Source organism: Ranitomeya variabilis, chromosome 1 (assembly GCF_051348905.1).
Source record: "Ranitomeya variabilis isolate aRanVar5 chromosome 1, aRanVar5.hap1, whole genome shotgun sequence".
NCBI classification, from domain to species: Eukaryota; Metazoa; Chordata; class Amphibia; order Anura; family Dendrobatidae; genus Ranitomeya; species Ranitomeya variabilis.
The window spans coordinates 1,034,711,586-1,034,783,674 of record NC_135232.1 but is presented as its reverse complement, the minus strand read 5'-3'; positions in this window follow the sequence as shown (position 1 = coordinate 1,034,783,674).

The window sequence follows — 72,089 nt, the reverse complement described above, 5'->3', positions numbered from 1 at the left end:
ATAAATTGTGTGTGCTCACGACGAAAACTGTGCAGATAAAAAACTGGTTGGATCTCACCAATTGTAGATAAGGTGCCACATAGATGAATACAGGTCACCGGGAGGGTCCAGCAGTAGAAAATATGATGGAGCAATGTGTAAAGGGATGGGGAACCTTTGCCTATTCCCCTGTCGTGCCCTGATATTGACTCCCGTCCTTACAAGGACAGGCCCAAATGAGCCCTATACTGGACATCCCCCACCAAAATGTGTTAGAATACAGCGCCTCCCGACGCGTTTCTTCTCCACTTGCAGAGATTCATCAGGGGAGTTCATATAAGTCCATGAGCAAAGTCTTTGCTCGGGTGTATAATCTTGAGGGCACCAGCAGTGGCTGTGTGCCTTCCGGTATCAGGAAAATTCCTGTGTGGCCGTCTGCCACCAAAAGGTGAGTCAACCAGCAATCGCCCCCACCACTCGTTTATATACTTAGTGGGCAACACCCAAATACATGCTCCCCCCTTAATTACCTCCCCAATCAGAGCGCTTTCATAACCAGCCGTACGGCATATTCTCAGCCCACCTGGCTCTCAAAGTGAGTCATAGTCCTATGATCTCCTCGCCATGAGCATACCGAAGAACCGGAAGCTCCAGTCCCCCTTCCTCTGCATGTATTACCTTCAATGCAGCGCGCACATCGTTGCGCTCCATGTTCCTGGAACGCACGCCGGCCCCCTCAGATGACGTATCCTCGGCCGTCCCATTACAGAGCGCCGGAAGTGCCAGCGCCATCTTGGATCGGCAACTTCCGGTGTATCGACGCTTGCATGCGTTCCACCAGTGGGACGCACATAGTGACGTCAGGCCTGCGCGTCCCAATAACCCCTTCTTCATCACTGCACAACTAAGACCATGCCTAATATCAGTATTTTTTTGCAGATTGATGTTTCCCCACAACCTCCGTCATATAGGACATAATACCCAATAAGTGTAATCCGTATTTGATACAAATTCAAATCTTACTAAACCGGAGGTGTATACAACTATTAGTAGTTATCTATATTGGGTCCATATTGTTGATTTTATAGACCAACGATGCACATACAAATAATATATATATATGCCAATAGTATACAGAAGAAAAGGGGGAACGGAGTAAGGAGGCCTGATAAAGCAGGAGGGGGGAGGAGGAATAGATAAAAAGGGGGGGAGGATTGGGTGGTTGTATGTGTGAGTACAATTAATATCCAGTACCAATGACTGGCCATATAAGAAAAATAAAGTTTGTCACAAATAAGGAAATCTGTCCCCGATCCCTGGAAAACGGTCACACAATCGTTAATACGACTTGTGACCCAACAATACCAGATACTTTCCAATCAAGGGACAAAAAACCAGGGAACAGGATAGTGATCATGCCCCACAAATAGTGTAGAGGTTTTGTTTATAACGGCTGTCTCAAGGGACAGGTCCAGACACACTATGTACCCACCTTCAAAGGGTACAGACATATTTATAATGACTTATATAATCAGAGGGGGAGGGGGCATCGGGGCAGTACGGCTCATATATAGGGATATCCTGTAGTATCGAAAGATACAACTATAGGGCCTACAGAAAGCACCCGAAGTTCAGCTGCTCGTTAAGCCCAAATGGATGACAAGTATCCAGGCGAAAAATCCATCTCGCCTCCCTTTGTAATAGGATCTTATCGAAGTCACCTCCCCTGGGTGGTGGAGAGACCTTGTCAATCCCCATAAAGGCAATGACTTTCACATCTCCCCCATGTTCAATATTCACATGTCTGGCAATGGGGGTGTCCCTCTGGTTACGGATATCCCCCAGATGTTCCCCTACCCGTCTCCTAAGTTCCCGGGTAGTTTTGCCAATATAGGAGATACCGCACGTACACAGTGCCCGATATATCACCCCTTTGGACTTGCAATTAATAAATTGCTTGATAGTGTATGTTTTTTGTGTGCGGGCATCCTGAAATTCTTTGGCCACCCGTATAGACTCACAAGCAACACAACCTCCACACCTATAGCAGCCCCAAGGTCTTTTTGGCAGCCATGTAGATTGAACCGGTGTGGTAAGGTGACTATGGACCAATCGATCCCCTAGTGTTCTGCATTTTCTATACGTGACCTGAGGTACTCTGCCCACTACTTCTTTAAGGTCCTCATCCATCGCCAGAATGCTCCAATATTTATTCAAAACCGCTCTCACTTGTGGAGCGCCATTATCATATGCACAGATCATTCTGATGTTTTTGGAGTCGTTGTTCTCCCTCTCCCGTGGTGTCAACAATTCACTTCTAACCCGAACTCTGGCACATTGATATGCCTCCCTCAGCACCCGGTCAGGGTACCCCCTCTCCAAGAACCTGGATCTAAGATCTCTAGCTTTAACCCTGAAATCAGTCTCATCAGAACAATTCCTTCTCAGGCGAAGATATTGGCCCTTCGGTATACCTTTTTTGAGGGAATATGGATGATTACTGTCCCACCTCAATACCGAATTCGTGGAGGTCGGTTTCCTAAAAATTGTAGTGTCAAGACCATCCCCATCATTTTTGGAAATCAGGATGTCAAGGAACGGGAGACTTCTCTCCTCCAGTTCATATGTAAACCTTAGGCCTAAATTGTTCACATTCAATGATGAAATGAATTCCTGAAAGATTTCTCTGGTGCCCTTCCATAACACAAAGACATCGTCTATATAACGGACCCAGAGGTCAATATAGACGGTAAAGCGTTCATTTAGTTCCGTAAATACGGTAGTGTCCTCCCACCAGCCCAGGAACAGGTTGGCGTAACTGGGTGCGCAAGGGCTACCCATAGCCGTGCCCCTGAGCTGGTGGAGGACATCCCCGTCAAAGAGGAAGTAATTGTTGTTGAGAACATATTCAAGAAGGGAAAGCACAAACTCATTATGAGAAACAAACTGTTGTCCCCTAGTACTGAGAAAGTATCGTACCCCCCGCATCCCACAATCGTGTGGGATCGAGGAGTACAGTGACTCCACGTCAATACTTGCCAGAAATGACCCAGGTTCGATAGAGATCCCTTCCAACCTACGTAGTAGGTCCATAGTATCCCTGATATACGAAGGGAGGGTTGTCACGAAAGGTCTTAAAATTTCATCAATATAGATGCCTATATTCTGGCAAATACTGCCTATCCCGGACACAATCGGTCTCCCTTTCAAGGGTACCGTGCCCTTGTGGACCTTTGGGAGGGCGTAAAACGTAGCCGTGACCGGGTGCTGAGGGAGGAGGAATTGATGTTCTTCCTGGCTTATAAGGTCCTCAATTTTAGCCTCTAGTAGAATGTTTTCAAGGTCCCTCATACATTTGGCTGTTGGATTCTGCTTTACCCGGGCATAGGTGGTACGATCATTCAAAAGAGCAAGGCACATACCCTTATATTGTTCCACATCCAGAACTACCACGTTGCCCCCTTTATCAGAGGGCTTAAAGATGACAGTGTTATCTGTCTCTAGATTGTGGAGTGCTGTAATTTGTGCTTTACTCAGGTTGTGTCTTGCTCCGCCACAAGCCAACTGTTTAATTTCCTTGGTGGCCAGATTGAGGAATACGTCAATGGCTGACACATCTGCCCCCACCGGTGCCATCCTCTTACTTGGATTCCTCAGTTGTGTAAATGGGCCCAATCCTCTAGATGTCTGAGGCAATGATTCAAGACCTGCTAACAACTGAACATCTTGTATCATATCAGGGGGAATCCCCAAATCCGCTGCCAATTTTTTGTCCTTCTGTTTAAAAAGTTTATGCCACCTCAACCTCCTAACAAACAGATGCAGATCTTTCACCATATCGAACAAAGCAAAATCGGTAGTCGGAATAAACGAAAGACCTTTTGATAAGACTGACATTTCTACACTATCAAAGCTCCTACTCGATAGATTAATAATTTGAGGTGTTAGTCCCTGCTGTATGTGTTGTGACTCCTTAATTGGTAGGGGCGGTCTAAAAAACCAGACCTAGGTGTACCTGAATGATACCTTCCTCCTCTCTGATACCCCCTGTTCCTACCTCGTTGCCGTCCCCTAGATGGTCCGCCCCTGCCCTCAATGTCAGACACGTCAGTGTCTGTGGAAGAAAAATCTGTTTCCCTCTCACCCCTCTCCTGACGTTCGCTCACCACCTGGTATATTTTATTGTCTTTAAAGTCTTGTAAATCTCTAAGGTATTGTTTATGTTTCCTTTCCTTGAGATTATATTGAAACTTTTCAATAGTGTTCTGTAGCTGACTCTCTTTTGTAGAGAAGTCACTTTCTGCACTGAACTTCTTAGTGATCTCAATTTGTTCTTGTAATTTAAGATTTAATCTTTCTAAATTAGTTTTTTCTTCCTTCACCAATAATTGCATGAGCCTGAGGGAACTGGAAGTGGCCTCTTTTTCCCACAGACTCATAAGCTGTGGTGTTCTACACCGCAAGGCTGGTAATAATGAGATACGAAGCCCCCTAGGAACAATATTGTTAGCTATATAGTTCTCAAGGCTTTGCAACTCCCACCACGAAACTATCTGTTCTTTATAGGTTCTGGTGAGATCTTTAAAGACAGTACCATAAGTGGGTGTGTATTTCTTTTGAGCGAATGTTTTTTCAGAGAAGATGTCCTTGGCTTCTGTCAGCCATAAATTAGTGTCAGGCCCTGCCGCCAAAAAGCCAGCCATCACAAAACCAAATAAATATTGGTACAGCTACAGCCTGGAACAGACAGGCTGTTTACACAACTCTTAGGGAAATGAATATCAGCCAGCAAAAAGAGTATGACCCCTAAACTAAAACATAACTTTTACTAATGATAGTTAAAATATTTTGGACAAACACTTAAAACCCAAGAAAATAAATTGTGTGTGCTCACGACGAAAACTGTGCAGATAAAAAACTGGTTGGATCTCACCAATTGTAGATAAGGTGCCACATAGATGAATACAGGTCACCGGGAGGGTCCAGCAGTAGAAAATATGATGGAGCAATGTGTAAAGGGATGGGGAACCTTTGCCTATTCCCCTGTCGTGCCCTGATATTGACTCCCGTCCTTACAAGGACAGGCCCAAATGAGCCCTATACTGGACATCCCCCACCAAAATGTGTTAGAATACAGCGCCTCCCGACGCGTTTCTTCTCCACTTGCAGAGATTCATCAGGGGAGTTCATATAAGTCCATGAGCAAAGTCTTTGCTCGGGTGTATAATCTTGAGGGCACCAGCAGTGGCTGTGTGCCTTCCGGTATCAGGAAAATTCCTGTGTGGCCGTCTGCCACCAAAAGGTGAGTCAACCAGCAATCGCCCCCACCACTCGTTTATATACTTAGTGGGCAACACCCAAATACATGCTCCCCCCTTAATTACCTCCCCAATCAGAGCGCTTTCATAACCAGCCGTACGGCATATTCTCAGCCCACCTGGCTCTCAAAGTGAGTCATAGTCCTATGATCTCCTCGCCATGAGCATACCGAAGAACCGGAAGCTCCAGTCCCCCTTCCTCTGCATGTATTACCTTCAATGCAGCGCGCACATCGTTGCGCTCCATGTTCCTGGAACGCACGCCGGCCCCCTCAGATGACGTATCCTCGGCCGTCCCATTACAGAGCGCCGGAAGTGCCAGCGCCATCTTGGATCGGCAACTTCCGGTGTATCGACGCTTGCATGCGTTCCACCAGTGGGACGCACATAGTGACGTCAGGCCTGCGCGTCCCAATAACCCCTTCTTCATCACTGCACAACTAAGACCATGCCTAATATCAGTATTTTTTTGCAGATTGATGTTTCCCCACAACCTCCGTCATATAGGACATAATACCCAATAAGTGTAATCCGTATTTGATACAAATTCAAATCTTACTAAACCGGAGGTGTATACAACTATTAGTAGTTATCTATATTGGGTCCATATTGTTGATTTTATAGACCAACGATGCACATACAAATAATATATATATATGCCAATAGTATACAGAAGAAAAGGGGGAACGGAGTAAGGAGGCCTGATAAAGCAGGAGGGGGGGGGGGAGGGGATGGGGGGAGGAGGAATAGATAAAAAGGGGGGGAGGATTGGGTGGTTGTATGTGTGAGTACAATTAATATCCAGTACCAATGACTGGCCATATAAGAAAAATAAAGTTTGTCACAAATAAGGAAATCTGTCCCCGATCCCTGGAAAACGGTCACACAATCGTTAATACGACTTGTGACCCAACAATACCAGATACTTTCCAATCAAGGGACAAAAAACCAGGGAACAGGATAGTGATCATGCCCCACAAATAGTGTAGAGGTTTTGTTTATAACGGCTGTCTCAAGGGACAGGTCCAGACACACTATGTACCCACCTTCAAAGGGTACAGACATATTTATAATGACTTATATAATCAGAGGGGGAGGGGGCATCGGGGCAGTACGGCTCATATATAGGGATATCCTGTAGTATCGAAAGATACAACTATAGGGCCTACAGAAAGCACCCGAAGTTCAGCTGCTCGTTAAGCCCAAATGGATGACAAGTATCCAGGCGAAAAATCCATCTCGCCTCCCTTTGTAATAGGATCTTATCGAAGTCACCTCCCCTGGGTGGTGGAGAGACCTTGTCAATCCCCATAAAGGCAATGACTTTCACATCTCCCCCATGTTCAATATTCACATGTCTGGCAATGGGGGTGTCCCTCTGGTTACGGATATCCCCCAGATGTTCCCCTACCCGTCTCCTAAGTTCCCGGGTAGTTTTGCCAATATAGGAGATACCGCACGTACACAGTGCCCGATATATCACCCCTTTGGACTTGCAATTAATAAATTGCTTGATAGTGTATGTTTTTTGTGTGCGGGCATCCTGAAATTCTTTGGCCACCCGTATAGACTCACAAGCAACACAACCTCCACACCTATAGCAGCCCCAAGGTCTTTTTGGCAGCCATGTAGATTGAACCGGTGTGGTAAGGTGACTATGGACCAATCGATCCCCTAGTGTTCTGCATTTTCTATACGTGACCTGAGGTACTCTGCCCACTACTTCTTTAAGGTCCTCATCCATCGCCAGAATGCTCCAATATTTATTCAAAACCGCTCTCACTTGTGGAGCGCCATTATCATATGCACAGATCATTCTGATGTTTTTGGAGTCGTTGTTCTCCCTCTCCCGTGGTGTCAACAATTCACTTCTAACCCGAACTCTGGCACATTGATATGCCTCCCTCAGCACCCGGTCAGGGTACCCCCTCTCCAAGAACCTGGATCTAAGATCTCTAGCTTTAACCCTGAAATCAGTCTCATCAGAACAATTCCTTCTCAGGCGAAGATATTGGCCCTTCGGTATACCTTTTTTGAGGGAATATGGATGATTACTGTCCCACCTCAATACCGAATTCGTGGAGGTCGGTTTCCTAAAAATTGTAGTGTCAAGACCATCCCCATCATTTTTGGAAATCAGGATGTCAAGGAACGGGAGACTTCTCTCCTCCAGTTCATATGTAAACCTTAGGCCTAAATTGTTCACATTCAATGATGAAATGAATTCCTGAAAGATTTCTCTGGTGCCCTTCCATAACACAAAGACATCGTCTATATAACGGACCCAGAGGTCAATATAGACGGTAAAGCGTTCATTTAGTTCCGTAAATACGGTAGTGTCCTCCCACCAGCCCAGGAACAGGTTGGCGTAACTGGGTGCGCAAGGGCTACCCATAGCCGTGCCCCTGAGCTGGTGGAGGACATCCCCGTCAAAGAGGAAGTAATTGTTGTTGAGAACATATTCAAGAAGGGAAAGCACAAACTCATTATGAGAAACAAACTGTTGTCCCCTAGTACTGAGAAAGTATCGTACCCCCCGCATCCCACAATCGTGTGGGATCGAGGAGTACAGTGACTCCACGTCAATACTTGCCAGAAATGACCCAGGTTCGATAGAGATCCCTTCCAACCTACGTAGTAGGTCCATAGTATCCCTGATATACGAAGGGAGGGTTGTCACGAAAGGTCTTAAAATTTCATCAATATAGATGCCTATATTCTGGCAAATACTGCCTATCCCGGACACAATCGGTCTCCCTTTCAAGGGTACCGTGCCCTTGTGGACCTTTGGGAGGGCGTAAAACGTAGCCGTGACCGGGTGCTGAGGGAGGAGGAATTGATGTTCTTCCTGGCTTATAAGGTCCTCAATTTTAGCCTCTAGTAGAATGTTTTCAAGGTCCCTCATACATTTGGCTGTTGGATTCTGCTTTACCCGGGCATAGGTGGTACGATCATTCAAAAGAGCAAGGCACATACCCTTATATTGTTCCACATCCAGAACTACCACGTTGCCCCCTTTATCAGAGGGCTTAAAGATGACAGTGTTATCTGTCTCTAGATTGTGGAGTGCTGTAATTTGTGCTTTACTCAGGTTGTGTCTTGCTCCGCCACAAGCCAACTGTTTAATTTCCTTGGTGGCCAGATTGAGGAATACGTCAATGGCTGACACATCTGCCCCCACCGGTGCCATCCTCTTACTTGGATTCCTCAGTTGTGTAAATGGGCCCAATCCTCTAGATGTCTGAGGCAATGATTCAAGACCTGCTAACAACTGAACATCTTGTATCATATCAGGGGGAATCCCCAAATCCGCTGCCAATTTTTTGTCCTTCTGTTTAAAAAGTTTATGCCACCTCAACCTCCTAACAAACAGATGCAGATCTTTCACCATATCGAACAAAGCAAAATCGGTAGTCGGAATAAACGAAAGACCTTTTGATAAGACTGACATTTCTACACTATCAAAGCTCCTACTCGATAGATTAATAATTTGAGGTGTTAGTCCCTGCTGTATGTGTTGTGACTCCTTAATTGGTAGGGGCGGTCTAAAAAACCAGACCTAGGTGTACCTGAATGATACCTTCCTCCTCTCTGATACCCCCTGTTCCTACCTCGTTGCCGTCCCCTAGATGGTCCGCCCCTGCCCTCAATGTCAGACACGTCAGTGTCTGTGGAAGAAAAATCTGTTTCCCTCTCACCCCTCTCCTGACGTTCGCTCACCACCTGGTATATTTTATTGTCTTTAAAGTCTTGTAAATCTCTAAGGTATTGTTTATGTTTCCTTTCCTTGAGATTATATTGAAACTTTTCAATAGTGTTCTGTAGCTGACTCTCTTTTGTAGAGAAGTCACTTTCTGCACTGAACTTCTTAGTGATCTCAATTTGTTCTTGTAATTTAAGATTTAATCTTTCTAAATTAGTTTTTTCTTCCTTCACCAATAATTGCATGAGCCTGAGGGAACTGGAAGTGGCCTCTTTTTCCCACAGACTCATAAGCTGTGGTGTTCTACACCGCAAGGCTGGTAATAATGAGATACGAAGCCCCCTAGGAACAATATTGTTAGCTATATAGTTCTCAAGGCTTTGCAACTCCCACCACGAAACTATCTGTTCTTTATAGGTTCTGGTGAGATCTTTAAAGACAGTACCATAAGTGGGTGTGTATTTCTTTTGAGCGAATGTTTTTTCAGAGAAGATGTCCTTGGCTTCTGTCAGCCATAAATTAGTGTCAGGCCCTGCCGCCAAAAAGCCAGCCATCACAAAACCAAATAAATATTGGTACAGCTACAGCCTGGAACAGACAGGCTGTTTACACAACTCTTAGGGAAATGAATATCAGCCAGCAAAAAGAGTATGACCCCTAAACTAAAACATAACTTTTACTAATGATAGTTAAAATATTTTGGACAAACACTTAAAACCCAAGAAAATAAATTGTGTGTGCTCACGACGAAAACTGTGCAGATAAAAAACTGGTTGGATCTCACCAATTGTAGATAAGGTGCCACATAGATGAATACAGGTCACCGGGAGGGTCCAGCAGTAGAAAATATGATGGAGCAATGTGTAAAGGGATGGGGAACCTTTGCCTATTCCCCTGTCGTGCCCTTTATCTGCACAGTTTTCGTCGTGAGCACACACAATTTATTTTCTTGGGTTTTAAGTGTTTGTCCAAAATATTTTAACTATCATTAGTAAAAGTTATGTTTTAGTTTAGGGGTCATACTCTTTTTGCTGGCTGATATTCATTTCCCTAAGAGTTGTGTAAACAGCCTGTCTGTTCCAGGCTGTAGCTGTACCAATATTTATTTGGTTTTGTGATGGCTGGCTTTTTGGCGGCAGGGCCTGACACTAATTTATGGCTGACAGAAGCCAAGGACATCTTCTCTGAAAAAACATTCGTTCAAAAGAAATACACACCCACTTATGGTACTGTCTTTAAAGATCTCACCAGAACCTATAAAGAACAGATAGTTTCGTGGTGGGAGTTGCAAAGCCTTGAGAACTATATAGCTAACAATATTGTTCCTAGGGGGCTTCGTATCTCATTATTACCAGCCTTGCGGTGTAGAACACCACAGCTTATGAGTCTGTGGGAAAAAGAGGCCACTTCCAGTTCCCTCAGGCTCATGCAATTATTGGTGAAGGAAGAAAAAACTAATTTAGAAAGATTAAATCTTAAATTACAAGAACAAATTGAGATCACTAAGAAGTTCAGTGCAGAAAGTGACTTCTCTACAAAAGAGAGTCAGCTACAGAACACTATTGAAAAGTTTCAATATAATCTCAAGGAAAGGAAACATAAACAATACCTTAGAGATTTACAAGACTTTAAAGACAATAAAATATACCAGGTGGTGAGCGAACGTCAGGAGAGGGGTGAGAGGGAAACAGATTTTTCTTCCACAGACACTGACGTGTCTGACATTGAGGGCAGGGGCGGACCATCTAGGGGACGGCAACGAGGTAGGAACAGGGGGTATCAGAGAGGAGGAAGGTATCATTCAGGTACACCTAGGTCTGGTTTTTTAGACCGCCCCTACCAATTAAGGAGTCACAACACATACAGCAGGGACTAACACCTCAAATTATTAATCTATCGAGTAGGAGCTTTGATAGTGTAGAAATGTCAGTCTTATCAAAAGGTCTTTCGTTTATTCCGACTACCGATTTTGCTTTGTTCGATATGGTGAAAGATCTGCATCTGTTTGTTAGGAGGTTGAGGTGGCATAAACTTTTTAAACAGAAGGACAAAAAATTGGCAGCGGATTTGGGGATTCCCCCTGATATGATACAAGATGTTCAGTTGTTAGCAGGTCTTGAATCATTGCCTCAGACATCTAGAGGATTGGGCCCATTTACACAACTGAGGAATCCAAGTAAGAGGATGGCACCGGTGGGGGCAGATGTGTCAGCCATTGACGTATTCCTCAATCTGGCCACCAAGGAAATTAAACAGTTGGCTTGTGGCGGAGCAAGACACAACCTGAGTAAAGCACAAATTACAGCACTCCACAATCTAGAGACAGATAACACTGTCATCTTTAAGCCCTCTGATAAAGGGGGCAACGTGGTAGTTCTGGATGTGGAACAATATAAGGGTATGTGCCTTGCTCTTTTGAATGATCGTACCACCTATGCCCGGGTAAAGCAGAATCCAACAGCCAAATGTATGAGGGACCTTGAAAACATTCTACTAGAGGCTAAAATTGAGGACCTTATAAGCCAGGAAGAACATCAATTCCTCCTCCCTCAGCACCCGGTCACGGCTACGTTTTACGCCCTCCCAAAGGTCCACAAGGGCACGGTACCCTTGAAAGGGAGACCGATTGTGTCCGGGATAGGCAGTATTTGCCAGAATATAGGCATCTATATTGATGAAATTTTAAGACCTTTCGTGACAACCCTCCCTTCGTATATCAGGGATACTATGGACCTACTACGTAGGTTGGAAGGGATCTCTATCGAACCTGGGTCATTTCTGGCAAGTATTGACGTGGAGTCACTGTACTCCTCGATCCCACACGATTGTGGGATGCGGGGGGTACGATACTTTCTCAGTACTAGGGGACAACAGTTTGTTTCTCATAATGAGTTTGTGCTTTCCCTTCTTGAATATGTTCTCAACAACAATTACTTCCTCTTTGACGGGGATGTCCTCCACCAGCTCAGGGGCACGGCTATGGGTAGCCCTTGCGCACCCAGTTACGCCAACCTGTTCCTGGGCTGGTGGGAGGACACTACCGTATTTACGGAACTAAATGAACGCTTTACCGTCTATATTGACCTCTGGGTCCGTTATATAGACGATGTCTTTGTGTTATGGAAGGGCACCAGAGAAATCTTTCAGGAATTCATTTCATCATTGAATGTGAACAATTTAGGCCTAAGGTTTACATATGAACTGGAGGAGAGAAGTCTCCCGTTCCTTGACATCCTGATTTCCAAAAATGATGGGGATGGTCTTGACACTACAATTTTTAGGAAACCGACCTCCACGAATTCGGTATTGAGGTGGGACAGTAATCATCCATATTCCCTCAAAAAAGGTATACCGAAGGGCCAATATCTTCGCCTGAGAAGGAATTGTTCTGATGAGACTGATTTCAGGGTTAAAGCTAGAGATCTTAGATCCAGGTTCTTGGAGAGGGGGTACCCTGACCGGGTGCTGAGGGAGGCATATCAATGTGCCAGAGTTCGGGTTAGAAGTGAATTGTTGACACCACGGGAGAGGGAGAACAACGACTCCAAAAACATCAGAATGATCTGTGCATATGATAATGGCGCTCCACAAGTGAGAGCGGTTTTGAATAAATATTGGAGCATTCTGGCGATGGATGAGGACCTTAAAGAAGTAGTGGGCAGAGTACCTCAGGTCACGTATAGAAAATGCAGAACACTAGGGGATCGATTGGTCCATAGTCACCTTACCACACCGGTTCAATCTACATGGCTGCCAAAAAGACCTTGGGGCTGCTATAGGTGTGGAGGTTGTGTTGCTTGTGAGTCTATACGGGTGGCCAAAGAATTTCAGGATGCCCGCACACAAAAAACATACACTATCAAGCAATTTATTAATTGCAAGTCCAAAGGGGTGATATATCGGGCACTGTGTACGTGCGGTATCTCCTATATTGGCAAAACTACCCGGGAACTTAGGAGACGGGTAGGGGAACATCTGGGGGATATCCGTAACCAGAGGGACACCCCCATTGCCAGACATGTGAATATTGAACATGGGGGAGATGTGAAAGTCATTGCCTTTATGGGGATTGACAAGGTCTCTCCACCACCCAGGGGAGGTGACTTCGATAAGATCCTATTACAAAGGGAGGCGAGATGGATTTTTCGCCTGGATACTTGTCATCCATTTGGGCTTAACGAGCAGCTGAACTTCGGGTGCTTTCTGTAGGCCCTATAGTTGTATCTTTCGATACTACAGGATATCCCTATATATGAGCCGTACTGCCCCGATGCCCCCTCCCCCTCTGATTATATAAGTCATTATAAATATGTCTGTACCCTTTGAAGGTGGGTACATAGTGTGTCTGGACCTGTCCCTTGAGACAGCCGTTATAAACAAAACCTCTACACTATTTGTGGGGCATGATCACTATCCTGTTCCCTGGTTTTTTGTCCCTTGATTGGAAAGTATCTGGTATTGTTGGGTCACAAGTCGTATTAACGATTGTGTGACCGTTTTCCAGGGATCGGGGACAGATTTCCTTATTTGTGACAAACTTTATTTTTCTTATATGGCCAGTCATTGGTACTGGATATTAATTGTACTCACACATACAACCACCCAATCCTCCCCCCCTTTTTATCTATTCCTCCTCCCCCCATCCCCTCCCCCCCCCCCCCTCCTGCTTTATCAGGCCTCCTTACTCCGTTCCCCCTTTTCTTCTGTATACTATTGGCATATATATATATTATTTGTATGTGCATCGTTGGTCTATAAAATCAACAATATGGACCCAATATAGATAACTACTAATAGTTGTATACACCTCCGGTTTAGTAAGATTTGAATTTGTATCAAATACGGATTACACTTATTGGGTATTATGTCCTATATGACGGAGGTTGTGGGGAAACATCAATCTGCAAAAAAATACTGATATTAGGCATGGTCTTAGTTGTGCAGTGATGAAGAAGGGGTTATTGGGACGCGCAGGCCTGACGTCACTATGTGCGTCCCACTGGTGGAACGCATGCAAGCGTCGATACACCGGAAGTTGCCGATCCAAGATGGCGCTGGCACTTCCGGCGCTCTGTAATGGGACGGCCGAGGATACGTCATCTGAGGGGGCCGGCGTGCGTTCCAGGAACATGGAGCGCAACGATGTGCGCGCTGCATTGAAGGTAATACATGCAGAGGAAGGGGGACTGGAGCTTCCGGTTCTTCGGTATGCTCATGGCGAGGAGATCATAGGACTATGACTCACTTTGAGAGCCAGGTGGGCTGAGAATATGCCGTACGGCTGGTTATGAAAGCGCTCTGATTGGGGAGGTAATTAAGGGGGGAGCATGTATTTGGGTGTTGCCCACTAAGTATATAAACGAGTGGTGGGGGCGATTGCTGGTTGACTCACCTTTTGGTGGCAGACGGCCACACAGGAATTTTCCTGATACCGGAAGGCACACAGCCACTGCTGGTGCCCTCAAGATTATACACCCGAGCAAAGACTTTGCTCATGGACTTATATGAACTCCCCTGATGAATCTCTGCAAGTGGAGAAGAAACGCGTCGGGAGGCGCTGTATTCTAACACATTTTGGTGGGGGATGTCCAGTATAGGGCTCATTTGGGCCTGTCCTTGTAAGGACGGGAGTCAATATCAGGGCACGACAGGGGAATAGGCAAAGGTTCCCCATCCCTTTACACATTGCTCCATCATATTTTCTACTGCTGGACCCTCCCGGTGACCTGTATTCATCTATGTGGCACCTTATCTACAATTGGTGAGATCCAACCAGTTTTTTATCTGCACAGTTTTCGTCGTGAGCACACACAATTTATTTTCTTGGGTTTTAAGTGTTTGTCCAAAATATTTTAACTATCATTAGTAAAAGTTATGTTTTAGTTTAGGGGTCATACTCTTTTTGCTGGCTGATATTCATTTCCCTAAGAGTTGTGTAAACAGCCTGTCTGTTCCAGGCTGTAGCTGTACCAATATTTATTTGGTTTTGTGATGGCTGGCTTTTTGGCGGCAGGGCCTGACACTAATTTATGGCTGACAGAAGCCAAGGACATCTTCTCTGAAAAAACATTCGCTCAAAAGAAATACACACCCACTTATGGTACTGTCTTTAAAGATCTCACCAGAACCTATAAAGAACAGATAGTTTCGTGGTGGGAGTTGCAAAGCCTTGAGAACTATATAGCTAACAATATTGTTCCTAGGGGGCTTCGTATCTCATTATTACCAGCCTTGCGGTGTAGAACACCACAGCTTATGAGTCTGTGGGAAAAAGAGGCCACTTCCAGTTCCCTCAGGCTCATGCAATTATTGGTGAAGGAAGAAAAAACTAATTTAGAAAGATTAAATCTTAAATTACAAGAACAAATTGAGATCACTAAGAAGTTCAGTGCAGAAAGTGACTTCTCTACAAAAGAGAGTCAGCTACAGAACACTATTGAAAAGTTTCAATATAATCTCAAGGAAAGGAAACATAAACAATACCTTAGAGATTTACAAGACTTTAAAGACAATAAAATATACCAGGTGGTGAGCGAACGTCAGGAGAGGGGTGAGAGGGAAACAGATTTTTCTTCCACAGACACTGACGTGTCTGACATTGAGGGCAGGGGCGGACCATCTAGGGGACGGCAACGAGGTAGGAACAGGGGGTATCAGAGAGGAGGAAGGTATCATTCAGGTACACCTAGGTCTGGTTTTTTAGACCGCCCCTACCAATTAAGGAGTCACAACACATACAGCAGGGACTAACACCTCAAATTATTAATCTATCGAGTAGGAGCTTTGATAGTGTAGAAATGTCAGTCTTATCAAAAGGTCTTTCGTTTATTCCGACTACCGATTTTGCTTTGTTCGATATGGTGAAAGATCTGCATCTGTTTGTTAGGAGGTTGAGGTGGCATAAACTTTTTAAACAGAAGGACAAAAAATTGGCAGCGGATTTGGGGATTCCCCCTGATATGATACAAGATGTTCAGTTGTTAGCAGGTCTTGAATCATTGCCTCAGACATCTAGAGGATTGGGCCCATTTACACAACTGAGGAATCCAAGTAAGAGGATGGCACCGGTGGGGGCAGATGTGTCAGCCATTGACGTATTCCTCAATCTGGCCACCAAGGAAATTAAACAGTTGGCTTGTGGCGGAGCAAGACACAACCTGAGTAAAGCACAAATTACAGCACTCCACAATCTAGAGACAGATAACACTGTCATCTTTAAGCCCTCTGATAAAGGGGGCAACGTGGTAGTTCTGGATGTGGAACAATATAAGGGTATGTGCCTTGCTCTTTTGAATGATCGTACCACCTATGCCCGGGTAAAGCAGAATCCAACAGCCAAATGTATGAGGGACCTTGAAAACATTCTACTAGAGGCTAAAATTGAGGACCTTATAAGCCAGGAAGAACATCAATTCCTCCTCCCTCAGCACCCGGTCACGGCTACGTTTTACGCCCTCCCAAAGGTCCACAAGGGCACGGTACCCTTGAAAGGGAGACCGATTGTGTCCGGGATAGGCAGTATTTGCCAGAATATAGGCATCTATATTGATGAAATTTTAAGACCTTTCGTGACAACCCTCCCTTCGTATATCAGGGATACTATGGACCTACTACGTAGGTTGGAAGGGATCTCTATCGAACCTGGGTCATTTCTGGCAAGTATTGACGTGGAGTCACTGTACTCCTCGATCCCACACGATTGTGGGATGCGGGGGGTACGATACTTTCTCAGTACTAGGGGACAACAGTTTGTTTCTCATAATGAGTTTGTGCTTTCCCTTCTTGAATATGTTCTCAACAACAATTACTTCCTCTTTGACGGGGATGTCCTCCACCAGCTCAGGGGCACGGCTATGGGTAGCCCTTGCGCACCCAGTTACGCCAACCTGTTCCTGGGCTGGTGGGAGGACACTACCGTATTTACGGAACTAAATGAACGCTTTACCGTCTATATTGACCTCTGGGTCCGTTATATAGACGATGTCTTTGTGTTATGGAAGGGCACCAGAGAAATCTTTCAGGAATTCATTTCATCATTGAATGTGAACAATTTAGGCCTAAGGTTTACATATGAACTGGAGGAGAGAAGTCTCCCGTTCCTTGACATCCTGATTTCCAAAAATGATGGGGATGGTCTTGACACTACAATTTTTAGGAAACCGACCTCCACGAATTCGGTATTGAGGTGGGACAGTAATCATCCATATTCCCTCAAAAAAGGTATACCGAAGGGCCAATATCTTCGCCTGAGAAGGAATTGTTCTGATGAGACTGATTTCAGGGTTAAAGCTAGAGATCTTAGATCCAGGTTCTTGGAGAGGGGGTACCCTGACCGGGTGCTGAGGGAGGCATATCAATGTGCCAGAGTTCGGGTTAGAAGTGAATTGTTGACACCACGGGAGAGGGAGAACAACGACTCCAAAAACATCAGAATGATCTGTGCATATGATAATGGCGCTCCACAAGTGAGAGCGGTTTTGAATAAATATTGGAGCATTCTGGCGATGGATGAGGACCTTAAAGAAGTAGTGGGCAGAGTACCTCAGGTCACGTATAGAAAATGCAGAACACTAGGGGATCGATTGGTCCATAGTCACCTTACCACACCGGTTCAATCTACATGGCTGCCAAAAAGACCTTGGGGCTGCTATAGGTGTGGAGGTTGTGTTGCTTGTGAGTCTATACGGGTGGCCAAAGAATTTCAGGATGCCCGCACACAAAAAACATACACTATCAAGCAATTTATTAATTGCAAGTCCAAAGGGGTGATATATCGGGCACTGTGTACGTGCGGTATCTCCTATATTGGCAAAACTACCCGGGAACTTAGGAGACGGGTAGGGGAACATCTGGGGGATATCCGTAACCAGAGGGACACCCCCATTGCCAGACATGTGAATATTGAACATGGGGGAGATGTGAAAGTCATTGCCTTTATGGGGATTGACAAGGTCTCTCCACCACCCAGGGGAGGTGACTTCGATAAGATCCTATTACAAAGGGAGGCGAGATGGATTTTTCGCCTGGATACTTGTCATCCATTTGGGCTTAACGAGCAGCTGAACTTCGGGTGCTTTCTGTAGGCCCTATAGTTGTATCTTTCGATACTACAGGATATCCCTATATATGAGCCGTACTGCCCCGATGCCCCCTCCCCCTCTGATTATATAAGTCATTATAAATATGTCTGTACCCTTTGAAGGTGGGTACATAGTGTGTCTGGACCTGTCCCTTGAGACAGCCGTTATAAACAAAACCTCTACACTATTTGTGGGGCATGATCACTATCCTGTTCCCTGGTTTTTTGTCCCTTGATTGGAAAGTATCTGGTATTGTTGGGTCACAAGTCGTATTAACGATTGTGTGACCGTTTTCCAGGGATCGGGGACAGATTTCCTTATTTGTGACAAACTTTATTTTTCTTATATGGCCAGTCATTGGTACTGGATATTAATTGTACTCACACATACAACCACCCAATCCTCCCCCCCTTTTTATCTATTCCTCCTCCCCCCATCCCCTCCCCCCCCCCCCTCCTGCTTTATCAGGCCTCCTTACTCCGTTCCCCCTTTTCTTCTGTATACTATTGGCATATATATATATTATTTGTATGTGCATCGTTGGTCTATAAAATCAACAATATGGACCCAATATAGATAACTACTAATAGTTGTATACACCTCCGGTTTAGTAAGATTTGAATTTGTATCAAATACGGATTACACTTATTGGGTATTATGTCCTATATGACGGAGGTTGTGGGGAAACATCAATCTGCAAAAAAATACTGATATTAGGCATGGTCTTAGTTGTGCAGTGATGAAGAAGGGGTTATTGGGACGCGCAGGCCTGACGTCACTATGTGCGTCCCACTGGTGGAACGCATGCAAGCGTCGATACACCGGAAGTTGCCGATCCAAGATGGCGCTGGCACTTCCGGCGCTCTGTAATGGGACGGCCGAGGATACGTCATCTGAGGGGGCCGGCGTGCGTTCCAGGAACATGGAGCGCAACGATGTGCGCGCTGCATTGAAGGTAATACATGCAGAGGAAGGGGGACTGGAGCTTCCGGTTCTTCGGTATGCTCATGGCGAGGAGATCATAGGACTATGACTCACTTTGAGAGCCAGGTGGGCTGAGAATATGCCGTACGGCTGGTTATGAAAGCGCTCTGATTGGGGAGGTAATTAAGGGGGGAGCATGTATTTGGGTGTTGCCCACTAAGTATATAAACGAGTGGTGGGGGCGATTGCTGGTTGACTCACCTTTTGGTGGCAGACGGCCACACAGGAATTTTCCTGATACCGGAAGGCACACAGCCACTGCTGGTGCCCTCAAGATTATACACCCGAGCAAAGACTTTGCTCATGGACTTATATGAACTCCCCTGATGAATCTCTGCAAGTGGAGAAGAAACGCGTCGGGAGGCGCTGTATTCTAACACATTTTGGTGGGGGATGTCCAGTATAGGGCTCATTTGGGCCTGTCCTTGTAAGGACGGGAGTCAATATCAGGGCACGACAGGGGAATAGGCAAAGGTTCCCCATCCCTTTACACATTGCTCCATCATATTTTCTACTGCTGGACCCTCCCGGTGACCTGTATTCATCTATGTGGCACCTTATCTACAATTGGTGAGATCCAACCAGTTTTTTATCTGCACAGTTTTCGTCGTGAGCACACACAATTTATTTTCTTGGGTTTTAAGTGTTTGTCCAAAATATTTTAACTATCATTAGTAAAAGTTATGTTTTAGTTTAGGGGTCATACTCTTTTTGCTGGCTGATATTCATTTCCCTAAGAGTTGTGTAAACAGCCTGTCTGTTCCAGGCTGTAGCTGTACCAACAGGAAAAATTATAGGTCTCAAAATGTGGAGATGCAAAAACTTTTTTGCTATAAAAAGCGTCTTTTAGTGTGTGACAGCTGCCAATTATAAAAATCCACCATAAAAAATGCTATAAAAGTAAATCAAACCCCCCTTCATCACCCCCTTAGTTAGGGAAAAATAATAAAATTAAAAAAATGTATTTATTTCCATTTTCCCGTTAGGGCTAGGGTTAGGGCTAGGGTTAGGGTTAGGGCTAGGGCTATGGTTAGGGTTAGGGCTAGGGTTAGGGCTAGAGTTAGACTTAGGTTTAGGGCTAGGTTTAGGGCTAGGGTTAGGGCTAGGGTTAGGGCTAGGGTTTGGATTAGGGCTAGGGTTAGGGCTAGGGTTAGGGTTAGGGTTAAGGCTAGGGTTAGGGTTAGGGCTAGGGTTGGGGCTAAAGTTAGGGTTAGGTTTGGGGCTAAATTTAGGATTAGGGTTGGGGCTAAAGATAGGGTTAGGGTTTGGATTATATTTACGGTTGGGATTAGGGTTGGGTTTAGAGTTAGGGGTTTGTCAGAGTTAGGGGTGTGGTAAGGGTTACCATTGGGATTAGGGTTAGGGGCGTGTTTGGATTAGGGTTTCAGTTAGAATTGGGGAGTTTCCACTGTTTAGGCACATCAGGGGCTCTCCAAACACGACATGGCGTCTGATCTCAATTCCAGCCAATTCTGCATTGAAAAAGTAAAACAGTGCTCCTTCCCTTCCAAGCTCTCCCGTGCGCCCAAACAGGGGTTTACCCCAACATATGGGGTATCAGCGTACTCGGGACAAATTGGACAATTTTTGGGTTCCAAGTTCTCTTGTTACCCTTGGGAAAATAAAAATTTGAGGGGCTAAAAATCAATTTTGTGGGAAAAAAAGACATTTTATTGTCACGGCTCTGCGTTGTAAACTGTAATGAAACACTTGGGGGTTCAAAGTTTTCACAACACATCTAGATAAGTTCCTTGGGAGGTCTAGTTTTCAATATGGGGTTACTTGTTGTGGTTTTCTACTGTTTGGGTACATCAGGGGCTCTGCAAATGCAATGTGACGCCTGCAGACCAATCCATCTAAGTCTGCATTCCAAATGGCGCTCCTTCCCTTCCGAGCTCTGTCATGCGCCCAAACGGTGGTTCCCCTCCACATGTGGGGTATCAGCATACTCAGGACAAATTGGACAACAACTTTTGGGGTCCAATTTCAACTGTTACCCTTGGGAAAATACAAAACTGGAGGCTAAAAAATCATTTTTGTGAAAAAAAAATAATTTTTATTTTCACAGCTCTGCGTTATAAACTGTAGTGAAACAGTTGGGGGTTCAAAACTCTCAAAACACATCATCAAACACACAAGTTCCTTAGGGGGTCTTCTTTCCAAAATGGTGTCACTTGTGGGGGATTTTAATGTTTAGGCACATCAGGGGCTCTCCAAACGCTACATGGTGTCCCATCTCAATTCCAGTCAATTTTGCATTGAAAAGTCAAGCGGCGCTCCTTCCCTTCCAAGCTCTGCCATGCGCCCAAACAGTCCTTTACCCCACATATCAGGTATCAGCATACTCAGGACAAATTGCACAACAACTTTTGGGGTCCAATTTCTTCTCTTACCCTTGGGAAAATAAAAAATTGGGGGCAAAAAAATCATTTTTGTGAAAAAATTTGATTTTTTATTTTTACGGCTCTGCATTATAAACTTCTGTGAAGCACTTGTTGGGTCAAAGTCCTCACCACACATCTAGATAAGTTACTTAAGGGGTCTACTTTCCAAAATGGTGTCATTTGTGGGGGTTTCAATGTTAAGGCACATCAGGGGCTCTCCAAACGCAACATGGCATTCCATCTCAATTCCAGTCAATTTTTCATTGAAAAGTCAAATGGCGCTCCTTCCCTTCCGAGCTCTACCATGCGCCCAAACAGTGGTTTATACCCACATATGGGATATCCGCGTACTCAGGACAAATTGCATAACAACTTTTTCGGTCCAATTTCTTCTCTTACCCTTGGGAAAATAAAAAATTGGGGGCGAAAAGATCATTTTTGTGAAAAAATATGATTTTTTATTTTTATGGCTCTGCATTATAAACATTATACAATATATCTCGAGAAAATAATATCAGAATCGCCAAGATCCATTGAAGCATTCCAGAGTTATAACCTCATTAAAGGACAGTGGTCAGAATTGTAAAAATTGGCCCAGTCATTAACGTGCAAACCACCCTCGGGGCTTAAGGGGTTTAGGACTGGTGTTTACATATATTACATGTTTTTCTGCACATTACATGCAACATGCTAAAATAAATAGACACATTCACATCTAGAAACACACACACATTCACATACAAAAACCCACACAGACACTCGTATACAAACACAATGATATACAGCTCTGGCAAAAATTAAGAGACCACCACATCAAAACCCTGTCATGGGCAGCCCAATCTCCAGACCTGAACCCCATTGAAAACCTCTGGAATGTAATCAAGAGGATGATTTTTACCCCAGAAGCAGTGTGAAAGACTGGTGGAAAGCATGCCAAGACGCATGAAAGCGGTGATGAAAAATCATGGTTATTCCACAAAATATTGATTTATGAACTCTGCTTGAGTTAAAACATTAGTACTGTTGTTTCTAAATGATTATGAACTTGTTTTCTTTGCATTATTTGAGATCTGAAAGCACTGTTTTGTTTGTTTCTTTTATTTTGACCATTTTTCTTTGTCAGAAAACTATACAAAATGTATTGCTTGGAAATTCGGAGACATGTTGTCAGAAGTTTATAGAATAAAATAACTTAAAGCTCATCAAGAGAATGCCAAGAGTGTGCAAAGCAGTCATCAAAGCAAAAGGTGGCTACTTTGAAGAACCTAGAATATAAGACATATTTTCAGTTGTTTCACACTTTTTTGTTAAGTATATAACTCCACATGTGTTAATTCATAGTTTTGATGCCTTCAGTGTGAATGTACAATTTTCATAGTCATGAAAATACAGAAAAATCTTTAAATGAGAAGTTGTGTCCAAACTTTTGGTCTGCACTGTACCTATAAAGAGAAAAATCAGACAAACTGAACATTTTGCAATGATCTCTTAATTTTTGCCAGAGCTATACACACATACATACTCATACACAGAAAAACACACTCATAGATACATACACATACACACAATCTCACTTCCAAAATGAAACCCGTCACACTTGGCAGATCACAGCTTCCTGTCTCATCCTAAAGGGTTCCCTTTGCTCTCTTATATCTTGTGACTTCGTGTCCTCCCCCTCCTGAGCTGACACTAGAGGCAGCTCTGCTCAATGAGGAAGGAGGGTGTAATGTATGGAACACATCCTCCTGTCTGCAGGGCTCCTCTACTTCGCAGCGAGGGAAAGGTAATCACAAACATGGATCATGGCAGTGGGGCGGTAACAGTCGGTGCACAGGCAGAGTAACTTATACCTGACTCGCTGTCACCTCCAGTGCAGTCTGGCAAGAGATCAGGGGCTCTGGGCAAAAGATTCGGGGCTGACACCTTGGATCTTTGATGCTAGTGAAACACCTGCTGCTGACTATTCCTGCGGTATGATCAGACCATGCTCCTGTACGGTCAGACACAGACATTACACAGTACACAGCAGGAACATTTTTTTACACATCCAAGTCTGGAATTTACTTTTATTTTAAGATGTATTCATTAAAATGAACTTTGTTGGTCGGAAAACTCCTTTTATGTATTGAAATAATGGCATATAGATGAGGAACAGACCACGTACTACCTGTTCTCTTGCTCAAATACATTGTCAAAATCAAAGTATTCAACCAAACCCAACCTCCTATGTATAATTTCTTTGATATTGGAAAAAAATGAAATAACCTATGAATATCCATATATAGGGAAGATAACCAATGGCTGCAGAGTCCAACTCAAGACTAGTATACTATACAAAAATGCAATTGACAACAGAAAATATAGACAAATTGATCTAATCTTTAGTAGATAATAATAATAAACAATTACATATGACTAAATAAATTACACAAATGAATTGACTGAAGGGTTGTTAGGATAAAAAATAGCTTTAGTCTTAGTGTGTAATGTTTGAAAAGGTAAAAGTGCATTGTACTGCCCTCGCATTAGTTTGAGAAGGAAATCTGTGATGACTAGTGTTGAGCATTCCGATACTGCAAATATCGGGTATCGGCCGACATTCGCTGTATCGGAATTCCGATACCGCGTTCCGATATTTTTGTGATATGGAAATTGGAATCGGAAGTCCCTATAAGTTCCCAGGCGTGTGCGGTGCGTATGGTTCCCAGGGTCTGGAGAAGAGGAAACTCTCCTTCAGGCCCTGGGATCCATATTCATGTAAAAAATAAAGAATAAAAATAAAAAATATGGATATACTCACCCCTCCGACGGACCCTGGACCTTAGCGGTGCAACCGGCAGCCTCTGTTCCTAAGAATGCAGTGAATGTAGGACCTGCGATGACGTCGCGACTTGTGATTGGTCGCGTGACCACTCATGTGACCGCTCACGTGACCGCGACGTCATCGAAGTTTCCTCTCCTTCACACCCTGGGAACAATCCAGGATCACTTCTGATATTTGTGTCCCATCGACTTGTATTGGTATCGGGTATCGGTATCGGCGATATCCGATATTTTTGGGATATCGGCCGATCCAATCCGATACCGATACTTTCAAATATCGGAAGGCATCGCTCAACACTAGTGATGACATGTTCCCTTCAAGCAAGGTCCAACTAACAAGCAAACTGGGAAAAGGTTTTCAAACTGAGCTTTCAATCATTAAAAAGTTATTTCCTTTTTCATAAGTAAGCATTGTCAGATAGTTCTTGTAAATACAATCAGTTTTGCAGTTTTTTACTTTTCTTGAGATATGAACACTTTTCTTTTCTTTACAGTTTTTTGCCTTGGATACCGACCACTGCTGCTAGATAGCAGAACCTGCACAGTGTTTACAAGCTCTTGTATATTCAGCATTTACTTGTGCTGTTACCGCTTAATCCCAGCCAGCTTCAGAGCAGTGCCTACATGATACAATGAAACAAAAAAAGTGTCAATATCTCGAAAATAGCTGCTTGTTTGAATAATCCTTACATTTTTGGTTTTTTTTAAGAAAATTTTTCATAACACATCATAACAAAATCAAGGAGTGTGGCCCGCAACGGCCCATCAGAGGATAAATATTTGAAAATTATATTAAACTTTGATCCCGAATAAACAGTAAATTTTAAAATTGCTTCTTCGCTCTGAATATATCATTCATCTATAAAGATGAGAAAAAAACTTTCAAAGTGTGAATAAATTTTAGAGTTGTGAAAAAGGTGCATTTTACATAAAATTTTTCAAGATGTTACACATAGCATGATAAATTTGGCTTAGGGCTGTCCCACACGTCCAGATAATTCCGGTACCGGAATAAATCGGTACCGGAGTTATCCGTGTCCGTGTGCCTGGGAACTCACGTAGGCCATACGTGCGGCACACATGTGCCGCCCGTATGGCGAGTGGGTACCACACGGAGCGTGTGGTACCCACGCGTGTGGTACCCTGCATCGTGCTGAAGCCGCGATTCATATGTTCCCTGCAGCAGCGTTTGCTGCAGAGAAAATATGAATAATAGTGTTTAAAATAAAGATCTATGTGTCCGCCGCCCTCCCACCCCCTGTGCGCCCCCCCCGCTGTTCTGAAAATACTTACCCGCCTCCCTCGCTGCTTCCTGGTCTGGCCGCGGCTTCTATTGTATGCGGTCACGTGGGGCCGGTCATTTACAGTCATGAATATGTGGCTCCACCTCCCATAGGGGTGGAGCCGACTATTCATGATTGTAAATGAGCGGCCCCACGTGACCGCATACAGTAGGAGGCGCGGGGCAGAGAGGAAGGAGTGACAGCCAACGTGGGAGCGGGTGAGTATTTTCAGGACAGGCTGGGGCGCACAGGGGGTGGGAGGGCGGCGGACACATAGATCTTTATTTTAAACACTATTATTCATATTTTCTCTGCAGCAAACGCTGCTGCAGGGAACATATGAATCGCGGCTTCAGCACCACGTGGGGGGGACAGCGCTTACTGTAGCGCTGTCTCCTGCACGCACACGGACCCCAGACGGAGAACGTCCGTGTGAGGTCCGTGTTTTACACGGACCCATTGACTCTATTGGGTCCATGTAATCGGTGCGCTCCCACGAACACTGACATGTCTCCGTGTTTGGCAGACAGAGACACGGTCCACAAAAAATCAATGACATCTGAACAGATGCATTGATTTTTATGGGTCTACGTGTGTCAGTGTCTCCGGTACGTGAGGAAACTGTCACCTCACGTACCGGAGCCACTGACGTGTGAAACTGGCCTTAGTTTAAGAAGCACATTTATGACATCTCATGGTCAGCTCACATAGTTTCCACGAACTTGACTTAACATCTCTTTTTCTTGGTACTATTCAAAACAAATTTGTCCCAAGCATATTTTATATTTGGCGCATTGTTATATTAATTCTTCATTTATAAGTTGCAAAACATCCATTGCTTTAGAGGAATCTTTTATTTTCAGGGAAACACTGCGTTTTCCGATGTAGACACTGTGCGGTTTTTTGAGTCTTTCTTGGCAAGGAAAAATATAAGAAACAGAAAAGTGCTGAGACATTTTGCTCGGAAGGTAGACTTATTTTTCCTCATATTTTTGAATTATGAGCTTTTGTGTCTGTTGAATACATGAACATTTTCTTTTGAATATAAATTGTAATAATGTAAGAATGTGGTACATGGAAATGTCATTTTATAAAATCGTATTTGCATGTATAGAAATGGTAAAATAGACATTAAAATATGCAGAGTTTGGTATTTTTCCATTTCAAATGTCAAATGGAAAACATCACCTTGATTATGGTATTCGAAACTGCGGTCAGCCAGAATGTGATAACATGAGAGGAAAATGAGAACAGCACATGCATTTTACATTGCACTTCTTCAGATTTTGGAAAGCAAAACTAAGCAACAAATTTCTTCAGAAATACTCTACCGTGTGTCTTCATTCACAAGTGTATTTTTCATGTACCCTTTTGTATGGATAGAAAACATCGTTTAGAGTCTATAGGGCTCTTCAAATGTCTATTTTTTTGCAGACCAAATGAGTCCACAAAAAATTGAGTTGTTTTGATCTGAGTTATGGATATAACTTGCCCATTGTAATTAATGGACTCATGTAAAAGACAAATGAAGAAAGAGGTCCCGTCACTCACCTGTTGAATGAATGATATTTATTCCAATACATAGAAAACCAATTGGAGATCTTTCAGCCCATCCCAAGCTTTTATCTTTCAACACATGAGTGCTGGCTGGGACATATTTTTTCATTTGTACTTTTCTCCACGAGCACCATGATTTCAGAGTGACGACTCACCATCTTCTATTTTATTGTGAAAAATCATCGTTGATGCAGTGTGTCACCCAATTGCCATCCCTGTTTTACTGTTTGAAGGGAATGTATCATGTTTTTTATTTATTTTTATTAAAAACTAAATAAAAATAAAACAAAACACACTTTTACTTTTTTTATTTAAAAATAACCAACACATTTATACTCACCTAACTCTTAATTCCACCGAAGCCATTGTCTCCTGTAATAAGACAAAAGTAAAAAACAACACTATCCCTCACCTATCCATCATTCTGTCCCACACCTTAATCCATGTATGGGGGATAAACAGTTTTCAACCTGGATGGTGTCAAGGTGCAACCATCCAGGCTGAGAACCGCTGTTGACTGAACTGCTGCAAGTGCAACCTCAGTGACAGGCGGTGACTGATCAGAAGCAGTTTGCCGCACTGTCATGCACATGACAGCGTGGCAAACACTGGATTTTTGGGCCCCAATTCAAGTGAATGGGGTCCTGGTTTGGGTACTGTTCTGGTAACCCAAACCAAAATTCTATGACAGCATCAGAAACACATCAGAATTTTTTTATTACCAACAAGTGGCTTTTTATTGTATTATACTTATGTAATAAAATTTGAAGATTTTATGTATTTTTTGGATACGTTGCTCAACTTTTCTTTTTCTTATAAAATGTACTGTATTAATTTTTTTGTATCTTACTTCGAGTTGCCATTTATGTTTTCTGGTGTGTTAGTGCCTTCAGACCCAAGCCATAGTAGATTGACCAACCTCAACTCCTATGCTGTGTCCATATCTGCTATAAACCATGCACCCCCCCAGCATGCACAGTTAACAGCTGTTGGCAAGGCCCAATGCCATTTTATCATGAAGCCACACTGTGTGTTGAACTGAAATATTCCTTCTTCACTGCTACTTACAGTAGTGAGCAGTAACAAAAGGACAATTGGGCAGAGGCCATAATGCATAGTTTGTGAAAACACGTCAGCAAGCACGACATTGTGCCACTAATGCTACGTTACTAACCTGTTCTCACCACTGGGAGGAGTCACCTCCATAGTCCTGCAGTTTTAACTTCTTCCAGCACTGAGAACTAATTGATAGCCTGGCATTAGCAGTATATCAGTAGTATATTACCAGGCAGCCGACCTGATCTCACTGTCACTGTTATCACTGCAATACTCAGAGCTCAGCAGTGTAATCATCATACTGCAGTACCCTGAACGCTTAATCAGGTCTGCTCAGTCAGTGTAAAGCCTCACTCAGACAGCCGCCTGAATGAGGTTTATTGCTGCCAGTAATATGAAAAACACCAAAAAAGGAAAAATTCAAGAAAACACACCAAAAACAGGCTTACCTGTCTAAATGGGCCTCAATACAAATGCACAAGCAGGGTGCAGCGGACCCAAATAAAATAGCAAATGCGCAGGTGCAATACCTAATGAAACAGCCAGCCTTCAATCAGGGATTGGCCGTGTGGTACACCAATGCACTAAGATACATACTCTGTATGTGGCATGTTCACACAGGGAATGCAGAGCATCTGGTTCTCAGCCTATTAATGACGCCCTATGGCGGGCTGCCCAGTGCTAACTATAATGCATCCTGTGTGAACAGAGGCCACAGTGTACAGAACCATTAGGGCCCAACTGCACCCTGCAAAAAATATACGTGCAAAACTAAACATATAAATATATGTAAGGTATTGGTTGATATTCTGGCCATAAAATGTAAGTTGGCAACCCACGTCAAGGGTCCTTACCTGCCAGTAATATGTAGAGGAAAAGTCCTCTCGTCTACAGCGCTTTGATCAAGCAGCAGTAAAGCATCACTCAGAAATCCATTCTTTTCAGCTATCTGAATGAGGCTTTACTCTTCGCAGAATTATTGATTATTGTTCAAAGTGCAGCAGCCCTGAAAATTTGACTGTTGCACCCTTCATAGCTAGTAAAAAAAAAGTATTTAAAAAATGTAGAAAATGTGAATCACCTCTTTCACGCCAATTAAAAAAGACTTGTTCATTGTTTGATAACGTATGGCATAAAGAAAGCCAATTCACAATACATGGCTCCTTAGGTTGGGTATCTAATATTTTGTCACGAAGGGTCAAAACTCTAGATGGTTATCCATTTTTAGTAGGTGACAAGTCCGATTTAGTCTACTGAATAAGACCACGATATTTCTGATAAAACAGTAATGAGCAAAGATTTCCATAAATAAAACACAGATGATATTGACTCTTTCCCACAAATCTATAATATATATCAATCGGCTCAGCTTCATCAGCTCCAAAAGACTCTGCTGGAAGATCAGACCGCATGCTCAATGTGACAGGTTCTCTTTAAGATGTATTTATAAAGTATCTTTGATTACAGCTCTAGAACGCTTCAATGTATTCCACTGATTCTGAGATTTTTTTTTCATGAAATATTGTATTTCATGTTAGTGGTAAAATGTCTTTGATATAACTTGCGTTTATTTATGAAAAAAAATGAAACTTTGGCAAACTTTTAGAAAAGTTTGCAATTTTCAAACTTTTAATTTTTGTACCCTTAAATCAGAGAGTGGTGTCACACAAAATAGCTAATAAATAACATTTCCCACATGTCAACCTTATATCACCACAGTTTTGGAAACATATATTTTTTTGTTATGATGCTATAAGGGTTAAATTTGACCAGCAATTTCTCATTTTTCCAACAAAATTTACAAAACCATTTTTTTAGGGACCCCCTCACATTTGAAGTAAGTTTGGGTGGGATCAATATAACAGAAAATGCCCAAAAGTGACACCAATATAAAAACTGCATCTCTCAAGGTGCGCAAAACCACATTCAAGAAGTTTATTAACCCTTCAGGTGCTACACGAGAACTAAAGAAATGTGGAAGGAAAAAATGAGCATTTTACTTTTTCACAAAAAATTTACTTTGGAACAAATTTTTTTGATTTTCACAAGGGTATCAGGAGAAAATAGACCACAAAATTTGTTGTGTGTCAATGACTGCCTTCTGGACACCTGCCAATCAGCAGTCTTTCCCATGATTGTGGAGCTACTGAAACAGACTAAGCAACCTTTTTATATGCTTAGGAAGCCTGTGCAGGTGTTTTTTGTTAATTATTCTAATTTACAGAGTTAATGACATTTGGGTTTTCATTGGCTGTAAGCCATAATCTACAACATTAACAGAAATAAACACTTGAAAAAGCTCACTGTGTTTGTAATGGCTCTATATAATATATGAGTTTCACTTTTTGTTTTGAAGAACTGAAATAAATTAACTTTTTGATGATATTCTAATTTTGTGAGAAGCGCCTGTATATGCTGCTCGCACCAAATTAATTTATGTATTGATGGACCTATTTTTGTCCAAATACTATTTTCATATTTCTCACATTTCCCAAATTTTGTCAACTATAACTATATATTTTAAATGATTCACTGAATATAGTAAATAACTTTAAAGAGACTGGACCATCAAAAATATTCATAACCTATCTTTTGCCATAAACATTTTATTTTTCTATCAGATACTTCAAGACTTTTAATTTACAAGCTGAGTTAGTTATGAAGGGCACCATTCATTTTATAATATTTTCTACTGAAAAATAGGAAAAAACCCAGGATGAAATGGTGAAAAAAAAATGAAATTCCAATATTGTTTTGTGTTTTTGTTCTTATTGTTTATTATGTGGTAAAAATGACCTGAAAACTTGATTGTCCAGGTCAGTCCAGTTTAGGAGATTCCAAATATGAATCTTTTTTTTTTCTTTTGAAGTTGTGAAAAAAATTCAGAATGATGTAAAAATAGTTTTGTTTTGTTTTTTTTGTTGCCATTTTCCCAGACCCTTAACAATTTTTTGTTTCTGTTGAAGGGCTTATTATTTGAATGGTGAGCTGACATTTTCATTATTACCAATTTTGTGCCATACAATGCATTGATTACCTTATCATTACACATTTTAGTGAGGTGAGGGAACCAAAAACACAATTTTGGGTTAATTCGTTTTATATTTCAATAGATCAGTCCTTTAAGAATGAAGCGATAAAATATGTTTCTCTTTTTGAGTACTAGTGCAACTGAATCCGCGCTAAAGGGGTGACAAAATGAAAATAATAAAGAGTAAACGAATGTGACAACTAGTGTTGAGCATTCCGATACTGCAAATATCGGGTATCGGACGATATTTGCTGTATCGGAATTCCGATACCGAGTTCCGATATTTTTGCGGTATCGGAAATCGGAATCAGAAGTGTGCGGTGCGTATGGTTCCCAGGGTCTGGAGGAGAGGAGACTCTCCTTCAGGCCCTGAGATCCATATTCATGTATAAAATAAAGAATAAAAATAAAAAATATTGACATACTCACCCCTCAGGCGGCCCCTGCTCTTTGCGGTGCCTCCGTTCCTAAGAATGCCGAGTTTAGGACCTGCGATGACGTTGCGGCTTGTGATTGGTCACGTGAGCGGTCACATGAGCGGTCACGCAACCAATCACAAGCCGCGACGTCATCGAAGGTCCTTAACTCGGCATTCTTAGGAATGGAGGCACCGCTAAGAGCAGGGGCCGCCGGAGGGGTGAGTATATCAATATTTTTTATTTTTATTCTTTATTTTATACATGAATATGGATCTCAGGGCCTGAAGGAGAGTTTCCTCTCCTTCAGACCCTGGGAACCATTCCGATATTTTGTGTCCCATTGATATGCATTGGTATCGGTTATCGGTATCGGCGATATCCGATATTTTTTGGATATTGGCCGATCCAATCCGATACCGATACCTTTGCATATCGGAAGGTATCGCTCAACACTAGTGACAACAATACAATCAAAACCCTAATCAAATCCTGGCACAATAAGAGAATGTGATGAAACCACAAAGGGTAAATATACGTACTGTGCTAACCTACAAGACACGAGAACATCGCAGGTCAACTGCAGCTGACCCCATGCCAGACCTGGGAACAGGGGTGATCACAAAACTGGGGACACAGATAGTTGCGCACCAGGTAGAGACTCACCGAGATGGAGATACAGCGCTGTGTAGCGTGGTGAATTCAGTCCGGTCTTCATGGGAAGATCTGGCATGTCGGAGTGCAGGCAGGAGAGCGGGCAGACAGGAGTAATCGACAGCAGCACAGCGGTGCAATGCGGAAGCTGCAGAGAGCCAGGGAAAGCCTGGGCCGGTGGCGTCCCTGGATACGAGCGGGAGAAAAACAGGGGGAGGGAGTAGCTGGCACAGGGCTCAGCATGTGATGTCACGGAAGTTTTATGGGGCAGCACAGAGACCAAAAAGACCGACGCGTTTCGAAGGAGTGGCGTCCTTCTTCATCAGGGTTCCCGGTCTCTGGATGCGCCCAAACATTTAAGCTCCCAGGTTGTCAATCAGAGTGAACCGCCTGCCCATTTAACCCATTGTTATAATGCCTGCTATGGTGATGCTGATTTTAAAGCTGAATGGACCTGGGCCCAGATGCCGTAGATTGCAGCAAGAGAGTGGAAATTGTGGCACATGAAATAAAATATATTAAATAAAGGGATATAGTTACATAGTTATTAAGGTTGAAGGAAGACTGTAAGTCCATCTAGTTCAACCCATAGCCTAACCTAACATGCCCTAACATGTTGATCCAGAGGAAGGCAAAAAAACCCCATGTGGCAAAGAGTAAGCTCCACATTGGGGAAAAAAATTCCTTCCCGACTCCACATACGGCAATCAGACTAGTTCCCTGGATCAACACCTTATTAAGGAATCTAGTGTATATACCCTGTAACATTATACTTTTCCAGAAAGGTATCCAGTCCCTTCTTAAATTTAATTAATGAATCACTCATTACAACATCATACGGCAGAGAGTTCCATAGTCTCACTGCTCTTACAGTAAAGAATCCGCGTCTGTTATTATGCTTAAACCTTCTTTCCTCTAGACGTAGAGGATGTCCCCTTGTCCCTGTCTCAGGTCTGTGATTAAAAAGATCATCAGAAAGGTCTTTGTACTGTCCCCTCATATATTTATACATTAAAATAAGATCACCCCTTAGTCTTCGTTTTTCCAAACTAAATAGCCCCAAGTGTAATAACCTATCTTGGTATTGCAGACCCCCCAGTCCTCTAATAACCTTGGTCGCTCTTCTCTGCACCCGCTCCAGTTCAGCTATGTCTTTCTTATACCCCGGAGACCAGAACTGTGCACAGTATTCTAAGTGTGGTCGAACTAGTGACTTGTATAGAGGTAAAATTATGTTCTCCTCATGAGCATCTATGCCTCTTTTAATACATCCCATTATTTTATTTGCCTTTGTAGCAGCTGCCTGACACTGGCCACTGAATATGAGTTTGTCATCCACCCATATACCCAGGTCTTTTTCATTGACGGTTTTGCCCAGAGTTTTAGAATTAAGCACATAGTTATACATCTTATTACTTCTACCCAAGTGCATGACCTTACATTTATCCCCATTAAAGCTCATTTGCCATTTATCAGCCCAAGCTTCTAGTTTATATAAATCATCCTGTAATATAAAATTGTCCTCCCCTGTATTGATTACCCTGCAGAGTTTAGTGTCATCTGCAAATATTGAAATTCTACTCTGAATGCCCCCTACAAGGTCATTAATAAATATGTTAAAAAGAAGAGGGCCCAATACTGACCCCTGTGGTACCCCACTGCTAACCGCAACCCAGTCCGAGTGTGCTCCATTAATAACCACCCTTTGTTTCCTATCCCTGAGCCAGCTCTCAACCCACTTACACATATTTTCCCCTATCCCCATTACTCTCATTTTATGTAACAACCTTTTGTGTGGCACCATATCAAAAGCTTTGGAAAAGTCCATATACACTACATCCACTGGGTTCCCTTGGTCCAGTCCGGAACTTACCTCTTCATAGAAGCTGATCAAATTAGTCTGACATGAATGGTCCCTAGTAAACCCGTGCTGATACTGGGTCATAAGGTTATTCCTCTTCAGATACTCCAGTATAGTATCCCTTAGAATGCCCTCCAGGATTTTACCCACAGTAGAGGTTAAGCTTACTGGCCTATAATTACCGAGTTCAGTTTTTGCCCCTTTTTTGAATATTGGCACCACATTTGCTATACGCCAGTCCTGTGGTACAGACCCTGTTATTATGGAGTCTTTAAAGATTAAAAATAATGGTCTATCAATGACTGTACTTAGTTCCTGCAGTACTCGGGGGTGTATCCCATCCGGGCCCGGAGATTTGTCAATTTTAGTTATTTTTAGACGCCGCTGTACTTCCTGCTGGGTTAAGCAGGTGACATTTAATGGGGAATTTTTATCACTAGTCATTTTGTCTGCCATGGGATTTTCTTTTGTAAATACTGATGAAAAAAAGTCATTTAGCATATTGGCTTTTTCCTCATCCTCATCCACCATTTCCCCCAGATTATTTTTAAGGGGGCCAACACTGTCATTTTTTAGTTTCTTACTATTTATATAGTTAAAGAATATTTTGGGATTATTTTTACTCTCTCTGGCAATGAGTCTCTCTGTCTCAATCTTTGCTGCCTTGATTTGCTTTTTACAGAATTTATTTAATTTTCTGTATTTATTTAATGCCTCCTCACTACCTACTTCCTTTAATTCTCTAAATGCTTTCTTTTTGTCCCTTATTGCGCCCCTTACAGCTCTATTTAGCCATATTGGTTTCCTCCTATTTCTAGTATGTTTATTCCCATACGGTATATACTGTGCACAGGTCCTATCCAGGATGCTAATAAATGTCTCCCATTTTCTTTGTGTATTTTTGTGTCTCAGGATATCGTCCCAGTTAATTGCACCAAGATCCTCTCTCATCCGTTGGAAATTTGCCCTCCTGAAGTTTAGTGTCCTTGTCACCCCCCTACTACCCATCTTATTAAAGGTTACATGAAAACTTATTATTTTGTGATCACTATTCCCCAAGTGACCCCCAACCCTTATATTTGATATGCGGTCTGGCCTGTTGGTTAATATTAGGTCTAGCAGTGCCCCCCTCCTTGTTGGGTCCTGAACCAGTTGTGAAAGGTAATTGTCTCTCATAGTTGTCAAAAACCGATTACCTTTGCTGGAACTGCAGGTTTCTGTTCCCCAATCTATTTCAGGGTAGTTGAAGTCCCCCATAATAATGACTTCTCCTTGAGTCGCAGCTTCATCTTTTTGCTTTACGAGGATATTCTCCATTGCTTCCATTATTTTTGGAGATTTATAACAAATCCCTATCAGTAATTTATTATTTTTTCCCCCTCCCCTTATCTCCACCCACAGGGACTCTACATTTTCATTAAATTCACCTATATTATCACGCAGGATGGGTTTTAAGGAAGATTTTACATATAGACACACCCCTCCCCCTCGCTTATCTGTACGGTCATTTCTGAACAGGCTATAGCCCTGCAAGTTAACAGCCCAGTCATGGCTCTCATCCAGCCACGTCTCAGATATCCCCACCATGTCATAATTATGCTCCAACAACATTAGTTCTAATTCATCCATTTTGTTGGCGAGGCTTCTGGCATTAGTATACATGCACTTGATGTTACTCTCTGTACCTCTATTCTTTCTTAAATTACTAACTGTTCTAACCCCACCCCCCATGCCACCGCCACCCCCAACTTCCTTATTTGTGCCCAGGTCTCTATCTGCACTATCTTCCCCTCCTATAAAATGAATACCCTCCCCCCCAATCCCTAGTTTAAACACTCCTCCAACCTTCTAACCATTTTCTCCCCCAGCACAGCTGCCCCTTCCCCATTGAGGTGCAGCCCGTCCCTAGCGTAGAGCCTGTAGCCAACTGAGAAGTCGGCCCAGTTCTGCAGGAACCCAAACCCCTCCTTCCTACACCAATTCTTGAGCCACTTATTAACCTCCCTAATCTCCCGTTGCCTCTCTGGCATTGCACGTGGTACAGGCAGTATTTCGGAAAATACCACGTTGGAGGTCCTTGCTTTCAGCTTGCAGCCTAATTCCCTGAAATCATCTTTAAGGACCTTCCACCTACCTCTAACTTTGTCATTTGTGCCAATGTGCACCATGACCGCTGGGTCCTCACCAGCCCCTCCCAGTAATCTGTCCACCCGATCAGCGATGTGTCGGACTCGAGCGCCAGGTAGGCAGCACACCGTCCGACGATCCCTCTTTGTGACAGATTGCCCTATCTGTTCCCCTAATAATTGAGTCCCCCACTACCAGCACCTGTCTGGCCTGCCCTGCTCTCCTATTTCCCTCCTTACTGGAGCAGTCACTCCTCCGGCTTTCAGAGGACATGCCTGGCTGCAGCAGTGCTACCCCTGTACTGGCACCGCCCTCATCTGCCAACTTAGCAAACTTATTGGGGTGTGCCAGATCAGGACTAGCCTCCCTGGCACTCTTCCCTCTACCCCGCCTTCTATCTGTCACCCAGCTAACTGCCACACTGTCCTGCAGCTCCATCCTACCATCCCCCTCCTCATCTATCCCATTGAGCGTCTGCTCTGTGAGCAGAAGACTCCTCTCCATATTGTCTATGGATCTCAGTGTTGCCAGCTGCACATTTAGATCCAGTATCTGGGTTTCCAAATGCACAATGTGCTCACATCTCGCACAGCAGTATGCACCCTCGACCAGCTGGTCAAGGACTGCATACATGTGGCAACATTGAGCTAAAATAACATATGACACTGTGTAAAGAGTGTATATCTGTATTCTGCTCATTAGGATTGTACAACATATTGACGCAAAAGAGCTGCCTCTACCTAAAATAACTAATTAAAAACTGACCTTTAAGAAATAGGAAGTTAAAAAATGGGACAAGTGTGCGTCTAAGAGCAAATACTGCTTAAAAATATAGATAAAGATAAAAACAGGGGGAGAAAATACACTGGTGACGAGGCCTGCACCAGTGCAGTGTGTATGTAAAATTGTGCTTAAACATGTACGAATAACGTAACAGTAGACCCACATGAAAGCTCTGTACATGATCTGGATAAAAGAACTTAGATCATTTGCCATGCTAGCAAAGTACAGCACTCAGACCCCAGAGATCGTACATTAGTAATCTATTTTATGGACAAGTGATTAAATATTACTTAGAATCAAACCCCTCTAGCTTTATTATGTGTTGTTATACTGTATACTTAGTGTTTAAGGGTTAGAAATCCCCATTTCAAATAAGCAGAAGACTACATTTTAATTATGATTATTAGATGTCATTGCAATTGCACTAGAAAAAAAATCAATTCGGTAAGGAAAAAATAATACTGTAATGCAACATATACATCTGTGCCACAAATACTACAAATGGATTAATAGGGGGTATAAAATAATTTCTACTAGTTGCAATATCCTGTATCTGATGTAATAATCCAGTAAGTTTCTCATTTTGTGTAGCCTCGAAAATATTATCCCCCTTGGAGTACTATAGACAAAATTCAATTTGCACAACAGTTTGACCTTTTAAGGGATTTAGTATATCTCACTGCTCTGGACCATTAAAAAGATTGGATTCAGTTTTTAGAATTTCAATACATAAGAATTGATTTTGGTTTTGAAAAGGAAGTAGCTTAGGTTTAACTTCTTCACCCCCTGGGCCATTGTCCGTTTTTTTCGTTTTTGTTTTTTTCGCTCCTCCTTCCCAGAGCCATAACTTTTTTATGTTTCTCTCAATATGGCTGTGAGAGAGCTTGTTTTTTGCAGAACGAGTTGTACTTTTGAACGACATCATTCACTTTACCATATAATGTACTGAAGATCCAGGGCAAAATTCCAAATAGGGTAAAATTGCAAAAAAAAAGTAGAATTCCACCTTTTTAGTTTTGTTTTTTTTTATTTACGATATTCAATAAATGCTAAAACTACTCTGCTATTACGGCTCAAAACATTGCAAGTTCTCAGATAACAAACATGTATAGATTATTTTTTATTTAAATAATGAAAAAAATAAAGCTTCTTAAAAAAAAAAAGGCACCATTTTCCGTGACTCCATTTTTCAGGATCTAGGGCTGGGTAAGGGCTTATTTATTTGCGTGCCAAGATGTTGTTATTATTGATACTATTTTGAGGTAGATACAATCTTTTGATTGCCAGTTATTGCATTTTGTTGCATTTACCGATCAAATTAATTATTTTTATATTTTGATAGTAATACCAAATATGTCTATTTTTGTTTTATTAGTGCAAAAGCAGAGTGACTTGAATGTTCTTATTTTTTAAAAAATGTTAAAATATTTTTTAAAACTTTTTTTTACACTTTTTAAATGCTTCAATAGTTTCCTTAAGAGACTTGAAGATATGATCTTCTGATCGCTAGTGCTACACATAGCAGGGCTTCAGAATTGATCATCTGCTATGAACACCGGCCACGGGGCAGTGCACATTGCAGATCAGCAATGACAACAACAGGGGTCTCCTGCAGACCCCTGCTTTTCATGCCAACATATCAGCGTCCGGCAATCATGTGACAGGGGTTTCAATGGTCGGAGCCAGTGATGCGCTTCTGGCACAATCATGTTGAATGCCACTCTCAGAGATTGCAGCGGTATTTAACTTGCTAACAGCTGGGGGTGGATCGCAATTCCACCCACGGCTGTTAAGGGCACATGTCAGCTAATGAAATCAGCTGTCATGTGCCGAAAAAGATTCAGGATCAGTGCCGGAGCCTGCATTGAAGGGTGAAACATGATATATGAGAAATAAATAAGTCATATGTCATGAATGGGTTAAAGGGAACCTGCCTCTAAATTCATACTGCCCAAACTATGGTCAGCATGAATTAGAATCTGGGTGCACAACTGCAACCAGTTAAGTTTTGCTCTACTCTTAAGCACCAAAGCTAGGAATAAGCAGATTTAATTCAAATTTGCTGACATCTCAAAATGCTAAAATTCACGTAAAACTTTACATTTCAAGAAATTTGACTCATAATAGATCTCTTTGCAAATTGATCCTATCATCTTTAGCCATGGAATTTCAGAGGAAACACAGTTTGAAAAGCCAGTCAGAGACCATAGGGAGAGACAATGTCTTCTCTCTGTCCCGCTGCAGGTGATTGACAGGTGTATCCCTAAGCATGCACATAGTTAGGGAAGCAGGAATCCAGTGAGAGGTTGCCTTTAAAATATCCAACTGGCTTCACTGAAGACAACAGTTATTAGGTTCTTAGAAATCTAAACTATTATATTCTTCAAACTGAAAGGTATTTTCTCATGATTCATCGTTAGGAACATACGAGGGGCGTTCATTAAAGACTTCCCCTGACCTACTTCTATTTATGACAGGATGCTGAAACTGCACATGTGTAATGATATAAGTCTGTATAGGTTACATGCCAATTTGCAACTCAGAACTGATAAGGGTCTTGATTTTACAGGTGCTAAAGTGGTGTGAGATTTGATAATGGACCCAGTGGAATACAGAGCAGTCATCAAGTTCCTTTACTTGAAAGGCCGCACACCAAAGAAGATGTTCAATGAGATGAAAGAGGTTTTTGTGATGATTTCCCATCATATGATGTAGTCAAGAACTGGCATCTTCAATTAAAATGTGGTCGGACTTTGGTGCAAACAGCTCCAATTCCAGGGCAACCCCACTCTGCTATTTATGAACACACCATTGAGCAAGTGGAGGTCGCCAGTTTGGAAAATTGTCGAATAACCATTCGTCACCTCACTAAAAATGTCTCAATTAGTGTGGGATCCATGGAAAAAATCATCCAAGACTATCTTCCCATGCATAAGGTATCTGTTTGCTGATTTCCTCGGCTGCTCATACCTTTCCAGAAGCAGGAATGAGTTGACTGCTCTCAGGCTCTATTGGCGATGTGCCATGAAAACCAGGAGGATTTTTTCAACAGACTGATCACACAGGATGAAAGCTGGGTCCATCACTATGATCCTGAGACTAAAGTCCAGTCGATGCAATGGAAGCATCATGACTCACCGAATCCAAAGAAGGCACGTGCCCAACCCTCGGAAGGCAAAGTCATGCTCACAGTATTTTGGGACTAGCACGGAGCAGTATTGATGGATTTCCTAGCAAAAAGGACCATGATCACAAGGGCATACAATGCTTTACTGCTGCGGAAACTGTGGAAGGCTATCAAAACCAAGAGACATGGCATACTCACTAAAGGTGTCCGCCTTCTGAATGACAGTGCACCAGTTCACGACTCACATGTTGCCCAAAGCATGCTCCTGAGGTTTTGAAATTCTACCTAATCCCCCTTATTCACTCAACCTCGCACCATCGGACTTCCACTTCTTTCCAACAATAAAGTAATTTTTCAAGGGCAAGCATTTTTCAGATGATGAGACTGATTTCGGAAGTCACAGCATGGCTTTTGGGGCAACCTGTTGACTTCTGCAAGTGAGGTTTTTACAGTTGCTTAAAGAGATGGGAGAAGTGTGTGTTCCTAGATGGCGCCTATGTAGAGAAGGACTAATAACTGTGCCAAGTTTCATTGCTCTCAGTCCAAAGTAAGTGGGTAAGGGGAAATCTTTAATGAACGCCCCTCGGAACTAAACATTGGCACTTCAGACCAGTGTCATGCTTGCACCACTGTCGTAAACTGTGAGCTATCCAATGTTGCAACAGTACAAGGGCAATAAATCTTGCCGGATCCAGCCTGAATTAGATCAGTGCTTATCAGATATTAAGAATAGTTTATAGCATAGCGCATACTCAACCATTGCTGCCAGTCTTTAGCATTGGTCAGTAACCTAGGTAGCCTTCATTACAAAATAAACTTGAACAATTTCAGTGAGAATTTTTAACAAGAAGTATATTAGAAATGTACATGCTATTTCAAGCACTTATCATTTTTAACCATTCTTTGTCTATCTGTGGAATATGTGAAAAGTTCTTAATATGTATAGCTGATAGGCATTAGCCACATCTTTGTGCATATCAATTTTCATCAAAATTTAAATTTAGTATGTGTGTTGAATAAGGATGAGTGACCCTTATTACTGGCAATCTATTTGTCAGTTTGTCTGTTTCCTTACTGTCAGTCCAAAATCAAAGGATGACTGTATACAAAAATTACAGAAACAGAAATGTAGAAAAACAGCATCAGATTTGCATTTTGGCTTGTTATTCAGTACACATGACAGAGCCTTATTTCCTGCTGTATTGCTGCTGATCTCTATGTGGGGTTCCATTTCATAAATCAAATGATTTCTGCAGGCATTCTGCAGGCAGTTCTCATAGACGAGAACTCTGGTGTAGTCTGATATACATTATTTGAAATTGAATTTCATGTGATATCTAGTGTTGATTTATAGTCCGTGATCATTATATTATTCACTTATATTGTTTTCCTTTTTTGCAGTGACATTGTGATAAAGACCCCAATGGGGTCGAAGCATCCCTTACTTTGTCACATACTTAAGCGTTACAATTAATTTTGTTTGTTCGTACGAAAAAAAGAAACTTGCATCACCAAATACAGAGTGTGCTGTGAATCTCTCTAGCCTTGTTTGATACTTTACACATAATTGGGATGCTGAAAAATTCTCCTAATATCTTTAAATGATAAATCATGACAAAATGCTTCTTTTAACTATTTCTAAATCATCCTTAGGCTTTAAATGTCCAGGCAGTCCACACATTACTTTGCACTGATGTTCTAAAATGTCAATGCAGAGTTAGCATCTTGCAGGAAATTTTGCAACTGCTGGGGCAGGGACTCGGCTGTCAGACACGGCTGACTCCTCACAGAGAGGGTAGGTATGATTTATTAGCATGTTGTCTTCTTGAACACTGTGTGCACAACACTGAAGAAGCAATAGTGTATACAGATTTGGAAGCACTGACAGTGCTTCACCTTCCGGGTTCAGTGACGCCATCAGTTCTGGTATGCATCCAGGAGGAATTTCACTTGTAACTGGGGCTGATATATAAATAAAGAAAAAAGAAAAAAAAAATATATAACAGAGCAAAAAAAGTAAACAGCTTAATTAAGAATCACAGATTAGAGACTGCCCCCATCAAAAAATATATGTTCAAAATATAAAAATATAATTTCTATGGACTACGGAACATAATTTAAATAGTTTTTAGTGTTTGTGGTCATAAAGAAAATAAAAAAATACAAACATGTGAAAAATAGACATGTATAGTGCCTTGCGAAAGTATTCGGCCCCCTCGAACTTTTTAACCTTTTCCCACATATCATGCTTCAAACATAAAAATACCAAATGTAAATTTTGGGTGAAGAATCAGCAACAAGTGGCACACAATTGCGAAGTTGAATGAAATTTATTGTTTATTTTACATTTTTGTGGAAATTCAAATACTAAAAAGTGGGGCGTGCAATATTATTCGGCCCCTTTACTGTCAGTGCAGCAAACTCACTCCAGATGTTCATTGTGGATCTCTGAATGATACAATGTTGTCCTAAATGCCTAATGATGATAAGTATAATCCACCTCTGTGTAATCAAGTCTCCATATAAATGCACCTGCTCTGTGATAGTCTCAGGGTTCTGTTTGAAGTACAGAGAGCATCATGAAGACAAAGGAACACAACAGGCAGGTCCGTGATACTGTTGTGGAGAAGTTTAAAGTCAGATTTGGATACAAAATGGTTTCCAAAATGTTAAACATCCAAAGGATCACAGTGCAAGCGATCATATTGAAATGGAAGGAGTATCATACCACTGGAAATCTACCAAGACCCGGCCGTCCCTCTAAACTTTCAACTCAAGCAAGGAGAAGACTGATCAGAGATGCAGCAAAGAGGCCCATGATCACTCTGGATGAACTGTAAAGATCTACAGCTGAGGCGAGACAGTCTGTCCATAGGACAACAATCAGTCGCACACTGCACAAATCTGGCCTTTATGGAAGAGTGGCAAGAAGAAAGCCATTTCTCAAAGATATCCATAAAAAGTGCTGTTTTAAGTTTGTAACAAGCCACCTGGGAGACACACCAAACATGTGGAAGAAGGTGCTCTGGTCAGATGAAACCAAAGTCAAACTTTTTGGCAACAATGCCAAACGATATGTATGGCATAAAGGCAACACAGCTCATCACCCTGAACACACCATCCCAACTGTCAAACACGATGGTGGCAGCATCATGGTTTGGGCCTGCTTTTCTTCAGCAGGGACAGGGAAGATGGTTAAAATTGATGGGAAGATGGATGGAGCCAAATACAGAACCATTCTTGAAGAAAACCTGTTGGAGTCTGCAAAAGACCTGAGACTGGGACAGCAATTTGTCTTCCAACAAGACAATGATCCCAAACATAAAGCAAAATCTACAATGGAATGGTTCACAAATAAACGTATCCAGGTGTTAGAATGGCCAAGTCAAAGTCCAGACCTCAATCCAATCGAGAATCTGTGGAAAGAGTGAAAAATTGCGTTCACAAACGATCTCCATCAAACCTCACTGAGCTCGTGCTGTTTGCCAAGGAAGAATGGGCAAGAATTTCAGTCTCTCGATGTATAAAACTGATAGAGACATACCCCAAGCGACTTGCAGCTGTAATCGCAGCAAAAGTTTGTGCAACAAAGTATTAAGTTAAAGGGGCCGAATAATATTGCACACCCCACTTTTCAGTTTTTGAATTTCCACAAAAATTTAAAATAACCAATAAATTTCGTTCACCCACTTGTTGATTCTTCACCAAAAATTTACATTTGGTATCTTTATGTTTGAAGCATGATATGTGGGAAAAGGTTGAAAAGTTGGGCCGAATACTTTCGCAAGGCACTGTATTTCTTAGTTTTCTTTACATGTTTCACTGATATCAGCAAAATGAAGAGAAGGAATATAAAAATTACAGAAACATTAAATCCCATGTATCATGAAAAAAAGGTGAAAATTATTTCAATACCTGAACGAGAATTTTTTTGAAGCTGTTATAAGCACATATACAATAAAATCTGAATATGTACCTGGTCAGAAATAGGAGAAAACGGCCTTGTCTTGAACTGGTTAAGCACATATAAATCTGTATAATCTATTTTCTAAAAAGAAATTAATTCACAAACTAGGCTTTCTAACCTTGGAACTACTGGAAATATTTTACTGTATGCCATCTCATCATAGATACTCATATTTTTCAAATTGATGTTCTAGATTATAAAATCACATAGAAGAAGATAATTTGTAAAGATCTTTAAAAAAGCCACTAATTGCAATCAGAATTTTGAAATTGCAGAAGGAGTAAAGGTTGATGCAATAATCCACAGAGTCTGAGCGCTTTTAAAATTATACTAAAAGAACAAGTTTGATTTAGATGAGAAGGAAAATCTATTTCCAAAGGGAGGTGAAATATTTTACTCTCATCAATTATGCATTCTTTTATATCTTTGTGAAAACGAATTCATATACTAGCTATCATTATGATGAGACCTCAGCACTCTGCTTTCAAATTGCTAAAACCTTGGCAAATATGATACATTATGTTCAGTTCTGTATTTTTTAATAATTTGTTTTCATTCAGAGTTCACTCTGAAAATAATTTTAAAAAGTGTAAAATCTTAATTAAAAACAAATCTTTCTAAAATCGCAAGTTGCAAATCACTCAATCAGTAAAAAAAAAAGATGTAATCATTCCTTTAAAGGGAACCTGTCACCTCGTTTTTTCGGTATGAGATAAAAATACTGTTAAATAGGGCCTGAGCTGTGCATTACAATAGTGTAGTTTGTGGACCCCGATTCCCCACCTATGCAGCCGAAATACGTTACCAAAGTAGTCGTTTTCGCCTGTCAATCAGGCTGGTCAGGTCGGATGGGCGTGATGTCTTCCCCCAGATCTTGCGTAGTTTTCCGTTGGTGGCGTAGTGGTGTGCGCACGTCCAAGGTCCCGAATCCTGCACAGGGGTGTGAAAATAGCAGCGATGTCCGTTATTCCATTGGTGGTCGGTGGGCGCGGCCATCTTGCTTTGGCCGCGCGTGCGCAGAAGCGGCGCTCTGCTGGCCGCGGCTTCAGGAAAATGGCCGCGGGCATCCGCGCGTGTGCAGATGGCTATCGCGGCGGCCATTTTCGTGAAGCAGAGATGCGAACTCTGCTTCACGAAAATGGCCGCCGCGATAGCCATCTGCGCACGCGCGGATGCCCGCGGCCATTTTCCTGAAGCCGCGGCCAGCAGAGCGCCGCTTCTGCGCACGCGCGGCCAAAGCAAGATGGCCGCGCCCACCGACCACCAATGGAATAACGGACATCGCTGCTATTTTCACACCCCTGTGCAGGATTCGGGACCTTGGACATGCGCACACCACTACGCCACCAACGGAAAACTACGCAAGATCTGGGGGAAGACATCACGCCCATCCGACCTGACCAGCCTGATTGACAGGCGAAAACGACTACTTTGGTAACATATTTCGGCTGCATAGGTGGGGAATCGGGGTCCACAAACTACACTATTGTAATGCACAGCTCAGGCCCTATTTAACAGTATTTTTATCTCATACCGAAAAAACGAAGTGACAGGTTCCCTTTAAGCTCAAAAGCAGTGTTTCTAAAATTGTGAATTCAAAAATCTATCCTATTTTTAAGCAAAGAAACAAGCCTCAAAGCATTTATCCAAAATATCTCAGTGACCTCATAACTTTTTTACATTATTACTGTATGTAAAAATATATTTAAAGGAGTTCAACAGTAGGCATTAGTATATATCAAAGTATGGTAGGAGTTAAAAGTTTGGACACATTTTTTCTTTTCCTTTTTAATATCTTTTTTACACAATTTAGAATAAAATAAGAAAATCATTGGAAAAAAAAGTAGCACAAATGAAATTATACATCGATCCTGAAAAATAATTCATTTATAATCTGTCTAACAGATGTATTATCCTCGATCTTGTTAGTAAATTCACAAATTCAGTACAATATAGTGTGATCCAGTAAATAATGTATACATTACATGCATATATTTTTGTTAGGAATAGCTAACGATGATGGATGGCCGACAATTGGAAGCATCCATCACAGCCATCAAGTAAAAAAAATACATAACAAATACATATTTTTGGAATACATGGTTCTTTTTTTTTTTTTTTAAATAAGACCTTATGTGTGGTGGATGGCTGATGGATGACAGCTGTTAATGGCATCTGTCAAAGTAATCATCTTAAAAGATGAATACATTTATTGTATTTATTTTTAAACTTAAGAGCCTATGGGTGATAAATGACCTTAGGTCCTGCCATCTGTCGAATGTATACTTTTTTTAATGTTTGTCCACTATCTTGCACCATACAGCTCAGCATTTGTTAGGTTTGGATATACGTTAATGAAAAACATTTCTGGATATTTTAGATTATTCTAAATGGCCATAATTTGCATTAAAGGGGTTTTACCACAAGCAAAGTGCATTTTAATCAACAGATCTTGGAATAAAAATAAGTTCCACAATTGGATAGGTTAACAAAAATGTCGCTGAGCTGAGATAATAAATGTGCTCATGCTATGTACTGTGCAATGGCTGCATCTGACCTTGCAGGAACATGGTCTGATCACACCACATCTCCTGGGAAGGGGAGGAAGCAATAGAGTATACAGACAGGACAGTATGGTTTGGCAGCTGATTCTTTTTGTGAGGTAAAATATTGCTTAAAAACAGGTAGGAAAAAGCTTTTCCTCACAAAAAGAATCAACTGCGATCCCATTTTGTCCTGTCTGTGTAGTCTCTTTTACTTCCTCCCCTGCCCCGGAGATGTAGTATGATCAGATCATGTTCCTGTATGGTCAGACACAGCCATTGCACAACATAATCAAACTTACAGAAATAGCATTGGCACCATATAATTGAAAGCATACTAGCCTGAACTGGCATTTAAATTCCCCCATGTAGTTAGATGAACAGTAAATGTATACTCCTTGATATTATGAAAAAACAAAAAAATGGAGTTCTATGCTATATTATTTAAAATGGTATCAAAAAGGTCTTTGTTAAATACTTATACACATATTGTGCAAAAACATTAATCGAAAAAACACAGAAAAAAAGGACATACAACCCTAATAATTGCACATGGGTCCAAGGTATCAATACAATCTAATATATAAAACTGAATATGTATGTGTGTGTCCGGGATTGGCATCTGCACCGTCGCAGCTATAGCCACAAAATTTTGCACAGTCACATGTCTGGACCCCGAGAGCGTCATAGGCTATGTTGTTAAACCCGCGCGTTCCAATTCACAAAAAAATGTTGCTACGATCTACTTAATGGGGGAAAAAGTGAAAGGAAAAGTGTTGGAGGCAAATTGACAGCTGCCAGATGTGAACAAGGGGGACTTAAAGAATGAGAGCGATGGCGCCAAAGAGTATATACCGTACAGTTGCTAAGGTGGGGCCCCGACATGAGATACTCACCACACACGGGGATATGAACACACACACAAAATGCGCCACAAACTTACATGCTTGAACACATATACCACTCTCAGCACACATTTCACCACACATACACCAACCTCGCCACATAAAAGTCGAAACACAAAAGTCGCCACACAAAACTCGCTACAAGCAAAATTCGTCACATGCAAAACTAGGCTCACGCAAAACTAGCCACACGTGCAAAACTCACCTCATGGAAAACTCGCCACACACAAAACTTGCACAAGCGGAAAAATTGCCACATGCACAAAAGTTGCAACACATGCAAAAGTTGCCTCACACAAAAATGGCACATACTCAAAACGCACCACACAAAACTCGCCAAGCGCAAAACTCGCCATGCGCAAAACTTGCTGCACACAACTTACTACACTAACCTGTCACATGCAACTCGATACACAAAAAGTTGCTACACGCATGTCACCACTCAAAACTCATCTCACAAAAGTTGCTACTGTACATGCATGTCGCCACACGCAACTCAACACACACAACTTGACACATGAAACTCGCCCTAAAACACACACAAGTCTGGTATTATCCTTCAAAAATAAAAATCTGATTAATAAGCAGACAAACTACAAGAGCAATAAATGTACCATATAGGAAACACGGCAGCTGTCAGTCACATGACCTGCCTATTATGTGTATGGCCGGCATCACACTAGCGTGTTTTACGGACGTATGAGAGGTGCAGAAAATACGGATTGCATACGGTACAATGATTTTCTATGGCCCAGCTCCTATCTGCCGTATTTTACTGATCCGTATTATACGGTCTTGTATGGCCGTAGAAAATCGCAGCATGCTGCGTTTGTCACCGTATTGCTCAAAAAAATCGCCAATGAAAGTCTATGGGGGCGATAAAAATACGGATTACACACGGACCATGCGTGTGACTTGCGAGAAATACGCACCGGTGCTATAGAGAAAAGCCGGCAATTCAGTGCGGTGTACAGTAAAATCACACTGACAGAATAGAAAAGAATAGGTAGAATAAATGTCTACACATAGAATAGGTATATATACAGTATATATATATATATATATATATATATATATATATATATATGTTAGTGAGACACATATATATATATATATATATATACAGTATATATATTTATATTTCATACAGCGCTAGATATCATAAAAGCTGGTAATTCAATTGCCGGCTTTTGCTATCTCCTTCACAAACCCGACAGGATATGAGACATGGTTTACAAACAGTAAACCATCTCATATCCCTTTTTTTTGGCATATTCCACACTACTAATGTTAGTAGTGTGTATGTGCAAAATGTGGGCCCTCTAGCTATTAAATTAAAGGGTTAAATCGCGGAAAGAATTGGCTTGGGCTCCCGCGCAATTTTCTCTGCCACAGTGGTAAAGCCAGTGACTGAGGGCAGATATTAATAGCCTAGAGAGGGTCCATGGTTATTGGCCCCCCTGGCTAAAAACATCTGCCCCCAGCCACCCCAGAAAAGGCACATCTGGAAGGTGCGCCTATTCTGGCTCTTGGCCAATCTCTTCCCACTCCCGTGTAGCGGTGGGATATGGGGTAATGAAGGGTTAATGTCACCTTGCTATTGTAAGGTGACATTAAGCCAGATTAATAATGGAGAGGCATCAATTATGACACCTATCCATTATTAATCCAATAGTACGAAATGGTTAATAAAGCACACACACACATTATTACAAAGTACTTTAATGAAATAAAGACACAGAGTGTTGTAATATTTTATTAGACTCTTAATCCACCTGAAGACCCTTGTTCTGTAAAAAAGGAAAAATAAAAAATCACCAATATCCCATACCTTCCGTCGTTCTGGTCACGTCCCACAATGTAAATCCATCTGAAGGGATTAAATCATTTTACACCCAGGAGCTCTGCTAAAGCAGCTGCGCTCGTGGTTGTAAAAATACGGGGAATGAATGGAGTGCAGGGGAATGTCCTGTAGTTACCTTGAGTCCCGGTGATGCGCCCTCTGCTGGATGTCCTCATATGAACTCAAGCCTGGGAATTTTTCCCACACTCGAGTTCATATGAGGACATCCAGCAGAGGGCGCATCACCGCGACTCAAGGTAGCTACAGGACATTCCCCTGCTTTCCATTCATCCCCCGGGGTTTTACAGCCACGAGCACTGCATTAGCAGAGCTCCTGGGTGTAAAATGAATGACCGGCTTTTATGCTATCTAGCACTGAATTAAATATAAATATATATATATATATATATATATATGTATCTCAATGACATATATATATATATATATATAGATAGATAGATAGATACTATATATATGTTTTAATGAACATTTGAGCACATAAATCCATTAGATGTCGGTTTTGCAAGCCTGCGAGAAAATATCGCAGTACGGATGCCATACGGATTACATACGGAGGATGACATGTGCAAAATACGCTGCCACACCCTGCCTATGGATGACATACGGATCCTTATTTTGGGAACCTTATTTTTCTGCGTATTACGGCCGTAAAAAAATGGACCGTATTTTCATACGCTGAGTGTGACGCCGGCCTATGTGTGAGCTAGTATATACTGCCAGGGGGGAGGGCTTCCTGTTGGCTGGGGATTTATCAGGCTGCCAATAGCAACCAATCACAGATCAGCTTCTATTTTGCTACAGTTAATTAATCTGAGCTCTGATTGGTTAATATAGGCAACAAAGGACATTCTCAGTATAACAAAGCTTGTGTGAGGTAATAGCATGTCAGTTAGGGTGTGTTGGTGGAAAGGCTGATGTCAGTCACATTACCTCTATGTGAGAGGATATAGAAACTGCCAGTTACAGACTATTTTTACCACAATAATGCCTCATAAGAAAAGGAATTCCATGGCACAAATGTCAGCTGATGCAAAAAGAAAAGCTACATTACGGGCCAATGAAAAATGTGAAGACCGAGAAACAAGGCTGACACACATGAGAACAGCAGCTGCTTCCTCAAGAGCCATATCCAACTGAGTTCCTGAATTCCTTGGAGCCACAAGGACTTCCTCCTCACAACCTCTTTCTAAAACCTGGAGCACCTATTTTGCTATTGAGAAATTTGGATCCACCAAAGCTGTGTAATGGAACAAGACTCTTGATTAAGAACCTGTTTCCACATGTAATTGAGGCAACCATTTTGACAGGATGTGCCACAGGAGAAGATGTTTTCATTCCAACAATTCCTCTCATTCCATCTGATTTGCCTTTTGATTTTAAACGCCTCCAGTTTCCTGTTCGACTGGCATTTGCTATGTCCATCAACAAGGCTCAGGGACAGTCCTTGAAAGTAGTTGGAATCGATTTACAATCTCCATGCGTTTCTCATGGTCAACTTTATGTGGCCTGTTCAAGAGTTGGAACAGCCAAAAATCTGTTCGTCTTTGCACCTGAAGGAAAGACTAAGAATGTCGTTTATCAAAAGGCTCTCAAATAAGTAGTGGAAGATCTGTGTGGAATATCTCTGGTGTTGACATTTATGTTGTGAAATGCTTCTATTAGCTTAGTTTCTGCCTTTTAATAATTACATTTCTATCTATTTGTTTTGTGGTTTTTGTGTGCAGAATAAATTTTTGTTAACACATTCTATTTTGCTAACAGCAGTTATTAACCTGGGTGAAGCCGGGTAGTACAGCTAGTTGCATAATAAAACACATCATGGTAATAAGAGCGAAAACAGTTTGGTCATTGAAAATGCTAATATATCCAATCAGAAGCATACACATGAAAAAGTGTTTAAAGCTAATGCCCTCTAATAATTATGCTGCCACAATGCATAATATGAAATGAAAATTATCTAATTCATCCGAGAGACTGTCCTAGAAAAATACCTAAGGCTGTCCTAATGACATTGTATATCAAAGTGAAAGGTACCATTATTAGCATAGGTGCTTACCCATGATGTAGGTGAAATGATGCAACTGAGCCAGGCACACGCCTTGATGTGCTTTTCGAGAGGAAACAGACAAGTTGATCCCCAGTTTACTACAAAAAGTGCTCCAGAATTTAGAGACAAATTGCACTCCCCTGTCAGACACAATGTTAAGAGAGATCCCATGTAACCTCACAATATGAGAAAATAAACAACCTGGAGAGTAACTGCATTAGGTGATCCTGACAAAGGAACAAAATGAGCTTGTTTGCTGTAACGGTCAACCACCGCCCAAAAAGCAGTTTTCCCACCAGACAGGCAAATCTGTTATGAAATTCATGGACAGATGAGCCCATGGTCTTTCTGGAATTAGCAATGGAGTCAATTCCCAGGACAATTGGCTATGTCAGATTTTAGCGCGTGTGCAGACTCCACAAGCGGATACAAAATCTTTAATATTATTATGCATGGACGGTCACCAAAAAAATCTAGTAATAGCTAACCTTGGCACTACTTGAAATATTTTACTGTATGCCATCTCATCATAGGTACTCATATTTTTCAAGTTGATGTTCTAGATTATAAAATCACATAGAAGAATATAATTTGTAAAGATCTTTAAAAAAGCCACTAATTGCAATCAGAATTTTGAAATTGCAGAAGGAGTAAAGGTCGATGCAATAATCCACAGAGTCTGAGCGCTTTTAAAATTATGCTAAATTATACTAGCATGGAGGTTCTGGAGGAGAAACTGAGTTGAGACTGCAAGATAATCCGTCAGCTTTCATATTCTTAGATTATGGTCTGAATGTCAGAGAGAAATTAAACGTAGAGAAAAACCAGGACCATCTGGCTTGTTGAAGGGTTAATAATTTAGCTGATTTATTGCAAGCTATATTCATATGATCAGTGATTAGTAACTTGATGCACTGCCCCCTCCAAAAAATGCCTCCATTCCTCAAAGGCCAATTTAACAGCAAGTAATTCGTGATTTCTGATATCAGAATTTCTTTCCTCAGACAAGAATTTTTTTTTATAAAAAAAGCACATGAATGCAGGTTAGTTAGAATTTTGGCCTAAGGCAATAAAACAGCCTCTAACCTGACCTCCAAAGTATCCACCTCCACAGTGAAAATTACTTGGAGATCAGATTAAAAAGCCCTAATAGAATCCAAGAACCAAAAATTGAGATCTGCTGCGAAAGACGAAAACGCAAAAAGGGCAAGGTCTTGGAGGGTTAAAAGTTGCCAGGGACTGAGCCACAATAGACTAGTCAGATAGACGGAAAGATAAAAAAGCTCATATTTGATATACCGTATTTTTGGGATTATAAGACACAATTTTTCCCCAAAAGCCCGCAGCATCACCCCACTTCTGCTGCAACTGCCTCCCGGTAAGCTGCCAGTAAAGGGAACCTGTCACCTGAATTTGGCGGGACAGGTTTGTGGTCATATGGGTGGGGTTTTCGGGTGTTTGATTCACCCTTTCCTTAACCGCTGGCTGCATGCTGGCCGCAATATTTGATTGAAGTTCATGCTCTGTCCTCCGTAGTACATGCCTGCGCAAGGCAATCTTGCCTTGCGCATGCGCAGTATGCTTTGCCCAACTGCAAAATACTTCCGGGACATAGTGCGCCGGCACATGCGCACTAATGCTTTTCGGCTTTTGCCCGCAGATGGGCAAAGCATACTGCGCGTGCATAAGGCAAGATTGCCTTGCGCAGGCGTGTACTATGGAGGACAGAGCATGAACTTCAATCAAATATTGCGGCCAGCATGCAGCCAGCGGGTAAGGAAAGGGTGAATCAAACACCCGAAAACCCCGCCCATATGACCACAAACCTGTGCCGCCAAATTCAGGTGACAGGTTCCCTTTAAAACAGATTATAAGAAACACCACCACTTTATTTAACTTTTTTTTACTATTTTTCACCCCAAAATTTGGGGTGCATTTTATGGTCCAGTGCATGTAATAGCCTGCAAAATACGGTATTATCTGCTACCTTAGAAAAACTGTATGTAAAACTATGTATAAACCTATACTAAATATAAGGAAATATGCAGAATAATACATAAATATAAAAAAATTATATTTATTAGAATGATACAGTTAATATTAAAACAATATAAAATACAGTGCACAGAGAAAGGGGCTAAGGAGCTAAGAAATTTAATCTTTACTGTGTAATTCTAATAAATATCAAATAGATATGTATGTATTAGTCAGGTAGGTCTCAAGCAACTGCTACCTGTTTGCTGTCAGTGATTGACAGGTCTCTCTCTATACATTCAAACAAGGACAGACCTTTCACTCCAGAAGAGTGGCAGTGAGAGGCCACTGGGGTCCCACCTGTCCAGCTAGCCTCACGTGGATCTCGGTCCCTGGCAGATATATAGTTTAATGCCAGAATCACACTACCGTTGAGCACGGCTGAGTTGCTATGTGAGAAAACATCACATAGAACTCAGCCCAATGTTAATCAATGGGGCAGTTCACATCAGCGTTTTTTCTCAGTCGTATTCGACGTGCGTGGAAAATCGCAGCATGCTGAAATTGGCACTGAGACTCGCACTGACCTCAGATAGATGAAGTGAGTTCATTGGCTGTGAACTCCCAAGACCTGTCTGACAGAACTGCGAGCAGGAAAACTTTCTCATGCTCTTGGTGCCATCAGATAGGTAAAAGGAGTTCACAGGGAGACACTGAGCACACGGTGCTCAGTGTCTCTGCTGGATGACAGACTGTATGGTCTCATCAAGCAACCATGCAGCCTGTCATCTAGATGTAGCAGAGCTAGACCCATTGTGGGACAAATGGATTTTCATCTTCTCTGCCAGAAAAGTGAGGAATATTGTTGTTTGTTTTTTTTAACTTTTTTGCAAATGACAATGGCATCGGTGGAATGGGTGCGGTCATAAGTATGGTTTAATTAAGATTTATTTAAGGAGTCTGTGTCATTCTTTCAATTAAAGGACTTTTTTCTGTGTGTATTTTTATATGATATGAATATGGGGTTAGTAATAGGGGTGTCTTATTGATGCCTCTCCATTACTAACATCAGGGATTGATGTCACCAGATAATATAAAGGTGACATTAACCTCCCCCAATTATCACCCCACTTGCCATCGCTGCAGGGCAAGTGGAAAGAGCAAAGCTAATGTAATGGCTGCTGCAGTAGCACACAACCTCCACCTGGTGGTGCGGGTGAAGAAAAACAGGAATACTCTCAGTGAAAACACCGAGCAGCAGTCAGGAGCCACTAGGTGGTGAAAGAGTAGTCAGACATAACTGAGTCAACAACAGAGAGGGAATGAAGTACCAGAGGTCACAGCAATTCACATGGTCAGAATCAAGCCAAAGAAGTCAGAGCCGAATGGGAGCAGGAAAGCCAGAAACGCAAAACAGTCGAACAGGTCAAATACCAGGGGTTCCCAATACGGAAAGCGAGTATAACAATGAGCAAAGTCACAGGGGAAAACAGGAGCGGGATCTAGATAAACGGGCAGAGGATAAATCAGGGTATAACAGGGTCAGCTGCTCAAGCCAGGGACAGGAACTATAACTGACACTGCTTGCAGGTAACAGCGCACTGAAATAGCCAGACAGATCCCAAAATGAGGCAAGGTAGATTAACCCCCACATGACCATCCCTGGGAGAGAATAATCAGAAACAAACCCCGGATTGGATCATGACAGATAGGTGCCAGAATTGGCACATCTTAGAGATGTGTCTTTTCTGGGGGAGCTGAGAGAGGATGTTTTTAGCCTGGGGGGCAATATCCATGGCCCCTTCCTAGGCTATTAATATCAGCCCGCAGCTGTCTGCATAGCTGTTGCTGGTTATTAATTATAAGGGAACCCTATATCATTTCTTTAGGGTCCCCCATTTTAATAGCCAGTGAAGGCTAAGCATACAGCTGTAAGCTGATATTAATACCCTGGGAAGCTTCATGGGTAGTACCCCCTTCTCAAACTATAAACATTGGCCCCCAGCCATCGGCTTTCCCTCTGCTGGTTAAGATAATTTAATTTATTAATCAAATACATGTGCAGTAAGCTGCACACACACTGTACTAATTGTATTTGTCATTGACATTTGTATAACTGTCTATTCTATGTGCATTTACTGTATGCAATCCATCCATTCTATCCTGTCTGCTCCTGCTGTGGTTTTACAGTACGTGGCTGCTGAATTGCATGCTTTTCTTCTAACTATCTCTCTTTGTAATATATATATATATATATATATATATATAATATAACGCTGGGAGCGTCACTCTGTCCGAAGCCTTTATAGACTGTGCAAGCGCAAGCGCTGGCGCAGTCTGGACCCCACAAAGTGACGCTACCAGGAGATCGCGGTATGCGTAAGCGCTGAACACACACCGCGATCTCCAACGGAGAAGCAGGGACGAGCCAGGAGGGTGAGTATGCAATACTTATCTGTCCCATTCCACCGACGCGATTCCAGGCCATGAATGTCCCCCTGCTCCCGGAATCGGCGCCTGCGCAGTCCACGCTTTCTGGCGCCATTTTCTTGAAGACACAGTGTGTCTTCAAGAAAATGGCGCCGGAAAGCGCGGACACCTGTGACGTTCAGTTCAGAGGGCGCGATGACGCGCTTAATGCGCGCCGCCCTCTGACTGAACAGTCACAGCCAGAGGACCCGGAAGATGGAGCGGTGGAACAGGGGACAGGTAAATATAGCAAGTGCCGGGGGCCTGAGCTAGCGGCGACTCCGGCACCTGACCCCCACAGCGTGCCGGTGTCCCCGCCTGCTCAGGCCCCCAGCACAGCTGCCCGCACTCTCAGCACCGCCACGCACAGCCGCCCGCACTCACCACCGCCAGGCACAGCTGCCCGCACTCACCACAGCCGCCCGCACTCACCACTGCCACGCACAGCCGCCCGCACTCACCACAGCTGCCCGCATTTACCACAGCCACCCGCACTCACCACTGCCACGCACAGCCGCCCACACTCACCACCGCCACGCACAGCCGCCCGCACTCACCACTGCAACGCACAGCCGCCCGCACTCACCACCGCCACGCACAGCCGCCCGCACTCACCACCGCCACGCACAGCCGCCCGCACTCAGCACAGCCGCCCGCACTCAGCACAGCCACCCGCACTGAGCACAGCCGCCCGCACTGAGCACAGCCGCCCGCACTGAGCACAGCCGCCCGCACTAACCACCGCCACGCACAGCCGCCCGCAGTCACCACCGCCACGCACAGCCGCCCGCAGTCACCACCGCCACGCACAGCCGCCTGCACTCACCACCGCTACGCACAGCCGCCCGCACTCACCACCGCCACGCACAGCCGCCCGCACTCACCACCGCCACGCACAGCCGCCCGCACTCACCACCGCCACGCACAGCCGCCCGTACTCAGCACAGCCACCCGCACTGAGCACAGCCGCCCGCACTGAGCACAGCCGCATGCACTGAGCACAGCCGCCCGCAGTCACCACCACCACGCACAGCCGCCCGCAGTCACCACCGCAACGCACAGCCGCCCGCAGTCACCACCGCCACGCACAGCCGCCCGCACTCACCACCGCCATGCACAGCCGCCCGCACTCACCACCGCCACGCACAGCCGCCCGCAGTCACCACCGCCACGCACAGCTGCCCGCAGTCACCACCGCCACGCACAGCCGCCCGCACTCACCACCGCCACGCACAGCTGCCCGCACTCACCACCGCCACGCACAGCGGCCCGCACTCGCCACAGCCACGCACAGCCGCCCGCACTCGCCACAGCCACGCACAGCCGCCCGCACTCGCCATAGCTACGCACAGCCGCCCGCACTCGCCACAGCCACGCACAGCCACGCACAGCCGCCCGCACTCGCCACAGCCACGCACAGCTGCCCGCACTCGCCACAGCCACGCACAGCCGCCCGCACTCGCCACAGCCATGCACAGCCGCCCGCACTCGCCACAGCCATGCACAGCCGTCCGCACTCGCCACAGCCACGCACAGCCGCCCGCACTCGCCACAGCCACGCACAGCCGCCCGCACTCGCCACAGCCGCACTCGGGCAGTAGAGCCGGAGAGAGAAAGATGGGAGCAACATATGGCAGAATAGGAACAGGCAGAATGGGTGCAGCACATTATAACAGAATGGGGGCACAGGATGGGAGCAGTACATGACAGAATGGGGGTGCAGGATGCGAGCAGCACATGACAGAATGATTGTGCACGATGGGAGCAGCACATGACAGGATGGGGGTGCAGGATGGGAGCACATGACAGGATGGGATGCAGGATGGGAGCAGCACATGACAGGATGGGGGCACACACATGACAGGATGGGGATGCAGGATGGAGCAGCACATGACAGGATGGGGGCGCAGGATGGGAGCACATGACAGGATGGGGATGCAGGATGGAGCAGCACATGACAGGATGGGGATGCAGGATGGAGCAGTACATGACAGGATGGGGGCGCAGGATGGAGCAGCACATGACAGGATGGGAGAGCAAGATGACAGCAGCACATACCAGGATGGAGGACATATACCAATATAAATGCTCGCCACCCGGGCGTAGAACGGGTTCAATAGCTAGTATATATATATATATATATGTATATATATACACAGTTGGTACAGAAAGTATTCAGACCCCTTTAATTTTTTCACTCTTTGTTTCATTGCAGCTATTTGGTAAATTCAAAAAAGTTCATTTTTTTCTCATTAATGTACACTCTGTACCCCATCTTGTCTGAAGAAAAGAAATATAGACATTTTTTCAAATTTATTAAAATAGAAAAACTGAAATATCACAAGGTCATAAATATTTAGACCCTTTGCTCAGTCTTGAATAAAAACACCCTTTTGAGCTAGTACAGCCATGAGTCTTCTTGGGAATGATGCAACAAGTTTTTCACACCTGGATTTGGGGATCCCCTGGAATTCTTCCTTGCAGATTCTCTCCAGTTCCGTCAGGTTGGATGGTGAACGTTGCACAGCCATTGTCAGGTCTCTCCAGAGATGCTCAATTGGGGCAGTGTTGTGAATTTGGTTTTTGGGCTCCCCCGGTGGTCACTGGTGGTACTGGACTTGTGTGCTTCACTTTCTCTGTTCACCTGTTTCCATCAGGATATGGGAGTATCCTATTTAGCCTTGCTGCTCAGTTATTCTAGTGCCGGCCATCAATGTAACCAGAGCCTTTCTGTTGCATGTTCCTGCTTCTAGACTACTATCAGCTAAGTTGGACTCTTAGTCCTAAGTTTGTTTTGCATTTTTGTTCCAGTTCACAGTTATGTTATTTTTCTGTAGCTGGAAGCTCTTGTGGGCCAAAATTGCCACTCCGGTGTCATGAGTTGACACATGAGTCTTAAAGTAATTTCGGGATGGTATTTTAATAGGGTTTTCAGCTGACCGTGAAGTTCCCTATTGTATCTTCTTGCTATCTAGTAAGCGGACCTCGCTTTGCTGAACCTACCTTCATACTGCGTATGTCTTTTCCTCTGAACTCACCGTCAATATATGTGGGGGGCTTCTGTCTCCTTTTTGGGGGAATTTCCCTAGAGGTAAGCCAGGTCTGTCTTTTCCTCTATTAGGGTTAGTTAGTCCTCCGGCTGGCGCTAGGCGTCTAGGGATAAAACGTAGGTACGTCACCCGGCCACTGTTAGTTGTGTGGTAGGTTTAGCTCACGGTCAGCTCGAGATTCCATCACCCAAGAGCTAGTCTGTTATTTAAGCTCTCTGACGTTCCCTTGCCATTGGGAACCATGACAGTATGGCCGGCCAAGGGTTAAAACCGTTGGCAGAAGAAAGGAGAGAAAAAGAAGTCTGCAGATTTTTTTTTTTTTTCTCTTCCTCTGAGCTTGCTCTATAGTTGACTTAGCTGCATTTCTGCTCTAATTGCAGCCTTTGTCTCTCTCTCTCCTTCTAATCCTTGAATGGCTCTGATCTCACCTGATTAAAATGGATCCTCAGAGTTTGGCTACAGGTTTGAATAATCTTGCTACGAAGGTTCAAAATTTACAGGATTTTGTTATTCATGCTTCTATATCTGAACCTAGAATTCCTATACCAGAATTTTTCTCCGGGGATAGATCTCGTTTCCTGAATTTCAAAAATAATTGTAAATTATTTCTTTCCCTGAGATCTCGCTCCGCTGGAGATCCCGCACAGCAGGTTAGGATAGTAATTTCCTTGCTGCGGGGCGACCCTCAAGACTGGGCATTTGCATTGGCACCCGGGGATCCTGCGTTGCTCAATGTGGATGCGTTTTTTCTGGCTTTGGGGTTGCTTTATGAGGAACCTAACTTAGAGATTCAGGCTGAAAAAGCCTTGATGGCCCTATCTCAAGGGCAAGATGAAGCTGAAATATACTGCCAAAAATTTCGTAAATGGTCTGTGCTTACTCAGTGGAATGAGTGCGCCCTGGCGGCGAATTTCAGAGAGGGTCTCTCTGATGCCATTAAAGATGTTATGGTGGGGTTCCCTGCACCTACAGGTCTGAATGAGTCCATGACAATGGCTATTCAGATTGATCGGCGTTTGCGGGAGCGCAAACCTGTGCACCATTTGGCGGTGTCTTCTGAGAAGGCTCCAGAAAATATGCAATGTGATAGAATTCTGTCCAGAAGCGAACGGCAGAATTTTAGGCGAAAAAATGGGTTGTGCTTCTATTGTGGTGATTCAACTCATGTTATATCAGCATGCTCTAAACGTACAAAAAAGGTTGATAAGTCTATTTCAATTGGCACCTTACAGTCTAAGTTTATTCTGTCTGTGACCTTGATTTGTTCATTATCGTCAATTACCGCGGATGCCTATGTCGACTCTGGCGCCGCTTTGAGTCTAATGGATTGGTCCTTTGCCAGGCGCTGTGGGTTTGATCTAGAGCCTCTGGAAGTTCCTATACCTCTGAAGGGTATTGACTCTACACCATTGGCTAGTAATAAACCACAATACTGGACACAAGTGACTATGCGTATGAATCCAGACCATCAGGAGATGATTCGCTTCCTTGTGTTGTACAATCTACATGACGTTTTGGTGCTCGGATTACCATGGTTACAATCTCATAACCCAGTCCTTGACTGGAAAGCAATGTCTGTGTTAAGCTGGGGATGTCAGGGGGCTCATGGGGACGTACCTTTGGTTTCCATTTCGTCATCTATTCCCTCTGAGATTCCGGAATTTTTATCTGATTATCGTGATGTTTTTGAGGAGTCTAAGCTTGGTTCACTACCTCCTCACAGAGATTGCGATTGTGCCATAGATCTGATTCCGGGCAGTAAATTTCCAAAGGGTCGTTTATTTAATCTATCTGTACCTGAACATGCTGCTATGTGAGAATATATTAAGGAGTCCCTGGAAAAGGGACATATTCGTCCTTCTTCATCTCCCTTAGGAGCCGGTTTTTTCTTTGTATCTAAAAAAGATGGCTCTTTGAGGCCGTGTATTGATTATCGACTCTTGAATAAAATTACAGTCAAACATCAGTATCCTCTGCCACTGCTTACTGATTTGTTTGCTCGAATAAAAGGGGCTAAGTGGTTCTCTAAGATTGATCTCCGTGGGGCGTATAATTTGGTGCGAATTAAGCAGGGGGATGAGTGGAAAACCGCATTTAATACGCCCGAGGGCCATTTTGAGTATTTAGTAATGCCTTTTGGTCTTTCAAATGCCCCTTCAGTCTTTCAGTCCTTTATGCATGACATTTTCCGTGAATATTTGGATAAATTTATGATCGTGTATCTGGATGATATTTTGATTTTTTCGGATGACTGGGATTCTCATGTCCAACAGGTCAGGAGGGTTTTTCAGGTTTTGCGGGCTAATTCCTTGTGTGTGAAGGGTTCTAAGTGTATTTTTGGGGTTCAAAAGATTTCTTTTTTGGGGTACATTTTTTCCCCCTCTTCCATTGAGATGGATCCTGTCAAGGTTCGGGCTATTTGTGATTGGACGCAACCTTCTTCTCTTAAGAGCCTTCAGAAATTTTTGGGCTTTGCTAATTTTTATCGTCGATTTATAACTGGTTTTTCTGATGTTGCTAAACCTTTGACTGATTTGACCAAAAAGGGTGCTGATGTTGCTGATTGGTCCCCTGCTGCTGTGGAGGCCTTTCGGGAGCTTAAGCGCCGCTTTTCTTCCGCCCCTGTGTTGCGTCAGCCTGATGTTACTCTTCCTTTTCAGGTTGAGGTCGATGCTTCCGAGATCGGACCTGGGGCGGTCTTGTCGCAGAAAAGTTCCGACTGCTCCGTGATGAGACCTTGTGCGTTCTTTTCTCGAAAATTTTCGCCCGCCGAGCGAAATTATGATATTGGTAATCGGGAGCTTTTGGCTATGAAGTGGGCTTTTGAGGAGTGGCGTCATTGGCTTGAGGGGGCTAGACATCAGGTGGTGGTATTGACCGATCACAAGAATTTGATTTATCTTGAGTCTGCCAGGCGCCTGAATCCTAGACAGGCGCGCTGGTCGTTGTTTTTCTCTCGGTTTAATTTTGTGGTCTCATACTTACCAGGTTCTAAAAATGTGAAGGCGGATGCCCTTTCTAGGAGTTTAGAGCCTGATTCCCCTGGTGATTCTGAACCTACAGGTATCCTTAAGGATGGGGTGATATTATCTGCTGTTTCCCCAGACCTGCAACGGGCTTTGCAGGAGTTTTAGGCGGATAGACCTGATCGTTGCCCGCCTGGTAGACTGTTTGTTCCTGATGATTGGACCAGTAGAGTCATCTCGGAGGTTCATTCTTCTGTGTTGGCAGGTCATCCCGGGATCTTTGGTACCAGGGATTTGGTGGCTAGGTCCTTCTGGTGGCCTTCCCTGTCTCGAGATGTACGAGTTTTTGTGCAGTCTTGTGATGTTTGTGCTCGGGCCAAACCTTGTTGTTCTTGGGCTAGCGGATTGTTGTTATCTTTGCCTATTCCGAAGAGGCCTTGGACTCACATCTCTATGGATTTTATTTCTGATCTCCCTGTTTCTCAGAAAATGTCTGTCATCTGGGTGGTGTGTGACCATTTTTCAAAGATGGTTCATTTGGTACCCTTGCCTAAGTTGCCTTCCTCATCCGAGTTGGTTCCTCTGTTTTTTCAAAATGTGGTTCGCTTGCATGGTATTCCGGAGAATATCGTTTCTGACAGGGGGACCCAGTTCGTGTCTAGATTTTGGCAGGCGTTCTGTGCTAGGATGGGCATTGATTTGTCTTTTTCGTCTGCGTTCCATCCTCAGACTAATGGCCAGACTGAGCGAACTAATCAGACCTTGGAGACTTATTTGAGGTGTTTTGTGTCTGCGGATCAGGATGACTGGGTTGCCTTTTTGCCGTTGGCGGAGTTTGCCCTCAATAATCGGGCTAGTTCTGCCACTTTGGTTTCTCCTTTCTTTTGCAATTCGGGGTTTCATCCTCGTTTTTCTTCCGGTCAGGTGGAGTCTTCGGATTGTCCTGGAGTGGATACTGTGGTGGATAGGTTGCATCGGATTTGGGGACAGGTGGTGGACAATTTGGAGTTGTCCCAGGAAAAGACTCGGCATTTTGCTAACCGCCGTCGTCGTGTTGGTCCTCGTCTTCGTGTTGGGGACTTGGTGTGGTTGTCTTCTCGTTTTGTCCCTATGAGGGTTTCTTCTCCTAAGTTTAAGCCTCGGTTCATCGGCCCGTATAAGATTTTGGAGATTCTTAACCCCGTGTCCTTTCGATTGGACCTCCCAGCATCTTTTTCTATCCATAATGTCTTCCATCGGTCATTATTGCGCAGGTATGAGGTACCGGTTGTGCCTTCCGTTGAGCCTCCCGCTCCGGTGTTGGTTGAGGGTGAATTGGAGTACGTTGTGGAGAAGATCTTGGACTCCCGTGTTTCCAGACGGAAACTTCAGTATCTGGTCAAGTGGAAGGGCTACGGTCAGGAGAATAATTCTTGGGTGACAGCCTCTGATGTTCATGCCTCTGATTTGGTCCGTGCCTTTCATAGGGCTCATCCTGATCGCCCTGGTGGTTCTTGTGAGGGTTCGGTGCCCCCTCCTTGAGGGGGGGGTACTGTTGTGAATTTGGTTTTTGGGCTCCCCCGGTGGTCACTGGTGGTACTGGACTTGTGTGCTTCACTTTCTCTGTTCACCTGTTTCCATCAGGATATGGGAGTATCCTATTTAGCCTTGCTGCTCAGTTATTCTAGTGCCGGCCATCAATGTAACCAGAGCCTTTCTGTTGCATGTTCCTGCTTCTAGACTACTATCAGCTAAGTTGGACTCTTAGTCCTAAGTTTGTTTTGCATTTTTGTTCCAGTTCACAGTTATGTTATTTTTCTGTAGCTGGAAGCTCTTGTGGGCCAAAATTGCCACTCCGGTGTCATGAGTTGACACATGAGTCTTAAAGTAATTTCGGGATGGTATTTTAATAGGGTTTTCAGCTGACCGTGAAGTTCCCTATTGTATCTTCTTGCTATCTAGTAAGCGGACCTCGCTTTGCTGAACCTACCTTCATACTGCGTATGTCTTTTCCTCTGAACTCACCGTCAATATATGTGGGGGGCTTCTGTCTCCTTTTTGGGGGAATTTCCCTAGAGGTAAGCCAGGTCTGTCTTTTCCTCTATTAGGGTTAGTTAGTCCTCCGGCTGGCGCTAGGCGTCTAGGGATAAAACGTAGGTACGTCACCCGGCCACTGTTAGTTGTGTGGTAGGTTTAGCTCACGGTCAGCTCGAGATTCCATCACCCAAGAGCTAGTCTGTTATTTAAGTTCTCTGACGTTCCCTTGCCATTGGGAACCATGACAGGGCAGTCAAAAATGGTCACAGAGTTGTTTTGAAGCCCCTCCTTTGTTATTTTAGCTGTGTGCTTAGGGTCATTGTCTTGTTGAAATGTGAACCTTTGTCCAAGTTTGAGGTCCAGAGCATTCTGGAAGAGGTTTTCATCCACGATACCTTTTCACTGTTGGGATTGTATTGGGCAGGTGTTGAACAGTGCCTGGTTTTCTCCACACACTTATAAATATCACCTAAAAGGTCTATCTTCATCTCACCAGACCAGAGAATCTTATTTCTGGGAGTCCTTTATGTGTTTTTTAGCAACCTTTATGAGGGCTTTCATATTTCTTGCACTGAGGAGAGGCACCTGTTTGGCCACTCTGCCATAAAGGCCCGACTCGTGGAGTGCTGCAGTGATAGTTGACTTTGTGGAACTCACTCCCATCTCCCTACTGCATCTCTGAAGCTCAGCCACAGTGATCTTGGGGTTCTTCTTTACCTCTCTCACCAAGGCTCTTTTTCCACTATTGTCAGTTTGGCTGGACAGCCAGGTCTGGGAAAACTTCCGGTGGTCCCAAACTTCTTCCATTTAAGGATTATGGAGGCCATTCTGCTGTTAGGAACCTTGAATAGTGCAGAAATTATTTTGCAACCTTGGTCACATCTGTGTCTTGCCACAATTCTGTCACTGAGCTCCCTGGCCAGTTCGTTTGACCTCAGGATTCTCATTTGGTATGACTTGCACTGTGAGCAATGAGGTCTTATATAGACAGGTGTGTGCCATTCTAAATCAAGTCCTTTCAGTTTAATTAAACACAGCACAGCTGAACTCCAATGAAGGAGTAGAACCATTTCAAGGAGGATCACAAGGAAATGGGCAGCATGTAACTTAAATATGAATGTCTGAGCAAAGGGTCTTAAGACTTATGACCATGTAATATTTCAGTTTTTCTTTTTTAATACATTTGCAAAAATTTCTGCATTTCTGTTTCTATTCAGGGAAAATGGGGTGCAGAGTGTACACTAACATGAAAAAAATGAATTTTTTTGAATTTACCAAATGACTGCAATGAAACAAAGAGTGAAAAATTTAAAGGGGTCTGTTAGGAGTCGAGTTCCTGCCTCTGCACAGGGGGATCTCGAGCCATCTCTGCTGCGGTCTCCCATTCTTCTCCTACCGCAGTGGAGCCTGCTCAGCGGAGGCGTCGGTCCCAGCATCATGCTCAGTCTGACACTGTGCGAAAAGTTACTGCTGTCCTTCCAGCTTCTGCCATTGTGGCCAGTACTGGTCAGCAGCGAGCAGACGTCTTTGGGACTAAGTCCTACTTTTCCTCTTCTGAGCATGCCCAGGGTGAGATCTCTCATTGGAGATCAAGGGTCACATGCTCAGGCACTGCAGCAAATCCTATTGGTCCTCTAGGAAGGTCCTGAAGGTGTTCAACGTCTGTGGCAGTCTCTCATTGGTCCTTCTAGGAAGGTCCTGTACTTGCTGCAGCTATAAGAGGTGCTCATGACCGCACGGCCATGCGCTTGTGTCAATTTATGTACGAGCTCAGCACCAGTGTGGTCATGTTTGTGTGTGTATTCAGGAACCCGGCTGAAATAAGCCCCTAGAACGCTGGCACCTCCGGCGAGGAGCTGCGTGTTTGCATTTGACTGCATGACCACCATCTGCTCTACTAAGTAGCTGTGTTCCTCTGTGAGCCAAACGGCACAGCGTTATCCTTGCTAACAGACTCTGTGAAGTAACAGAGTCTGCTTATATTACTAAATTGTACCGCCATATCTAGCTGCAGGTGCTTTCCTGCATGGTGGATCCCGGGTTGCGAATGCACCAACTTCTTCTAATAAATATATATTCGGTGCGTTCCGCCAACCCTAACAGTACACTAGCGCCAGGATCTGGCTAGTTATGGCAGACACACAGCAATCCATGTGGTACATCCAGCAGCTGGAGGGTAGGTTGGCAGCTCTCGAGCGCATAACCTCAGCTGTGGACGTAACCGAAGTTGCTGTACAGGCTGCTAGCGTGGCTGCAGCAACTATGTCCACTGCCACCCCTGTACCGACTCTATCTCGCCTCCCACTGCCAGAAAATTTTTCTGGTGATAGTAAATCTTGTAGGGGTTTCGTGAGCCAGTGCTCTATACATCTCGAGCTTCTGGCCGCACGTTTCCCCACAGAGCGGGCTAAGGTGGGATTTATTGTGTCTCTCCTGTCGGACAGGGCATTGGAGTGGGCTACGCCGCTGTGGAAGCGTGGCGATCATGTGGTGCAGAGTGCTCCGTTGTTCCTGAGCACTCTGAAACAGGTCTTTTTAGGACCTCGTGTCACCCATGATACTGCGCTCCAGCTGTTGGCATTGACTCAGGGCTCGTCCTTGGTCAGCCATTTTGCTGTCCACTTTCGCACCCTAGCATCTGAGCTGGAGTGGGTGGATAAGGCCCTTATTCTGATATTTTGGAGGGGGCTGGCTGACCACGTGAAGGACGCTCTGGCCACTAGGGAGATTCCCGCCACACTGGAGGAGTTAATAACTGTATCCACTCATATTGACCTCCGTTTTCACGAGCGGAGGTTAGAGCAAGCCCAGTGTAGGCAGAGGTTTCGGCTGGCTCCCACCTTTGCCAAACCTCTGGAATCTCCAGTCCTGGTCCCTGAGTCACATGAGGCCATGGTAGGGTCACGAGCGGGATCTAAGTCCCGGACCGCTTGTGCACTCCAGGCTTGTCATGTTTGCCAGCAGTCAGGACGTCTTGCCACCAGATGTCCTCAGCGGTCGAGGGAACGTCAGCGTCTAGTGGTAGTAGGTGGAGGTACACTAGACACGGCGACGTTTGCCTCTAAATTGTCATTTAAGTGGACAATTACTATAGGCTCATTTACCCACTCGGTAGATTGGATTCTGGGGTGGAGGGCAATTTTATATCTTCTGCCTTAGCCCAACGACACGCAATTCCCCTGGTAATGTTAGCTCAACCAGTAACAGTACGTGTGATAAATGGGTCGACGCTGCCCTCACAGATTACACACCAGACCATCCCTTTCACTCTGTCCTTGTCGCCGTCTCATCAGGAGATTATTTCTCTGCTCGTCATTCCTGAAGGAATTGATGAGGTCCTGTTAGGGATGCCTTGGCTACGGTACCACTCTCCTCATATCGAGTGGTCCACAGGCAGAATTTTGGGATGGGGTGAATCTTGTGGGGGTAGATGTCAGAGGGAGAGCGTTCAGGTTGCTACAACAGAGGTACCCGCAAATCTTTCCTCTCTGCCCAAGCAGTATTGGTCCTATGCTGACGTGTTCTCCAAAAGGGCTGCGGAGACCCTTCCACCTCACCACCCCTATGACTGTCCTATTGACCTCTTGCCTGGTGCTGAACCTCCCTGGGGTCGAGTCTATCCGTTATCTCTCCCGGAGACGGAGGCAATGTCTCAGTACATCCAGGAAAATCTGGCAAGTGGATTCATTAGAAAGTCAGTGTCACCCGCAGGGGCTGGGTTCTTCTTTGTGCAGAAGAAGAGTGGAGAACTGCGTCCATGCATAGACTACAGGGGTCTTAACACCATCACCATTAAGAATAAATATCCTCTGCCCCTGATATCTGAGCTTTTTGATAGGATTCGGAGAGCAAGGGTGTTTACTAAACTAGATCTGCGGGGTGCTTACAACCTGATTCGCATCCGTGAGGGGGACGAATGGAAGATGGCTTTTAACACCAGGGATGGGCACTATGAATATCTAGTGATGCCCTTTGGGCTCTGTAATGCCCCAGCCGTTTTACAAGACTTTGTAAATGATATCTTCCGGGATATGCTCTCCACCTCGGTCGTAGTCTATCTGGATGATATTTTCATCTACTCTCCAGATATTGACTCCCACCGGAAAGATGTTTGCAGAGTCTTCGACCTCTTACGAACTAACTCACTCTATGCCAAGTTGGAGAAATGTGTGTTTGAGCAGGAGTCCTTATCTTTCCTGGGCTATATCATCTCTGCCCAAGGATTGGCTATGGATCCTGCCAAATACAGGCCGTGATGGACTGGCAAGAACCCCATTCCCTTAAAGCGGTGCAGCGCTTTATGGGGTTCATTAACTATTATCGCCAGTTCATTCATTTTCAACCTTGGTAGCCCTCACCAAGAAGGGAGCAAATCCCAAATTGTGGTCTGTGGAGGTCTCCAAGGCTTTCACTTCTATTAAATCTCATTTTGCTAGCGCTCCCATTCTACATCGCCCCGATGTAGATAAGCCGTTTATAATGGAGATGGACGCCTCTTCCGTTGGTGCTGGAGCAGTCCTCTTCCAAAAGGATGCTCAAGGTCGGAAGCATCCTTGCTTCTTCTTTTCCAAAACCTTCACACCAGCGGAGAGGAATTATTCCATCGGGGACAGGGAGTTGCTAGCAATGAAGTTAGCCTTCTCAGAATGGAGACATCTCCTGGAGGGGGCTCGTTTTCCTTTCCAAGTATTCACAGACCACAAGAATTTGGTTTATTTACAGACCGCTCAGCGGCTAAATTCTCGCCAGGCCAGATGTTCCTTGTTCTTCCCTCAGTTCCATTTCACCCTCCATTTTCTTTCCGGGGAGAAGAACATTCGTGTCGACGCTCTCTCTCGCTCCATTGTATCATCTGAGGAGGAGGAAGAGGAGCCTCAGCTTATTGTCCCTTCCGAGAGCCTGAGAACTGTGGCCCCGGTTTTGCTAGAGTCTGTGCCTCCGGGCAAGACTTTTGTACCATCCAGTTTGCGTCCAGAGGTTCTCTCTTGGGCTCACTCGTCTAGGGTGGGTGGACATTTTGGGACCAAAAGGACATCTGAGCTCCTTTCGAGGACATATTGGTGGCCACATATGGCCCGTGATGTTGCAGACTATGTTCAGGCATGTGTCTCCTGCGCCAGGAACAAGTCTCCTCGTCAATGGCCAGCTGGGTTGCTTCATCCCCTGCCGGTGGCAGAGAGACCCTGGGAGATGGTCGGGATGGATTTTGTGGTGGCCTTACCTAAGTCTCGTAGCTGCACCATTATTTGGGTTATCACCGACCATTTTTCCAAAATGGTGCACTTGGTGCCTCTTCCACGGCTACCTTCTGTACGGGCTCTGGCGGTGTTGTTTATCAAACACATACTTCGCCTACATGGTATGCCGGACAAAATTGTCAGTGACCGGGTCCCCAGTTTGCGTCTCGTTTCTGGAGGGAGCTTTGTCGTCTACTCAGCATTGAGTTGAATCTCTCTTCAGCTTATCATCCCGAGACGAATGGGTTGGTAGAGAGGGCCAACCAGACCTTGGTCACAAATCTTCGACATTTTGTCTCAGCCAGGCAGGATGACTGGGCATCCTTGCTACCGTGGGCAGAGTTTGCACTGAATAACGCCATAGCCGACTCCACCGGACAGACCCCATTCCTTCTAAATTATGGTCAGCATCCGCGGGTATCTGTGCCTATGCCCATGTCTTCCGCTGACTCCAGGGTGGCAGACTAGGCTGTGGAGGTGCGGGACATTTGAGACCGCACTCAGGATTCCATTCGGGCCTCCAAGGAGAGAATGAGATCCTCCGCCGATGCACATCGGCGCCGCGCTCCGACCTTTGCTCCAGGCGACTTAGTGTGGCTCTCCGCCCGTAACATCAGGCTGTGAGTTGAGTCCACTAAGTTTGCTCCTCACTACCTGGGTCCTTTCAAGGTCCTCGAACAGGTTAACCCAGTGGTCTACCGTCTGGCCCTTCCGCCACGTCTGGGTATCACCTACACCTTTCATGTGTCCCTCTTGAAGCCCGTATACATGTCCCGGATTTCCGAGTTATCTGTTGGGACATCGGGTTCATCTATGGACAATTATGAGGTGAATGCTATTTTGGGGTGCAAGGTGGTACGTGGCAAAAAAAATTTAATTGGTGGACTGGAAGGGTTATGGTCCTGATGACAGGTCCTGGGAGCCTGCTGAGAATATTCAGGCTCCGCAGCTCATTGCTGCCTTTGAGCGTGGTGAGGTCCAAGGAGGGGGGGGCCTACGAGGGGGAACAATGTTAGGGGTCGAGTTCCTGCCTCTGCACAGGGGGAATCTCGAGCCATCTCCGCTGCCGTCTCCCATTCTTCTCCTGCCGCAGTGGAGCCTGCTCAGCGGAGGCGTCGGTCCCAGCATCATGCTCAGTCTGACACTGTGCGAAGGGTTACTGCTGTCCTTCTAGCTTCTGCCAATGTGGCCAGTACTGGTCAGCAGCGAGCAGACGTCTTTGGGACTAAGTCCTACTTTTCCTCTTCTTAGCATGCCCAGGGTAAGATCTCTCATTGGAGATCAAGGGTCACATGCTCAGGTACTGCAGCAAATCCTATTGGTCCTCTAGGAAGGTCCTGAAGGTGTTCAACGTCTGTGGCAGTCTCTCATTGGTCCTTCTAGGAAGGTCCTGTACTTGCTGCAGCTATAAGAGGTGCGCATGACCGCACGGCCATGCGCTAGTGTCAATTTATGTACGAGCTCAGCGCCAGTGTGGTCATGTTTGTGTGTGCATTCAGGGACCCGGCTGAAATAAGCCCCTAGAATGCTGGCACCTCCGGTGAGGAGTTTGGTGTGTGTGTATTCAGGGACCCCGCTGAAATAAGCCCCTAGAATGATGGCACCACCGGCGAGGAGCTGCGTGTTTGCATTTGACTGCATGACCACCATCTGCTCTACTAAGTAGCTGTGTTCCTCTGTGAGCCAAACAGGGCACAGCGTTATCCTTGCTAACAGACTCTGTGAAGTAACAGAGTCTGTTTATATTACTAAATTGTACCGCCATATCTAGCTGCAGGTTCAGTTGCTTTTACGTCAGCAGGAACGGGAATTATAATAAGATGCACCAAATCTGGCACTTAGCCTCGCTCATCCCACTTACCTTGCTGTGGGAGATTGATGTCACCTTTGTATTATCAGGTGGCATCAAGCTCGGAGGTTAGTCATGGAGATGTGTCTATAAGTTGCCCCATTACTAACCTCATAGTCTTATTGTATAAAAAAGCACACACACCCAGAATAAAGTACTTTAATTGAAGGAATGACACAGATTGCCAATGTGTCCTGTAACAGAATTTTAATAGTAAACAACAAAATTCCTCAGCTGTTTGCAGAGATGATAATAATCAATTCGCCCTGTGACGGGTCTAACTCTGCTACATCTACAGTACAGACCAAAAGTTTGGCACACCTTCTCGTTTAAAGATTTTTCTGTATTTTCATGACCATGAAAATTGTACATTCACACTGAAGGCATCAAAACTATGAATTAACACATGTGGAATGATATACTTTACAAAAAAGTGTGAAACAACTGAAATTATGTCTTATATTCTAGGTTCTTCAAAGTAGCCACCTTTTGCTTTGATGACTGCATTGCACACTCTTGGCATTCTCTTGATGAACTTCAAGAGGTAGTTACCAGAAATGGTTTTCACTTCACAGGTGTGCTCTGTCAGGTTTAATAAGTGGGATTTCTTGCCTTATAAATGGGGTTGGGACCATCAGTTGTGTTGTACAGAAGTCTGGTGGATACACAGCTGATAGTCCTACTGAGAAGACTGTTAGAATTTATGTTATGGCAAGAAAAAAGCAGATAAGTAAAGAAAAACAAGCGGCCATCATTGTTAGTACTGGCGGAACGCACCAAATAATAATATTATAGAAAATGAGGTGTGTTCACAGTCTGGGGTCCACCATGCAGAGATGACACCTGGTGCTGAGTAATGGCGGATAGACGCTTGCCCACACATGGGTTAGAGCTCACCCAGTGTGAATAGAAGCGAACTCTGTTGCTTCACAGAGTTGCCTTAAATACGCTGCGCCCTGTTAACAGTCACAGGGTGCAGCTGAAAGACACTAGTGGGATCCCTATAAAACACCCCCACTAAACTGGTGATTGGACT